This window comes from Aedes albopictus, chromosome 3 (genome assembly GCF_035046485.1).
Source record: "Aedes albopictus strain Foshan chromosome 3, AalbF5, whole genome shotgun sequence".
NCBI classification, from domain to species: domain Eukaryota; kingdom Metazoa; phylum Arthropoda; class Insecta; order Diptera; family Culicidae; genus Aedes; species Aedes albopictus.
Window position 1 is genome coordinate 87,969,260 of NC_085138.1, and position 72,089 is coordinate 88,041,348.

Below are 72,089 nucleotides of genomic sequence, written 5' to 3' on the forward strand. Positions count from 1 at the left end.
TCCTTAGAGAAATCATGAAAAAAAATGGATCGCAGGATGATTTGGATTATTAAATTGCATTGATCAGGAAAATACTGACTACATAAAGCGTTTCAATCGCACATTCAAGCGCTTCTAAAAGTAATACTGGAAAAAAAATATTATACCATTACCAAAAATATTTCTGGCCAATCTTGGAGAAAAATAAAAGTTTTTTTTTTTCAAAACAACCTGACGGAATTGTGGTACGCATCTTAAAGGAGCAACAGATGTAATTTGAGATCGTTTTGTAAAAAATTCTGGTCTAAATCTGGAATGATATGCTGCAGATTCGGCATTAGAATTTATTGACAATTCCTCAATATGTTCCTGATACAAATAATAATGATTTTTTAATTGATTTGATGAATATAGTAGCCTTGTGTTAGAAGTTCTTACACATTACACTTTTTTAAAAACTTTTCAGTTAAAGTTCCTGTTGCAATTCATGTATCAGAAAAAAATCTAGGAGCCATTCTAATGAAGTTCATAATAGAATATTTAACGAATACACCAGTCATAATTAAGTAATTTTGTTTATAAAAACTGCTTATTGGATTTCTGGATAACTTTTATCTGACTTTTTCGAGGATTTAAATATTTTTCCTCTGAGGGTTTTATGAAAAAAATGTCAAATGCTACATTTGAAATTTCTAGCCATTATTTTCAATTTTTCTGAAAATCATATTCCCTTATCAACTTCTTTTTGTTTGTTTACAAGCTTTCATACAAATCTCCCGTTAAATTTTAACCTAATTAAAGAAAATTTCTTTGCATATTTCAAAAAAAGATCAATTTCTTACATTCATTGCTTCCAGGTATTTATATTTTATAAAATATAAACTGATTTACAAATTGGAAATATTACAAAACTTAAGTTAAAGGCGAAACTGGAGGCGTTTCCTCATTTTTTTGGTTTTCGATTTTTTATAAAATAACGTAGAAATATTTTTAAAATCGGTTTTCGTACACATGTAGAGTATGGATTAAGGTATCTTCTGATTTTTTTTGTGGTGGAAAATATTTTCCATTTTTGTAAAAACCATTTTTATGTGAAATTTTGTTCAAAAATGGTTTCTGCAAAAACGAAAAATATTTTCCACTACAAAAAAAATTCAGAAGATACCTAGATCCATACTCTACATGTGTACGAAAACCGATTTTAAAAATATTGCTTCATTATTTTATAAAAAATCAAAAACCAAAAAGTGAGGAAATGCTTCCAGTTTCGCCTCAATTAAACCTGTTAAAACCTGGAAAACTTACAGAATTTCATTTTCTCTTATGAGTATGAGTAGATACCCTGGAGATGGTTTCCCAATTCTCCTTGGTTGCTTCCATAATCTTTCTCCGATGCTTTCAAATTCCTTATGGATTTCTTCCAGATTCGTTTTGTGATGCTTCCTGTTTCTTCCTGTGATGCTTTCAGATTTCTAAATGAATGCTTCCAGAATCCTTGAAATCTTGAAGTGGCCCTTCCAGATTCCTTTCAGGATGCTTCCAGAATTCTTTTGGGATGATTCAAGACTAATTTCAAGAATGTTTCTAGAATTCTAGATAAATTTTGGAAGCATACTATGGTAAATAAAGCAATTCAAAGCATAGATGGAATTTGGAAGCAACCCAGACCGTTTCAGGAAACATTTCATAAGGAATTTGTAGGCATCCTTGAAGCAACTTGAAAGCATCCCAGAAGGCTTCTGGATACTTGAAAGATTTTTGAAACATTGAAAACGAAATATGAGGAAGGCATTTTAATGAATTTTTGAAGCATCCCTGACGAATTTTAGAAGCATCCCAGAAGGAATCTAAAAATATCCCAGGAAAAGTTCGGGTGCATCTCAGAGGAACTCTGGAAGCATCCCAGAATCTGAAAGCATCACAAAAAATCTGCAAGCAATTCTAAAGGCATCTCAGAATGATTCTGGAAGCTCCCCATTAGGAATTTGAAAACATCCCAGAAAGATTCCGAAAGCAATCCAGAGGAACTCTTGAAGCATTCATAAAAGAGTCAGAAGAATCCTGGAAGCATAATTCCCTGATATTATGTAATAGTAGGATTCTGGCAGCATACCAAAGCATCCCAGAAAGATTTTGGAAGCTTCCAATAAGGAGTTTGAAAACAACCCAGAAAAAATTTGGAAGCAGTCAAGCACAATTCTGAAAGCATCTCATTAGAAATCTGGTGGCATCCCAGGAAGAATCTGGAAGAATCTCGGGATTCTTGAAGCAACGTATAAGTACAGTATGGACCCGATTTTGTCAGCCCCATTTTGCGATGAACTTTTCCTCTCATTATCTAACGGTCAAACTTTGGCCAATTCATTCAAGATTATCATCAAACTAATGCTGAAAGACAGAACATAGAGGGATAAAAAGTGTGAATAACTGTTCAGATTTATGAGAGAAGCAAAAAATGTGTTCCGGAAAGGGGCTGACAAAATCGGGTCACTTATGTATTCTGAAAGTACCCCAGAATGATTCTGGAAGAATGCCTGAAGTATTCTGGAAGCATTCCAGAAAGATTCTGGAAGCATCTTAGAACGAATCTGCAAACATCCTATAAGGAATCTAAAAGTATTCCAAAAGAAATCTGAAAAACTCAGGAAGCATCCTTAAAAAACTGTAAGCGAACTGTAAGAAAGATTTTAGAAGCAACCTAGAAGATAACTGGAAGCAACTGGAAGAAAGATTCTGGAACTATCTCAGAAGGATTCTGGAATCTGGAAGCATCCCAGAAGAAATCTGAAATAATTCCAGAAAAATTTTGGGAACAACCCAGACAGAATCTGGAAGCATCGTAGAAGTTTTCTGGAAGTATCCCAGAAGGATGTTAGATACATCCTTGACGGATTATTAAAGCATGCCAGAAGAAATCTGGCAGTATCCTAGAAGAATTTTGGAAGCATCACAGAAGGACTCTGGAAACATTTTAGAAGAATCCGAGAACCATCTCGAAAGAAATCTGAAAGCATCTCTGAAAGATTCTGCGAGCAACCTCGAAGAATTAGAAAGCAACCCAGAAGGAATTTGGAAGCATCCCAGATTGTTCCAGGAAATATCCCTGAAGGATTATGTAAGTATCCCTGGTAGATTCTAGAACCATATCTTAAGAAATCTGCAAGCATCCCAGAAGGAATCTGGTAACATCCAAGAAAAATTCGAGAAGTGTCTCAAAAGAAATCTTGAAGCATCCCATAGTGATTCTGGGAGCAACATAGAAGAATTCTGAAAGCAACTCAGAAGAATTCTAGAAGCATCCGAGATGGAATCTGAAAGTGTCATGGAACAATTCTGGATGTATCCCTGATGGATTCTGGAAGCATCTCAGAAGGATTCTTGTAATATTTCCGAAAATCTAGGAAATGTTTCAAAAGGAATCTGGAAACACCCTAGATGGAATCTGGAAGTATCCCATAAGAACTTGGTAAGCATCCTGAAGGAAAACTGAAAGCATCCCAGAAGCATTCTGGAAGCATCCTATAAGGAATATGGAAGCATCTCAGAAGTATTTTGGAAGTAACCCAGAAGGATTCTTGACCAAACCTAGAAGAATTCTGGAAGCATCCCTGAGGGATTCCGGAAGCATTCCGGATTGCCGTTTAGTGGCCACCAATATAGTTTTGTTCAACCTGAATTGATTGTGAATTCTGTATTATTTATTAAGCTGCAGCATTATTTAGATATACATAGTATAGGCATTCAGAGGAACTCGGAATTATCAGGGGTAACATCTTACCTTCTAACTGGCTAGTATTATCTAGAGAGTAAAAAATTCGAAGATTCAAAATGAAAATTGACATTCTCATTTTTTCATTCGTGCTTCGCCACATTCATTGTCAGCCTCTCTATTTTCATTCATTCATGGTTTCCGAGATATTTGAAAAAAAAATTGTAATATTTTATCAAATTTTTGGGTTACGACATTTTTTTTAAATATCTCTGAAACCAGTAGAGATATCGCAATTTTGAGCAAAAATTTGGCCCAATTGGGTTCTAAAATCACCAATTTAGTCTAAAAAAATTATGTTTGAAAATTTAATTTAAAATTTTTTTAAAGGTTTGCTCTAGGGAAAAAAAATCACTTAAACCCTTTGTGCCACCCCTAAAGATAAACCAAGATCGCTCATTTTTGTACTGCTTACTTATTTCGACTAGTAGCTCAATTACCACTTGTGAAATCATATCCCAGAGAGATTTTTTTTTTAAATTAGCCCCACCCTAATGTTCCCGGTTGTCACGGATTGTTCCGGAACCACAATTGGACCATAATATGCAACTGATATCCGGAGTGCGGTTGACTCATGATTTGCGGCTTCAGAATTAATATCGGGTGCGAAAGTATTCTTGGATGACAATGATTTTGCTTTCCGTAGGGAACTCGGGTTGATTCCGGCCCTCTAGCTGACCAGGGTGAGGCCTCCGGCCAATGAGACCCCCACCAATCGATTCAGCACACTTTTTCCAAGCGAAAATGGTCTCAGCCGTTGGCAGAACCCGTTACCCAGCAGAGAAAATGAATTTAGTCGTGTTTTGGGTTCAATTTTTCCCACTGTGCAGTAATATGGTTTGGGTTTATTATTCAAATTCATTCTAGATATCTGCCAGTTCTTTATAAAAATCTTCGAGAATTAATGCAGAAATTCATAGAACTTGAGAATTCTTTCGGAAATTTCCTACAGAAAAATTTTTGGGATCCCCTCCAAGAATATGTTAGGAAAATTCGTCAAGATATCCGTCGACACTTTCTATAATTTTCCATAAGTTCTTTCGATGATTTCTCAAGCAGGCAATTCATTAATTCCTAGATGAATTCCTTGGGAAGTTGTGTTTTCAAAATCGGTTTCTATACACTGTAAAAGGAAGGATCAAGATATCTTCTGATCATTTTGTTTCATTTGGAAATTTCTCATGAGATTTTTCTATTATACTTCACAGAAGTTTAACAATTTTTCTAGAGATTTTTCCAGGATTTCCTCAAAAAAAAACTTCTACTTTTTTCTCCAGATTCCTCTAAAAATTCCTCCTGATTTTTTTTAAATAAATTTCTAAAGGAATTCAACCAAAAATTTCTCTAGTACTTTTCCCAGGTATGATTCAAGCATTTTTTTCTGCAATATCTTCTAGGATTGCTTTGAGAATTTCCCTATGATTCTTTCAGATGTTTCCCTTAGGACTTTTAAAACAAAAGGTACTCCTAGAGGTTTCTATAGACACTAGACAGAAGGTTTATTCATAAAAATCGATCAAGTATTCCAGAAGTTCCTCCACGGATACTTGCTAAAACTTCCTTATCGATTCCTCCAGAAATATTTCCAGAGTCTTCTTCAGTACTTTGAGGATTAATCTATGAATGTCAGCAAGGGATTTCATCAGAAATTCTCCCAAATTTCTTCCAGGGCTTCTCCTGGAATCCCTTGCAAAATTTGAGTTAGTGAAAAAAATCTAGAAGGTTTCATTTTAGTACTGCTCCTATGGTTCCTTGAGAAATATTTCCAGGGATTACTTTAGAGATTCCTCCAGGAATTGGATTTTACCGAAGTACTTCATGAAATTACACAAAAAATACTGGTAAAACATTTTTAGGGAATACCTCTGGAGATTCCGAAAGCATTGTTTGGAAGTTTTCAGAAGAGATTCCTGGACAAAGTTGTCAAAAGCAATTTCCGAAGTAAATTTGGGGGAAGTTTCTGCAGGTATCTCTAGGAAATACCTGGTGGAACCCTTTGAGATGAGGAATTCCTAGAGGAATTTCATGAGAAAAAAATTTTAAGTAATCTTTGGAGGAGTTTCTGCTGGAGGAACTCTTCGAGATTTGAATAGAGGAATTCTTAAATGAATTTAAAGAGAAACTTTTGGGGAATTCAAGGAAAGTTTCTAAAAAATACCTGAAGAGATATCCAAAGGACCCTCTTGAGGAATTACTGAAATAAACCTCAGAAAAATTTCTGGAGGAATCTATGAAATAATTCTGCAAGAGTCCGAGCAGAAACTGCAGACAAAGGTATTGGAGGAGTTCTTGAATAAATCTATATATAAACTACTGAAGGGATTTTGGAGAATGTTCTGAAGCATGAAGTACTGCTGGAGAATCTTCAGGACGAGTTCTTAAGAGAATTTGTTGTGAAATGTCTGGATGTATTAGTGGACAAAAATCCCTGAAACATTGTCTGAAATGGTCGCTAGAAAAACTTTCGGAGGAAACCCAGCAGATATTTGAAACGAACCTGGACGAATTTTTATTGGAATCACTAAACTAAGCTTAAAAAATAACTATTTATTTCTTAGGAATATCCAAAGGAATGCCTGAACATATGAAAAATACTCAGCAGATATTCCATGAAGAGTTTCTTAAGATAATTCTGGAGAAACAACAAGGAATAATTCCGGAAGTGATTTCTGAAAAAAAAAATCATGTAAACATCTTTGAAGGTATTGCCGAAGAGTCACCGGAAAAAATCTGAAAGAATCCCTTAGGAAGATCTCAATAAATCCCAAGAGCAGTTTGTGGTGCAATCCCTGGAGGAATATTTACGGAACTTCTGAAACGAATCTCGTGAGAACTTTCTAGAGGAATTTCTGAAGTTAATATTGAGAAAATTTACGAATTCTAAGCTCAGACTAAAAATTCAAAAAGCATACCTGTAAAGAAAAAAATCGAATTTCTAAAGGTATCGCTGGAGATATTTCGAGATGAATCTTCGGTGGAACCTCTTGAGAACTTTCTGCAAGAATCTCGTTACAATATGAATAGAATCTCGTCTCTACAATATGATAAGGAATTTTTGCATGCGCAGGGCATAATCAGTGAAATACCAGATTTGTAGTAATGAGCTGAATTTTTGTATGGTGAGAAGATAAGTTCTCCGTGGGGCAAAAAGTGTGGGTATAATGATTATTTGTGTAATTTGATGTTGTTTAAGCAATACTTTGGAAAACTGTGTTGTTGAAAAGGTAAGAAATGAAGAAAATAACAATACAGTTTTCTAATGTTTTGCTCAAACAGCATCAAATTAGACAATGAATTATAATACCCATGCTTTTAACACGACTTCCTCGCATAAACGGAGAATTCACCTTCTCATCATACAAAAATTCAACTCATTATCGAAGGAATGACTGGGTGAAAACTGGAGAAACGCCGGGAGGAATATTTCGAAGAATTTCTGGATAAATTTCTAAAGGAATTCCCGGAAAAAAAAACCTGAAGGACATTCTTAAGAAATTCCTGAGCTCTTGCTGAAATCATGAAATGGGTTCCTGCGATAATTCCAGAGTTCTTTGAGAAATAATTGAAGAAATTTCAGAAGGAATCTCTAGGCAACTCCTAGAGGTAGACTCGACTTTACAATCATTGATTTTGAACTGCCGAACGATAATCAGAATTATTCAGATTAAAGCTTTCTGGCCTCAACGAGCTGAATCCATCCTTTCACGTCTGGTAAAATCGAAACTTATTATTTTCTCCCAGAATCCATAATTTTTAACTTTGTTCAAGAAATGTTATACGAAAGCTCCTTCTCTACCTTACGTACCTTACCCGTAAAATTCAGAGCACGGGTCATAAATTTTCTCAATTTTCCACCTAGTAAACACACGCCCAACTACACAACTTCCGATTCCACTTTCACACGTATTTGTTAGAATCAATTATCGATGATAAGGGTATCATTACGTTGAAGCCCTATTCGTGGTCTAGTGTCTTTCACCATTTGGAATCAGAAAAAGCTACTCCGTAATCAAGAAATAAAATCTTATTAATTACCCATTGCAAGACCTTTAGCCCCCTCCATTTATTATGGATGGAATCTGAGGAGAATTCAGAGGCAGTCGTCTTTTAGAGAAATTAATAATGCTTGGCAGGGATACAATAGGCAAATACACTAATAAATCAGAGAATTGTCAGCGGTCGGCAGAAATAACAAATAATTCATCAGACACGGACTTTGAAAATTTTGGTAGGTCATCACAATTGCAAACTTTATTCAGCGTACACAAATCAAAATAAATAATATAGGCACAATTTGAGACTTTTATATATCTACACACAGAACAACACCACCATCCGGATCTGAGGAAATTCGATACACACGCAACTGTAAATAAATTCGCAGTTGCCTTAGTAGACGTATCCACCGTGATATCCAGCCACTCCAGTGTACCCCAACGCGGGCGAGACGGCTCCCACAGTGGTTCCGTAATGCGGATACGAGTGGATCACCTTGCTGTAGGTGGCGGTAGCCGGTTGGACAATCTTTCCGTAGCCGGTGGCACTAGTGGCCACAGGGATACCGGCGTAACCGAGTCCACTGTAGCCGGTAGTGTATCCCGGGTAGAAGCCGGTGTACTTGGCGTAGTCGTACGCTGCGGGGTATGCTGAAATGGGAGAAAACGGCGGTGAGTGATGATCTTGAATGGGTGGGTATCGAAGGGATATCCTACCAGCACTAGCAACAGGGATTGTCGCATATCCGGACTTGATGACCGTGGTGCTCGCAACGGGTGAGACGGGGGCAACGTAACCAGCAGCCGGGTGGTGGTAGCCGGCGAGACCGCCTGTGTAACCGAGATGGGTGCTGTCGTAACCGAGACCGGACAGTCCATACCCGAGACCGACACCTCGCTTTTCGTTCCTCTTGCTGGCGCCGTCTTCCGCCATGGTTGCGGCAGCAATGGCGGCACCGGAATCTTCCGGGGCGGCGGTAACTGCTGCGGCGCAGAGGGTGGACAACGCAACGATTGCCTGTGGGGGAGGGAGAAATAAAATAAATTTATTAACAACTACGCATTTTTGAGTTCTTCAATCTTCTATCTCTTTAAATCCTAATTTCGAACAGTAAGGATATATTTCTATCGATAACAAGCATTTAACATTTATGTGTTCGATGAAATAGAAGTGAAACATCTTCATTCTTAGGAAAAACGTAAGATGGACTTTCAATCAATTCCAGCAGACTAGGTATGCATGTAAGTAAGAAGAATCGAACCCCGGAATGCATTGAATGCCCATGTAGCAAGTAAATAATCCCTACAGTGCATCAACCGATTTTCACAGTTGTTGCACTTCCTCTGGTTCATTCTCCTGGGCCCAACCTGGGGAAGATGAGTTTCTTTGGATCGACTCAAACTACGGGTTCTGAGCAAAGTCAACAAACAACGGTGAGTTAAATTCTCTTGGAAAGCATACACTGGTTTATGTGCTGGAAGAGTTGACTGTTTCCATTAGGATTGAGTCGAATGGAAGATTTTTCTATGACTGATGTGTGCATATGCAAATGCTTCGTTGAAGCGTGTTTATATGGAAAAATTGATTGCTTTCAATGCTTTAATCGAGAATGTTCGTCTGGGTGGATTAAAGCTGCATATGGGAGAGTAATGTTTTCACTTCACTATACAACTCCGTTCAACCATTTATTCCGATTAATTTATTACTCATTACAAGGAACAATTTAAAACGTCGATTTTTTTATAGTCCATTAATTTATGACTCAATCGCGTGTAAGGCTTTACGGAGCCGAGATTCATTACATACAATTTATTGCTTTCTTAGATACTCAAGGTTAGTACTGGGAGGAGGCCAGGGTAGTCGTGACTACTCGAGGATAGCGGGTCATAAAATTTTAAAGAAAGACATGGTGAGGATAAGGTTTCTGGGTTCTCTGTAGCACATCCGGGAGATATTTTGGTGTCGCCTCTGGTGTTGGCATGGGCTTGTCTCGGGTTTTTAGACGAAGGTTTGTCAGAACTCAAAATCAATCTGTTGATGATGTACGGAAATAATAAGTATTCACGGACGTAGTTGGTACCCAAAACTACGTAACCAGGAGTCATCGGTCGTTTGAATGAATGATCATCAATTGATTTGATTTTTCGTAAACGGGTAGTACTAATCATGCCTACATGTGTACAAAATTTCATGGAAATCGGTTCAAAATTGACTGAAATATAGCAAAAATCAGACCCATGCAAAAATAATCGGGTGTTTATATAGACCCTCGATTCTATGTTTTCGAATTTACGTACATTATTTGAATAGTAAAATTTTTAATATCCAACCAGTTTAAAACTTGCAGTTTGTATTATGTCGATCTATAATGCAGGGTTTTTTTTAACCTTTTGATATGCGAAGCACTTCATATCAATAAATTGTTTCGGGGAGCACCCAGAATAGTGCCAAAGCATACCTACACAGAAAGAAATCATGAAAATTAAACAACACGTAAGGGGCTGTCCATTTATTACGTAAGGCATTTTTTACGATTTTTCGAAACCTAACCCCTTGTAAGATTTTTTTTATGAAAGTCCAAATATTTTTGTGTGGCTCGTGAGATATCTTAAACCCCCCCTCCCTCCATAAACCCTTACGTAATTAATGGAGAGCCCCAAAGTTAATCATCGACTGAAAATTATAGCAGAAGCTACAAAATTACAGTAATTTTCCATGAGATGATACTGTCTGCTCAGTAAACAGCCAATCATGCGTACTGTTTATAGATTTTGAGAAATATTCGCTTGAAATTTGCATGCAGTAACGTAAATGAGAACAGCTGCGCTCAGTCGTCTGCCTCGCTGCGGGGACAGTTTGTTCCTTTATGGTGGAACATGTTTATCTTTGATTGCCTTCTCTTCAGCTTGGTGAGACAGCCTAGAGGGGTTAGGCGTAAACTTTCACTCGGAAGATCTGAGTTCGATTCTCGTATAAAGATTTTTTTTAAGTTTCTCTGAAAAGTTGGTGCTATAATTAATACTTTTCTCTCAGCAATCAGCAGTGTAATATTAAGATCACACATAAATTTCCATCGAACACGATGGAGGTCAATTGGTTACATTCAGTTCGTCATAAATTTACAGATTTTGTTCGTACTGTGTAATGAAATACCTAGTTTTATATATTCACCTTAATCTCATCCTTTCCCTCTTGGCTCTATTTTTTATGAATATCTCTCACTTTGTCGATGATCACGATAAGCGAAAAAGGGTATGGAACCATTTAGGCACGGGGACCTATTTTGGGTACTTGCTGCTATAACTCAGTCATTTTCAAACCAATTGACTTGAATTTTTAAACATGGCTAGATACTGTAGAGGTATCTGATCGTTTCCCAAAGTCAATCGGTTTAAAATCGACGGATTTATAGTAGTACCCGACCAGATGGGAAAACAAAATAAGTACAGGTTGTGTTATTTTGTTACAATGTAAACATGTACCGTTAGTAGTTAAAATAACAAAAACTCGTTCCAATTTAAACAAAAATATAACAAGTAAAGATAAAATCATAACAAAATTATATCAAATTTTGTTACACTTAACTTGCGAAATCATAACAAAATTATAACAAGTTCTGTTAATTATTTCAAAACAAATTTGTTACAAGTTTTGTTATGAATCTCTTGGCTCGAGTGAGCAAAACAACAAAAATTATCAATCTTTATCTTTATCACGACACTACGATAAATCTTTTAAATTTTGAAATAATTTTGTTACATAACACATAACAATAATTGCAATAAACGTGTTACAAAATTATGTAAGGCGCAATTATATTACAATGCACAATATAACAAATGTCGTTATACATCTGTTTGAATAAATGAAACAAGTTTTGTTATAATTAAGGTGAAGATATGACGAAGCCAAACCTCGAATTTTCAAGAGCACAAATCTGAAGATCCGAATGTCGGTATGCGCTGAAAAGTTGATCGATTGGTCACCACCAGCGGGTAACTAATCGATCAACTTTTCAGTGCAAACCAACATTCGGTTCTTCAGATTTGTGCTCTTGAAAATTCGAGGTGTGGCTTCGTCATATCTTCACCTTAAGTTGCTAAAATTATAAAAAATATTAATATAATTTTGATATGGGTAATCACGTGGAAAAATCATTAAATATAACAGAATTATATCATCCATTTTTTACATCTTACAAGAGTTGTCATATAGTTTTGTTATGATCTTGTTATGTATGTACGTCTGATCGGGACAACAGTTTTGGAGGATGTATGCAAACTGCCCATTAGCCAGACTTTTTCTCAAACTTCTTTCAAGATTTCGTATGACTTCTTCACCGAGACTTGCAAATATATTCCAGATATTTTTTTTAAATGCCCTATACTATTTTGGCCTGTATTCAGTTGATTGAATTCCATAATTTTTACCAAATTCCACTAAAAGGTCATTGTAATGCTACGGCAGATTACTGGCAAAATGTGTGATAAATTATTTCCAGTGCTGGTGAAATCAGAACTTCCACGATTTCAGTGCCTCCTTACTGGTACATTCACATTCCCATGGAAGCATTACCCATGGATGAATTCCTGGAGGAATCTCTGAAGGAACCATTTAAGAAATTCATGAAGGAACTGAAAGAAATTTAAAAAAATCTTAAGAATATTCTAAATGAATTCCTTAACGAATTTCTGAAATAAACGGGAATATTTTAAGAATTCATAGATTGATTTTCTAAAGAAGTTCCAGGAGGAATTCCTGAAGAAAAACCTGGAAACCCAAGGTCTTAAAAAAGTTTTCTAATGAATTCCTGAAGGAATACATAGACAAATTCCTGAAAGTAAGCTTGAAGGAAAACCTGAAGGAATTTTTGAAAAACTACATTGGTGAATGGCTGGCAGAGTTTCTGATGAAAACTCTGGGTGAATTTCTGCAGGAATCTCAGCAAGAATGTCCTTTCCGTGGGAGTCTTAATGGTTATTTCTGAAAAAGAAAAATTTCTGCAGGATTCCTTAGTGTATTTTCTAAGACTTTTTTAAGAAATCTTTTGAGCAACTTCTGAAAGAGATTTCTCTAAATGAAATATCGTGGGAATTTCCTTAATAATTTCTTGATAAATTTCTTGGTGCAAACCTTGGTGCAAATCCTTCAGAAAGCTTCTGAAAAAAAAAATAGAGGAGTTCTGAATTTCTTTATGATTCTTTATGTATCCGTGAATCATTTCCAAAAAAAATATCCATGGAGTATTTTTCAAAAAGTTCATGGAAGGTTTTCACTAGAATGCTTTAAAAATTTCCGGAAGAATCTCTATAAAAAAATATTTTTGGATGATTTTTTTTGAAGTAAATCTACGATAAGTTTCCAAATAAATCCCTGAACATTTTTTTTAAGAATCCATGGTAAGCTTTTTTCAGGAATTCGTGAAAAAATTTTTCAAATGAATGCTAAAATGGAGAAAGGGTTCGTGAAAGAACTATCGAACAATCTATGGATGTTTTTTTTTTAAGTTATCCTTGGAGAAATTTGTAAAGGAGTTTCTATGGGAATATCTGCAAAAAAATCCCAAATGGATCCAATTTTTTAAGAAGCCCTGGAGAAATGAAATCCCAGGAAAATTTTCTGACAGAAATTCTAATTTTCAGAAAAAAAAACCTGTAGCAATTTCTAAAGCAAACCCCGGAGAAAGTTTTGGAGTTAATCTTTGGAAAATCATTTGAGAGAATACTTGAAGGAATTACCGAAGGATTTTTCGAAAAAAAAATCTAGAAAAGTCCCGAAAAAATAGGATGAATCTTTGAAAAATTTACTCATATACAACTTTCTTGCACAACTATTTGTGAAACTTCTGGAGGAATCTCTAGTAGTATTTCTGAAGAAATCCATGGAAGAGTTTTCCAAGAATAGCTTCGCTGGAAGTTTTATTGAAGGAAACTTTGGAGAAATTTATGAATAAATGTCTGACGAAATTTCTGAACGAATTTCTGAACGAATTTTCAAAAGAATCACTGGGAGAATTTCTGCTCAAATTATTGGATAATTTGTAAGAAAAAAGGAGGAATTTCAGAAGTAAATCATGTAAGATGCTTTGAAAGAATACTTTGTGAAATTTGTAGAATAGAAGGAATTTGAAGGAAATTTCCAAATGAATCCATGGAAGATTTGATGAAGAAACTAGCTGTCCCGGCAAACTTTGTCTTGCCAAATTGTGGTGGTTTGACAACTGTTGAGGTCATTACAACACCACATTTTAGATTGGTTTTATTATGATTGTGTAGAATTTCTTCTCAGCTCATTGGAAATCAGCCCTATATCAATTTTCCAACTTTCCAGTTGATTTTCGTAACTTTTTCTACATATAAACCATGCAGGAGTCATGTTAATCGTTTCATCAGTTCATGAGTTTTGTTGCCTCAAAGGGACTTCAAACTCATTTTTATATGTTTAGATAGATAGATTCGTGAGGGAATGTTTGGATGAATACTCGGACAAATTTCCGAAATATTTTTTTTTTTTAATTTTTATTTTAAACTAGCTGTCCTGGCAAACGTCGTTCTGCCTGCTTATTTTGTTTTTTGACATGCAGCTTTGTAGAAAAATGCCCCGCAAAATGAAGTTTCAAACTTTTTCGTTTTCAGTGCATTCCCGGTCGATTTACCCAAATATTTTTTTTTCGTACGAACACGTCGGAGCCTTGAACGAATGAAACACTGAAAGAATGGTACAGATCCGTTGACCCGTTCCCAAGCCTATTCGTGACATACAAACACCATTCCATTTCATTTATATAGATACTTTAAATTTTTAAAAGAATTTCTGAAGAAATGTTTGGTAGATTTTCTTCAGAAACCTCCAGTTGATTCTCTAAACGAATGCCTAGAGAACGAAACAAATGCCTTGTGTGAATTTTTCAAACAATCACTGAAAAGATTTGTAAAAAATCATGGAGGAATTGATGAAACCATTCATCCCAGATTTCGCAAAAGAGTTCTGTGACACTTCTGGAAAAACACATGGAAGATTTTTTTTTTTAATAATCTGTAACACGATGATTTAATTTGGAATGTTATTTTCGGAGACCGTCGTAATAAAGGTGGAATCTCTGGGTTCACTTACTTTTTTTTTACACCGCAGAATTGCAACAAAGGGCGACCGAGCAGATAGCGGTACAAATCTACATTACTCGTACAGCAAAGGTTGTCGAAGCATGCAAAAGACCGATAAATGGGAACATCAATCGAAGGAGTAGTTCAAAAGACAAGATTTCAAACAACGTAAATTCTTCCATTGATGAATGGTTTAGCTCATCCCGATCCTCATATTGAGCTAAGTAATTTCAACCGAAAAAGAAGAACGAAGATAACTACAGATAATTTCGTTTAGGGTGATATTGATTTAAAAATATTCAGTTTATTGATATCTACAAAACGTAACTTTAGAAGATACACAGAAGCAATGCAGCATAATCTCCAACACAAACGCCACTAAACTTATAAGTTGCCCAGTGCCATACACTATCCAGGTTGGAACAAGATCATCGAACGTCAGCATTCCAGAGGCCTCCATGTTCATCGATCTGAAAACCGATCTGTCTCTCGCAATTATCATCCTATCTTCATTCTGTTTCCACTTGTCCAGCAACCCCGACTCAAAAAATACCTTCTGAGTGTAGTGGAGCGTTTCGGCATAAGGGCTTGTATTGCCAACCCAAAAGGTATAGATCGATGTACTCTTGCGCTCATTGATCATCGAAAACTTAGGACGCTTCAACTTGAAGTCATAGTTTTTCCGCAACGCTAGCAACCATGGGGCATCGAGATTATTAGTAAGATGGGCATACCGTTCGTCTAGCAAACTCATATCCGAATTGTTTGGGAACTGAATCATTTGTGATCCAAGCAAAGTGTCATTTATCAATCGTTCGTCACCATATAAATGATCTCATCCATCGTCTCTTCGTAAATCAAACGGATAGACCCAAAGTTGAAAGCGATCATCCTAACTGTAACTGGTCTCGTGTATGGTTGAATATTTCGACGCGTGAGCTGCTATCTCCACAAAAATTTGCCCTTTACATGTGGGTTAACCAGAAAGTGCCATGCCGACGGCTTTTGTTCCGAATGCGACGAACGGATGGAGAACACTGTTTGCACTGCGCTGCTCCTAGCGAGACTATGGAACACAAATTTTTCAACTGTAGCAGAGTGCAAGGTGCGTGGAGGCTGTTACAACGACGGCTATTGGAGATGACTGGTCGACGACGTCCTTTTGTTTGCACCGAACTGCTGCGACCTTCTTTTGAATGGACTTCGGCAGCAGATAAAATAATGATATTAAAAACACTTGTGAGTTATTTTACATTCATTGAAAGCTCTAATGGTAGAATAGACGTAGATGCTTTACAATTTCATCTAGATGTCGAAGTTTAACTAATTATGTATATAATTTTAAATAAGCAATCGACCAAATAAAACTTTTATAAAAAAAAAAAAAAAAAAAAAAAAATCAGACCTGACTTTGCCAGCTCAGCTAAGGAGTTAATGCTGGCCAGATGCAAGTCGAATTTTTCAATACCACACAGTGCCAGCAAAATTGGATCATTCCTGAACATTTCCGGAAACAGTAAACTAACTAATTCAGTCGAGATTAACAAAAGAAGAAGAACCATCCACAGTTGATCCAAAATGATTCGATAGCCCAGCTGGCGCCCAATGATCGAGCGATGGTTTTGCCCTCCTAGTGCTTCCGGGGTTCTTTGATCGAGTGATATGTCGATATAATGAGCGTTGAAAAGGCGATCCACGCATTCGGAATTCGTCATAGTTTCAGTACAGATGTTCGGATAGAACGTAAGAGACAGATTCAGAAAATGAGCCGTTTCGATCACCCAACCTTGGATGTGATGCCAATCCGAAAATCTGTACGTGAACCCAATCGGACGTCCATGCGATTTGCGAACATTGCTACGAATCAAATCTTTCGGGTGGGGAATGCCTTCCAGGACATTGTCCGCTATTCCGTTGTATCCCATTTGCACGAACATATTGATCGTTGTTGCAATGTAGATTACCTTGTCGAACCGGAGGTTTGTCAGCATGAACATAATACTTTGGTAAGCATGAAAGTTTTCAAAATTCACCAAAACAATCACTTTGGAATTGCCGTCCAGAATGGCGAAGAAATGTCGCACAAGAACCGGACAGTGAGGTGGATGCAGATTCCGATCAGCCGTGTAGACGACCGTTATTGAAGGTTTGACGGGAAAGTTGTCGAAAGTTGCGTCAAATGTTTCATTCATGATGTACTTGGGGATGTATGCCAGCTTGGGTTCCTGTAGCAACTTCGTGAGCTGTCCATGACCGGTTCCAGCGGACAGGTCGTAGAATACGGCTTCGAACCTGCCGATTGTTTGCTGGGCATGGTAATGAATTACGGATGCCGTATAGTACGGTACATCGCGTATCCACCGGGCGGATGCCGCAGAGCTAATGTGGAAAAGCGGTGTGCTTAGCACTATAAGATGTATAATGCTTTTCATTTGCAGTATCTGACTTGTGGCCAGATATTTTTTGCCCTATAATGCCAAAGGATTCTAGCCTACAAAGTAGGGAAGAGCAACTCCGACTTAATTTGTGAACCATTTTCGATCCACTCCGCAATCTCAATCAAAGCTCATCATAAATTCAATTACTGAATGGACAATTCCATCCGAAGTTTACAATTTCAGACATATACTGGCATTCAGCTGTATGGTCTTATTTGCCTTCGTTGTAGAAAAAAGTACGCAGGCTAGAGTGCATAACAGCCGACAGCTTTCAGTTTGGGTAATTAAATGCCAAGAGTTGTACATATTGATAATCTAGCAGAAGTCTCCGGTGGATGAGTTACAAACTGATTTTCAAGAAGCAATGGCAATGACCATGCAAACCAGGGTTTAAAACTAAGAATGAACAAGAAAACAAGACCGTTTATTGACTACAGCGATGAAAAGCACCTTGCTATTGGAAACTCGATACGTCAATCTGCCGATATACCTAACCTTCATCGGGAGCACTAACATACTTTCCGATCTATTGAAAGAGTGCGGGTTGGGAATCGTAGCGCTGCAGGAGGAATGTTAGACAAGATGCAGAGGCGCGTGATAGGTCCACCAGCTAATAAACAAAAACGGCCTAGGTACGCCTCATTGAGAACAAGGCCATACGTAGAAACTTTTTCTCACAGAACCTCCCTTATCGTTATACTTGGAGATCACCACATCAGACATTTCTCCGCCATTATCGACGTCAGGACTTATCGTGGATCTAACATCGACTCCGACCACTACTTGGTAATAGTCAAACTGCTCCCAGAACTCTCCGTCATAACCAATGTACGGTATCGGCGACTACCTCGGTTCGATCTGGAACGACTGAAGCAACCGGATGCCGCTTCTGCATACGCACAGAATATAGAGGCAGCGTTGCCGGATGAGGCAGTGCTCTATGTGGTCCTTCTGGATTCTGGAGGACTGCTGAAGTACGATCAAAGCAGCAATCAACAACGCAATCGAGGGCATCATAGTGAACGTGCAACGGAGCCGACGAACAGATTGGTTCGAGCAAGAGTACAGAGCGGATCTGGACCCGTGTGACCCGAAAGAATGGGGAGCGTGATGCAAGCAGAAATGTACAGCCTTCTGACGGACAAGAGTAGATAAAATGGTCGAAGCAGCACTTCGACGAGCACCGAAGAGAATGTAGGCACTGGGGATCAAGGCGGTGGAAGAAATGACTATGTTGGTGCATCAGAGGACGGGAACGAACTAACTCCCACGCTGAGGGAAGTTAAGGATGCCATTCACCAGTTCAAAAACAACAAAGCAGTTGGTAAGGAAGGTATTAAAGCAGAACTCATCAATGGGCTCGAAAAAGTTGGCCACCTGTCTGCATCGATTAGTAGATAAGACCTGGAATACCAGGCAGTTACAGGAGGAGTGGAAGTAAGGGATAATCTGTCCCATCCTCTGCAACTGGCAAAACTGCATAATCTTGTTGGGTTCAATCACCGTTAACTAGTATATATACTATTTTATATCTATTTTATTTATATTTATCGGTGAACGAATAAAACAATATGGTTTTTTGCGTGACGTTTCGGCCTAATCACTTTTCAGCCATCTTCAGACGCCTACAAGTTTATTACAAAAAAATTAACATTAAACAAGATTTATACATTATCATTTTTTCACCCCACAACTCACAATTTGATCGCCGCAGCTGATGCTACCTCCTATCCAGCTGGGAGATCACGTACCACTGTCTAGTAGGGTACTATGCGGTTGTGGTGCGCGTCCTCTCTCGTTTCCTCTTCGTCGTCTATCGTTGTTCGTCACTTGTCGTAGCTTAAGGCTTTTTACGGCATCATCAGCATCGGCAGCCATGTTGGATATGAGCCTCAAAATTTTAAAGTGAAATTTCTCTGCCACCAAAGCGAATATTCGTATGAAAAAGTATCATCCTATATGCTCACTCGCAGTGATTGCGATGATACTTTTTCAGCTGAGTTGCTGCAGAATTGGCAGTTTTTTATCACTTCAAATATGCGAGGCAAACAATCATTGAAAAGCAAAAAGTCAATGATTCGTTTGAAAACTTAGTGATGCAGTAAGACACCTTAAACACTAACGCATTGTAGTTCGTGTTGAACAATCCACATTTCCGCTGGAGGTTCACTGTATTAGTTTCCCCTGCCAGCTTGATGTGGAATGTCTCCGCGACGACTCTGCTCTCCTGGTCGGCGATGCGTTCAATTATTTTCGTCTCGTCAAAATTGAACACATGGCCGTCACATAGTGTGTGGTGCGTCAATCCAGTCCTGTTGTCTTTCCGTTTCACGTCATTTTTGTGTTCGTTGATTCTCGTGTCCAGTTTTCTTCCCGTCTGTCCGATGTACACCTTTCCATCCCCTGTTCCACACGGTACCGAGTACATCACATTTTTATGTTGTCCTGGTGGGATCGGGTCCTTCAGTTTAGCAAAAATCTCATTTTTCAATTTAGATTTTGCTTTCACCGCCAGTGTTATGCCGTGTTCTTTGAGGATTTTCTGCAACTTCTCACTCAGACATGGTACATACGGCGTGGGGATGTACTTCGTTTCATCCACCTCCTTATCGTTCTGCAGTACGTTGTAGTGCATGTGCACCCTCTGTTTCAGGACATTCTGAATGAACCAATTGGGGTAATTGTTACATTTCAGCATTTCCTTCACTGTACTGATGGCCGAGGGGCGGTGCTGCGCATCGGTTAACTTGATAGCCCTATCCACTAAAGCAATCGCAGTGTTGCGCTTGTGGGAGTACGGACTTTCCGAAACGAAATCGAGATACCGTCCTCTTGTCTGCTTTGGTAACCACTTTTTCTCAAGGATTCCATCTTTTCTCGTTACCATGATATCGAGAAATTTAATCTGCTCTTGTTCTTCCTTCTCCACTGTGAACTGCAGCCTATCATGGTCCGTAACACATTGCGAAACAAAAAAAATATATTATTGCTGGCAACATTGATCATACAGATTTAAATATAGCTCAATATATCTGATATGGTGTGAGGTAGACAATTCAAATATTTGACAATGCTACAGTGCACTTCAAGTACAGTACATTATTTGACATTGTGACACAAACATTCTATTATTACTGGCAACACTGACCATGTAGGATCAAATAGAGATCAATAGCGCAGATTCGGTGTGATATAGACAATTCAAATGTTCTACAATGTCATAGCGCACCTCGAGTGCAGTGCATTGTTTCACGTTGTGACATAAAAATGGCTGGCAACACTGATCATACAAATTAGCATACAGCTTAAGGCCGGACGGGACGGTGGTTGAATCGTCCGCCATTGCTCTGTTGTTAGTAAGAAGCAAATCTCAACTTCTACTTCATATTATTGGCTAGAAATTTGATCGTTCATTTGCTCACTTGTGGTGAACAATCGACTAAAATTTCAGCTACGTCAGTGCAGTGGAAATTAATATTTGCATCTTCAAAATCGCGAGGCAAATTGTTAGAAAGAGAGGGAAGATAGGAAAAATTACACGTCATCCCGTGCGGCCTTAACATCTCTGATACGGTGTAAGATAGGCAATTCGAATGTTCGACAATGCCATAGTAAACCTCAAGTGCAGTTCATTGTATCACATTGCGACACAAAAAGTATGTTATTGCAGGCAACAGTGGTCATGCAGATTCGAATAATACAATTAGGACTCTGGAGAATGCCTAGAAGAATAATAGAAAAGCCCTGAGTAACCTTTGCAGGAATCCTGAAAAAGAAACCCCGGAGAATGTTCGTGATGAATTTTTGAAGAAATTTCGCATACTACTTGGATTATTGAACTTTAACATGACAGTTCTCCTAAGGAAATAATTATATATATAATAATTAATTTTAATTTTAGAATAAGAACAGACCCTAAATACCGCTTTAAATTAATGATAAAGTTCGAATACGTAAATAAAAATATTTCCCGATTTTATAACTGTCGCTATTCTATAATCCCAAAATTCTGGAGAGGGGGTGATAAGACTGGAACATAACTGTATTGCCGAAAATGTTTGGTGTTCAAAGGAAAGAAAAATCTCTGATGAAAATACTTTCCATTTCTTTTCGCAGATAAACTAGAGATTAAGGATTTAGGTTTAATCCTGATTAAGCCAAAGCACATGCGACCGGATGGCATTTGGACAAATGGAGTTCGGCAAAACACGTGCCTACCACAATGACCGACTTGAACCCTTTGAACGTATTCATGAGCACTGAACACTGAAAATTCGTATATAAATGCGTCTGCTCTGGATTATCTGCCTCTTTTTTGCAAGTGAGCTAAGCCAGGATCAACAAATGCAGCGTGGTTCGATGCTTCGTTCGTCAGATTTGTGCCTTTAAAATGTGTATGAAAAATTTAAATATGCTATCATGATGTTCCTCTTTACCTGATTTAAGAAAAGTGTTTCCAAGATTGTTATTGAGTTTGGGAATCTGTTATATTCGGGAGAATGTTACATCGGGCGAATTATTTTCGGGCGATTGTTACTTTAGGGCATTTGTCATTCGGGCGTTTGAAATTCGGGCGAATGGTTTTCGGGAAAATGTGACATAATAAATTGATCAACCACCAGAATGATCTTGTCATTCTGGACAACTTTGCCGAAGACGACACATTTCTATCTGCTCTGGGTCCCGAGATCAAGAAGCCTTAAATCTTACTTGATAACTAGCGCCACCTAGCGGTGAGAACACCAGCCAATTGAAGAATCGCCAATATGTTCATGTACATTTGAACAACTTTGCCGAGAACGACACTTTTCTATTGGCTCTTGTTACCGAGATAAAGAGCCAGAAATTTTACTTGATAACTAGCAACACCCCCAGTTTATGGACGCTCTTGTGTACTCAAACTTTGCCGAATACATGGAGAAGATAAACTAGCATCTAGTATGTGTATTTCAATGGAAATTGGTAAGTGTTTGATTTTTTACGTCCAATTTGGTTTCATTGTCAAATATTTGACCCTGTGTACAGCAGGCCTTACACTTGATAACTCTGGTAGAAACAGTCAGGTTTTATTGACGAAGATTCTGTTTTTCGATCGAAGTTGGTCCAATGCTGGCGAACTTGATATTTCAAGTAAAAAGTAAAATTGTTGTCTCAATGTTGTCATGAATTAGTTGTTGAAGTTCATAAATGAAATGAACTTGAAATTCTCGAAAGACTGACTTTATGGTGCAGGTTAAGATCTGTTCGGAGTTGACATGAGCATTGGTTTATTTTTCGACAAACATTTGACCCTGTGCAACTGCTAAACATGCAACCGCACCAGTGTCAGTTGGCATTCTTGTTTGTTGCTGTTCGTTCGCAGTTTGAATCAGAAGCGAATGAATGATGAACAATAATAGGGAGCGATCGTAGGCCAATGAGAGTCTAATAAAGGTGTGGAAGAGATACATCGCACCACTACAAGCAAAGCGAGCTCTCATAAGAACGCGTGTCAAATAGTGACGTCACTATTTCCGTTTACATTTTTCTCTCCTTACTAATACATAGCCATCTCTTCTTCTTCTTCCCCACCAGAAATATATTCTCATTGATTGTAGCAAGAGAAGAGAATTGTCAGACAAAAGAAGTACAAAACAAGCAACAAAGAATGCGCGGGATTAATCGTTATCATAACTGGTAACAGATAATGACATGATCTCGAAATTTTTTGTTGGAGACAAAACGGAAGCTGAATTTGTTGCGTACTTTTCAACTCGTGAATAATCGATTATTACTAAGGCAAAATCAAAACAGTTTGATGGTAGTTCTTCAACAGCGTTGCAGTGTTTACCGACTCGAAGTTACCGTTCGAAAATCGCCATGCAAGGCTTAAAATCTCTAAACACGTGGTGTGCGATCTTTATCCTATTCTCTTCAAATTGGGACAAATCGTTGTCGCATTCATTGGATTGTCGCAACAAATGCAGGTTGCGTCATAGTCATTACACAGTGCAACATTTTTTTGTCTCAATAGCAAACTTATGTGTCTCTGACAGATTCTGGGCCACTGAATCCGAGTCCGGGCTCAGATATGCTCCAGCACGTCACAATTTTGTGCTATACCTCAATTTATAGGGCAAAATATGTGATATTGGTTTTTTTTTACTGCAAGCCATCAGGCATGGAAATATATTTTTAAGCAATCAAAAGGAAAATTGGTTCATTGATATCTAAGTTAATGACTTATGCAAAATATTTCGTTTTACCAAATCGAATTTGATAGTTTAAAGAACAGCGGCGTAAGAAAGGATTGGAAACATTGGAGGAGGTGGCCAAGGCTATCCATGAAGCGGTGCTGAACTCACAAGCCAGCCAACGGCGAGCCCAATTCGCGGCTTCAGGCTCTGGTTCAGGTTCCAGTTCTGGTTCCGGACTAAGAATGAAAGTGCCGCGTAGGACTCGCTATTGATTATGTTTCTATAGCTTTTAGAATAACAAATTTATATTGTTGATCAAGATTTGCGGCTCTGTAGAGTTTTTTAGTAAACAATCGAGCCTATACAAATAAACAAATTGAATAAAAAAAAAAAAAAAAATTGATAGTTTTAAGTGATTTATGTTAGGTACGATATTTCCCATACAAGTCACCCTTCAAAAGTTGCATGCAAGTTTACATACTATCATAAAATGCTTAAATCTATCGAATTTGATTTGGTAAAACGAAATATTTTGCATGAGTCATTAATTTAGATGTAAATTGATCAATTTATCTTTTGATTTCTTAAAAAAAATATTTCCATGTTTAATCGCTTGCAATCAAAAAAAGCCCAAAATCGCATATTTTGCCCTATAAATTGATGTATAGCACAAAATTGTGACGGGCTGGAGCAAATCTGAGCCCAAATTCGGATTCAGCGGCCCAAAATCTGTCAGAGACACATAAGTTTGCTCTTGAGACAGACCAAAAGTTAATTTTTGTTACGCTGTGTTATTGTTGCGCGATGTTTGAATTTTGATTCAATGATCGACGATCATAGCGGAGCGACTATTGTAATGAAGCGCTGTCCATAAACTACGTAGACTCAGCTTGTTATCGTCACCGACAAGCAGGCACGTGAACAAAAGCGACAACCATTCGCTGCTGAGTGGCTTCCAATGAGAATAGAGATGGAAGCTGGAAATCAGAAACCTTGTCTTCACCAATGATTACCTCAGAACTAACACTACTGAACCTGCGTTTTTCTCTACCCGTAATCATGTACCTACATCAGCTTAGTTCAGTCAAGGTTGAGTTGAATGTCAGTCTATGACTAAAATTGAAAGCTTCTAATGGAATTGCCCATCAACTGATTGAATTTATGATGCATTTTGATGAGATTCCGAAGCTAATTTGAAGTGGTTGAGCATTGCTGGCTATATTCGAAGACTATACTTTATCAAGAAGACATGGAACTCTGTTATTTTCCCATACAAACGGCAAGCGTCACCGACGGCACCGCCGCCTGTTGAGTTAAGATGGTACCTTTGAATAAAAGTGTAAGAGTGTATTGGTGCGAGTATGAAGATTTACACACAATCATAAATAGTGACACCTTCATCCGTGGTGGCGCTGCTAACGGTGACTCCCGATATTCAACAGTGCTGCAAGTCTTCTTGATAAAGTGGTCTTCGCTATATTTCTTACATTTAAGGACAGCGTATGCTAGACTTATTGACTATGCAGTGATTATCATCTGCCCAAACAATATCAGACAAAAAGTCACGTACTGAAAATGAAAAGTATAATACTTCTAATAGTGCTAGGCACACCTCATTTTCAAAGTAGCTATGCGGCATCTGCCTGGTGGATACAAGAGGTACCGTACTATACACGCTAACCTGAAACTACCCATCGCCTGGGTCGTTTCTACCCGGATTTTCATGTTGTTCATGTTTCGGGTAACCCGAAAACCCAGATAGGTTGAATCTGGGTAAATATCTGGGTAACACAAGTTTACAAAATAAATCGAAAGTCGTGAACTTCTGTCAACGACCAAAATTTTTGAAGCACAATTTAGTGCTGATTTCGAAACTGACCTTCAAAATTTTTTAAGTAGAACAGTTTTTGAGTTTTAGCTCAATATCGAGTTTTGCAACTTTTCAAAATATGTAATTTACTAAAATTCAAATATATTGCGTTTTGTTCAACCAATTTCAAATCTTTTTTCCATAAATTAAAAGCTGAATACAATACCATTCGATCATCTGAATACAGGTTTTGCGACAGATTGATAAAATTCAAGATATTGGCGAGTTTTAGGGACGATCTTCTTAAATTTTAGCAAAATTCCCAAAATTTTATGAAGAAATGTATTTTTTTCAATAAGAAAAAACCGACTTTAAAATTCTCTCTCGACGTTTATTTGACATATCATATGTAGGCGAGTTACAGTAAAAATTTCAGCTCAATCGGAGCATTGATTACGGAGAATGAGATGTTTGAAGTGAGCGACTTTGCTTAAAAATAGAACAAAAATCGATTTCAAATCATCAACCTTGTATGGAAAGTCGAAAAAATTTCCGCTCTACTGTAATTTTTTTCTTTCGCGTTTTCGAACTCAGGGCATGATTCTACACCAAAAATGATCATCAGCTTACCGAGTTCAAAAATGCTGTAAACTAGTGTAATCGGCACTTTGTCACTTTCCGGCTTGAGAATATGGCAGTGGTCAGGCGAACGCTGGCAATTATGGGTGTTTCCTCGAAAAATATGAGGATAAATGACGGGAAAACAGTTAAATTCTTCCAGGGAACTGTTTTCCTGCATCAGGTAAGTGAACAGCACACGGGAATTGGGAGGTTTTTATCAAAAATCTAAATTGGAAATAAATTAACAAAATCAAGGTCCAGGAGGAGCTGGGTACCGGTTACCCAGATTTTGCCACCAACATCGGTAACCCAGATTAGAGTAAAGGTGCCTTTACTCAGATTAGAGTAACTGCAGTTTTGCTCAATCTGGGTCGCTTTGACACCAATCTGGGTAACTGAGGGTTAGCGTGTACGGCATTCGCAATTCATTACTATGCCCAGCAACAAATTGGCAGGTTCGAAGCCATATTCTACGACCTTTCCGCTGGAACCGGTCATGGGCAGCTCACGAAGTTGCTTCAACAACCCAACCTGGAATACATCACCAAGTACGTTATCGATGAAACATTTGCACCGACTTTCGACAACTTTCCTGTCAAACCATCAATAACGGTCGTCTACACGGCTGATCGAGATCTGCAACCACCTCACTATCCTGCTCTTGTGCGACATTTCTTCGAAACTTTGGATGGCAATTCCAAAGTGATTGTTCTGGTCAACTTTGAAAATGTTACAGTTTGCCAAAGTGTCATGTCCATACTGGTCAATCTCCGGTTCGACAAGGTGATCTACATTGCAACAACGATAAATGTGTTCGTGCAAATGGGATACAACGGAATAGTTGATAATATGCTGGAAGGCTATCCCCATCCGAAAGCTTTGATTCGCAGCAATGTTCGCTATTCTCATGGATTTCCGATTGGGTTCACGTACAGATTTTCACCATGGTATTATATTCGAGGTTGGGTGATGGAAACGGCCCAATATCTGAACCTGACTCTTACATTCTACCCAAATGTCTGTACTAAAACTATGTTAGGTTCTGAAAGTATTCAACGACTTCAAAAAGCTCATTATATCGACATATCTCTAGTCTAGATCTAAGAACCCCGGAAGCACTAACAGTGGGACTGAACCATCGTTCGATCATTGGGCGGCAGCTGGGTTATCGAATCATTTTAGCACCTCAGGGAAGGCTGTTTAATGCGATGGAAGTATTCACGAAGCCATTTGCGGGGAAATCGTGGATTGTGCTTCTTCTCTTGATAATATCCGTAGAAGTTGTTAGTTTACTTTTCCCGGAAATGTTCAGAAATGACCCGATTTTGCTGGCACTGTGTGGTATTGAAAAGTTCGATTTGCATCTGGCCAGCATCAAAGAGAAGATTACATTGCTTCCGATGGTCATCTTCTTTTTTCTTGTGTGCAACGCCTACGAGACGAAGATAATCTCATTCATGACGAACAAACCCTCCATTGGAAATATTAATTCTTTGGCTGAGCTGGAAAAATCAGGCCTTAAGATCGCGGCATATTTATATACTGACGAACGTTTGATCAATGACACATTGCTCGGCTAACAAATGATTCAGACCCCAAACAGTATGGATGAGGGTCAGCTGGACGAACAATATGCCTATCTTTCAGATAATCTCGATGGTCCATTGTTGGTAGTGTTGCGGAAAAACTATGACTTCAAGTTGTGCCGTCCCAAGTTCTCGATGATCGATGAGCCTAAGAGCACATCGATCTACACCTTCTGGGTTGGAAACAGAAGCCCCTATGCTGAAACGCTCCACTACACACAGAAGGTGTTTTTCGAATCAGGTTTGCTGGACAAGTGGAAACAGGATGAAGACTTTCAGATGGATTGACATGGAGGCCTCTGGAATACTGACGTTCGATGATCTTGTTCCAACCTGGATAGTGTATGCTGCTGGGCTGCTTATAAGTTTACTGGTGCTCGGACTGGAAGTTCTGCGGCATTGTTTCGGTGCGAAGTCTTAGATCACGATTTTCACACGATGTTTTCGCGTATTTGATATTTTTATAACATTTTACATTATTCACGTTCCAAAAATGTAGTGCAACAACAAATAGTTCAATGATGAAATGTTTTGACATTCATGTACACAACAGAACAAGTGTTTGATGAACAAATTGAGATTTAAATAACAAAAAATCAACGTGCTCCGGTGGGAATCGAACCCACGACTTCATATTCTCTAGATGGGCGCTTGTATTCCTCCAAGCTATGGAGCCACTTGACTGGAGTCATATTCTTTTTCAAAATTCTTACAATGATTTGTATGCTTTGGAATAATCTTTCTTGAATCAGTCAATTTCCCATAATCTTAACTTTATTAACATTGTGACAAAACTCAATCGAATATGCATCCCATCTGTTGGATGGTAAACATTTCCACCACCACAAACATCGTTCGATCATTACGAAAGGAACAACCCACCCCAACTTTATTGCACAATCCAATAGAAATTTCCCATCATGTCAACTAACTCGGAGGAAAGAACCATCATACCAACTGGACAGTATTGCCACCAGTCAGTCGTCTTCTGATGGTCATCCCATTTGTCACTGCCACAGAATTGACACGTACACACTTGGAATGTCTCCCCTTTCCTTCGGCTCCGTTTTCCCACCGTTTTCGAATTCAAATATCATCCGTCGGGTGGGTTCACCGACTAAGATGATAAATTAAACAAACCACACAGGTTTTTGTTCGAATTGACATTGCATCACCACAACCAACCCCGGAGGAACAGCTGTGGACGCCCCGAACTTGCGTGTATCGTCGTAACCAGAACGTCCTTTCAGTTAGTTAGTCAGTACCCGATATGAACGAAAGATGAGTGTTTAAACTTTTGATGTAAAAGGATATACGTCAGCAAAAATTCTTAAAATCTAAATTGCTATTTCATAACAACGTTTCAATAACAAAACACAGTAAACTAGCTTGATTTGGAAACCTGAACAAATACGAAATAAAATATCTTTAAAATTGTTATCAAAGTTATAACAGCCTGAAAAAAAAAACAAAGTGGCTGTGAAAACGGTGCATTTTTGTGTAAAATTTGAAAATGAATAAGTTTTTAAAAATTAAAAAAAATCATGAAATGTTAATTGTCATTTAAATATCTTTATTCTCGGGCATCATTCTTCATTCATTCCATTCCATAACAAGTATTCAAGAATGATAACATTCTCCAATCCGAAACAGATGATGAGAAATGAATTTTTCAACATCTGCCCAATCTGGTTCTTGCCGGTCAATATTTTAGACCAACACACACAATGTCGGAGAAGCCGGTTGAAATCAAAAACCGGAACCGATTTCCATTTTCCTGGATGATGACTGCCTATCTATGCCTATCCAGCCACCACCAAGCAATCGATTCTGAAGCCTACGACAAACAATGCCATGATGACTGCGAGTGTCCGAGTCGAAAGAAGGAAGGACATCTTCCAATTTCAATCGGAAAAACGTCGTCGTCGCTCGTCGGACAGTTATCGATGGATGAGCTTTTTCATTCTATTGGGCTTTTCCACTTTGATGGGTGGTGTATTTGCACGACACTTGAAGGCAGGTTTCACTGGATGGCTTTTTGGGGTAATTTGAAAATTGTAACATATGGTACTCTTTATCAAGAAAAGCACTGGTTGGTTTTACTGCACTACATTGTTCTTCGGAAATGTCGGATATTCCTCAACATCTGCGCCAAAGAATACATGCTTCCCAAAATCCAGAAATGAGTTGTTGGAATACTATTTGAATACATATCCACCATCCTCTTTATCTAACTTTTGAACTACTGCTAGCTAGACTTCATCTCGGCTCACCATGGACTCATCTTAAAATACTAAGCATATAGCAAGATTGAAATAAAGTTCGTTTCCGTCAGAGCTTTTTTTCAGAAATTTCTCCAAAGATTCCTTTAGGAAATCTTCTATGAATTTCATCCAAAATTGTTATATGGGTTTCTTCAGAAATTACCCCATGAACTCGTACAAGAATCTTCATTCAGAAATTCCCAAGCCTCCCTTCAAACATATCCTGACGAAATTCTTCAGATGGTTCACCAAAAACTCCTTTAGGAATTGTTTCATTTCTTCCTTCTGAAACTCCGCCATGGATTCAGAAACTTCAGATTTTTTTTTCTATGAGTTTTTGAAAAGAACCCCCCAGGAAAACTTTCAAAAACATGATTAAGAGTTTGTATTTCAAAAATGTATAGAGCTTTTGGTTTTAAAAAACCTTCAAGAAATTTTTCGCTAGAGATCCCATTGGATACCCGCATGAATGTATCCAAAAAATTCCTCAGCGATTTCATCCAGAAAATCATGCCTTCAGAGATCCTTCTAGCAAGAACTCCTCTAGAGATTTCTTCACGAAATCTTCAAAAATATTTCCTAGTTATATCAACAAATTCTGTTTTAGAAATTTCTCAGAAAATTTTTCGCTAAATGTTTTTAATTTTGTTATCAGAGTGTTTATCCAGGTACACTTCAAAGAATTTCTTGAAAAATTTCTACTTGGATTCTAAAGAACACTTCGAGAGTTTCCTGCGGGAATTCAACCGGAGATTTCTGCAGAACCACCTTCAGGGATTATTTACGAAACTCCATCATTTTCAAAATTTCTTCAGTGATTTCTTCAGAAACATCTTCTGAAACTCCTTCAGTGTTTTGAAAATGAAGAGCTCCCTTTAATAACCGTCAAGGGAATCCTTTGGCAATTCCTCCAATGACTAGCAATTCGTTGATAAATTCTCTCCAAGAGATGCAAAGATTGTATGTATTCATTTTATTTATATTTTTTATAGGCGAACTTACGTATTCTCGGCAGTTTTGTTCTCATCGTCATGGGGGTTTTTTGAAACCTGCAGGTCTCAGAGGTGGCCTCAAATCCTTCCCAACCAAGCTGAGTTATAAGCCCCAATTTCAGAAAATTCGGCCCACAAAACCCCCCATGACGAAGAGAACAAACCCATCGTCGCCCATAGTTACCCTATTTTATATTTCATTTTATCCGACTCCATAATGAAAATTTCCTAGAATCCCTTTGGAAATTTCTCAGGAATATCTTCAGGGAGTCATACAAAAAGCCCTGCTGGAATTCCTCCATGGATTCTTGCTTTATTAAATTCAGTCATTTCAGCAGTTACTTCACCAGAATTTGATGCTGATGTTCATCAAGGTATATCTTAAAGAGATCTTCCGATTATTCCTTCAAATATTTTACAAAAAAAAAATCCGAATTCTTCTCGAAGGACACCCATAGAAATTTCTCCCAATATTCTTCAGAACGTTTCTTAGGAATACCTACAGAATTTGTTCTACGAGTTTTCCAGAAGTTGTTTCTTTGAAACTTCACAAAATTTTATCTAGGTGTTTCTTCAGGTATGTTTAAAGAAATTTCCTGAGAAATTCTTCCTGGGATTCCCTCTGGAACTTCCCTGGGATTGCTTTGGATATTCTTCGAGCGATTCTTGAGAGAATACCTACAAAGATGTATGCAGGAATTCAACTGGATATTTCTTCAACAATTCTTTCAGCTATTTTTGGAGAAATGCCTAGAAGAATTTAACGGAAACTTCTGAACCATTCAAGTAATTCCAAGGAGAATTTCCTCCAAAAAAATCTGCGGTAATTTCTGGAGGAATCACTACAGGAATATCTGATGAAAGTTTCTCAAAGGAAATCCTATAGGAGTTCTAGAAAGAATTTCTGAGGAAATTGCTAATGACTATCTGAAAGAATATCTAGATAAACTGGTGAAACCTTTGCAGGTAGACTCTTTAAAAGTTTCTGAAGAAATGCCTAGGAGTAAATCTTGTCGTTATTTCTGCAGCAATTCCTGAGAGAATCTCTGGCGAAATTTCTATTCACCTAACAAATAGAATGAAACAGTACCAGGAGGAGTACATGAACTGAATAAACTGATAAATCCCTGGAGGAATTTCCAAAAAAAAATCTCTTGATAATTTTCTAGATGTTTTAATGTTCAAACATTTCCAACATTAGAGTTTTCTAGAGGTGTTTCTGGTGAAGTACCAAGGAATAAATAATTCCTAGGTAGGAATCCCTAGAGACATTTTTGCAGCTGCATATGGAGGAATACCTGGAAGAGCCTCAGAAGAAATTCTAACAAGAATTTCTGGAAAATTTTCTAGATCAACCCTAAAAGGGATTCGTACCAGAATCTCTAAAAATTTCTCCGAAGGAACTCCTACTGTAATCTTTAGTGGAATTCCTTCTAGAAGCTTCTGGAAACTGCTAGATGAACTAAGTAATTCCAAAGAAAATTACATGGAGACATTCCTGGAGAAACCCCTGGAGAAATTTCCAAAAAAATCCCTTAAGTAATTTCGTAGTTTCAAGAACACCTTGGAGGAATTTCTTGAAAAATTGCTGCGAAAATTACGGACAAAGGTACTGAAGAAATAAATCCCTGAATAAGTTTTCTAAAGAAATTTTAAAGGAATTCTGGAATACTTTCTGAAGGATATCCTGGAAAAACCCCTCGAAGTACCTCTGGAGATTCCTAGAAAAAAAAATCTTGGAAATTTTCTATTCGGAAAGATAAAAATTTCTGAACAAATTTCCTAAAAAATCTCTGAAGAACTTGGAGCAATCCCTGGAGAGATACCTGAAGGAAATTTTTGAGATACATTTGGAGGAATTCCGAAAAAAAAATCATGAAAAACTTCTGGGAGAATTCAGTAATTCTAGGGAACATTTCCTGGAGGAATTTCTGGAGGCACTTTTTGAAAAAAAAACCCTGGAGGTATTTCTGAAGGAGTTGAAAAATTTCCTGAAAGAATCTCTAGTGGATAGGCCTAGAGAAACTTCTGAAGGAATTGGGATTTTTAATTTAGAAAAAATCAATGATTTCACATTTTTAAACGAAATAGCACCTTTTTCTGAGCCACTATGATTTTTTTCAGATTTTTAGAACTTTATTTTGATACCTAAAATAAATTTCAAAGAGTTTTGCTCAAAACACCTTTCGACACCAGGGCAACTGTTTGACAGCTCCGCCCAGTACAAAAACCGACGAGGGATGATACCAAAATCGCTTCCATACAAACTTCAAATTGATTTTTGAATTGGTTCGCGGGCACCAAAATTCATGAAAATTTGAATTTCGGCTCAGTTTGACATGCAAATTCAGACTATTGAATTATCTCAACACCGTTAAAAAAGCCAATTCCGGCAGAAATTACAAGCACAGGAGAAATTTTACGGGCCATCTTGGCACAGCTGTAAAGACGTGGGCATTCAGCATGACCACGAATATATCTCCTGAACTCCTTCAATATTTTAAGGATTTTTTTCAGAAATTTCAGTAAAAAATGTCTCGAAAAAAAACCACAAAAAACTCTATAAACTCCTTCATAAATTCCATTCATGGTTCTCCTTGAAATTCGTTGAGAAATTCTCAAAGGCGTGCATGCTGGAATTCCTACAAGGATTACTTGTTAAGTTATTCATGCGATTCCTTTAGAATCCTCCAGGAATTATTTCCAGCCGGAGAAATTTTACAATAAAATACCGGTGGAACTCCTGGATAGTCCTCTGGGTATTCTCAGAAGAAATTCCTCTATATTATTCGAAGGTATACCACGATAGTTTTCGAATAATCTCTGAAGAAACCACAGAATAGTCCCTAGGGGAGTACCTCAAGGAATTCTTGAGAAAATCTGTATGAATTCTTAGAGAATTTCATAAGTAACTTCTGGATAAGTTAGCTAATTCCCAGGTAAACTTCCTGGAGGAATTTCTGGAGACATCTGAGAGAATTTCTGAAGGAGTTTCTAAAAAAATCCCTAAAGTATCTTCTACAGGACACCCTCAGAAAATTTCAAAGCAAATTCCCTGCAGAAATTTCAGAGAGGAATTCTTGAAAAAAAATGTTTAAATGAATTGTTCTCTTATGAAATTTCTGAAGGAATACCTGGACGAACTTAAGAAAGCCTTTGTAGGTATTTCTTGAAGAAAATCTCGAAGAATTCATGAGAAAATGCCAGATAGAAAATATTGTCAAAATTTCTGAAGGTAACCTTGATTTTTTTTTAATAATCTTTCACAGAAGGTCTTAATTAGTCCTAAAATAAATTTATGAGCAGCCTCTGAAAAAGGTTTTTTGAAGGTGTCTTCAACAATATGTGTGATAGAACCTGATAGAACCTCGAGAGGAATTCCAATAAAGATTTCCGAAAATAAATTCCGGGAAAAAGTTTCTGAACTTCTCAGTGATTTCCTAGAGGAATTTGTGCAATAATCTCTGATAGAACATCTGCTGAAATTTCTTGTGGAATTCCTGCTCTACGTAAATTCCTGAAAGAATCTGTGAATAAATTTCCCAGAAATTGAACTTTAGAAAGACCCTCCTGAAGAATTCTTGAAGAAACTCCGGCAGGAATTCCTTGAAGAATTTCTTGAGAAATTTGTAGAGAAATCCCAAAGAAAAAAAAATTGTTGAGTGAATTCTGATAGTTTTTCCGGAGGAGTTCCTTCAGAAATTCCCAAAGGAAATTCCTTTCTGGAGCAATCCTTGATGAAGTTTCCTGAAAAATCCCGAGGGAATCCCAAGAGGAATTCCTTAAATTCCTTGAAAAATCCAACCAAAAATTTCTGAAGGAACTCCCGAAGATACCATTGGATTTGTTCCTAGAAACATCTTTCAAGAAACTTACGAAGGAGTCCTAAGCAAATTTCCAGGTTAAGTTTTTATGATAAATCCTTAAAGAATCTCTGAATCATGGAGAAAATACGGAAGAAAAAGATGAGAAGGAATATTTTTTAAGGAATTCTTTGAGAAACACATAAAGTTAACACATAAAAGAAATTCTCACAAGAATGCGCCTTCTGAAATATATCTAGAAAAAGAATCGTAAATGATCAAATCATTGAGAAATTTCCCCGGAACAATTCTTTGCTCATCAAAGCATCACAAAGCAATAACTGGAGATTTTTTTCCTCCCCGCAATTGGGAAAATTAAGCCACTGCGTCCAATAAGCTAAACGTTTTCACTGTAGATATTTCAGAAGGAATTTACAAGCAACTCCTGGAGAAAGAATCTATTTTTATTGAAAAACATGAATTTTGAACTACCGGAGGGGGTCAGCATATGGTGTTCTGCAAATGACCTCCTCATGCAACCAGTTCCAAAATATCCAGATACTGGGTCCAAAGACTGATCGTGTTTTCGCATGGAATCCCTAAAGTTCTCCTCTTCTTCAAGTTTCTTCCGGAACCGGTTCCACATGCTCTTTGATTCTGGCTAAACGAAAGGATTTCGACAAGACTTCAATTCTAGTAACCAATATCTTGAGACCACGAGACTTGGACTGACCAAGTTGGACAGTGAAGGAGGTGGATCGGAGATGGTTTGGTGCCTGAACGTAAGGTGCTGCGGTCAATCACAACCAACCACAACCGGTGCTCTTTGTCTCGATCCGTCAAACGTCGCACGAATCAGTCTAATCAGCTTCGCCGGAAAACCATGTTCTATAGTGGTTAAGGCTATAGATCGCCAATCCGAAGACGGTGGGTTCGATTCCCGTTCCGGTCATGAAAATTTTCTCGATTCCCTGGGCATAGTGTATCATTGTACTTGCCTCACAATATACAAATCCATGCAATGGCAGGCAAAGAAATCCCTTTAATTAAGGCTCAAATAACCACCATTCAATCATCAGCAATCATCAATAAATCAAAAGCCATTTTCTTACTCCAAATCACAAAACCGTCATTGAAAATGGTTTCACTGACTGTTATCCAGATGGTGACTAGAGTGCAGGGATAAATTTTTATTAACATTTTTTGAGATTTGAGCAAGAAAACTGCTTTTGAGTTTTTGACAAACGATGATTGTTTCATTCCTTTCAATAACTGTGGAAGTGCTCAAAGAACTCTAAGTTGAAGCGAGGCAGGCCAAGTCCCAGTGAGGACGTAGAGTCATAAAGAAGAAGAAGATGATCACCAAGTTCTCCAGTTTTGGAATTATCAAAAATAACAAAACCCTTACTGAAATCAATCTAGATTTGTTTAAACTTTATTCACATTTATTCGTCTAATAGCGACACATTCATTGACTTGCAAAACTAATTTCGCGTGATGTTTAACTCACGGAAGCTGCGGCAAAGTTTCTGCTCTAGAGAACGGTGGAAATGGAGCAAAAGTTAAAGAAAACTTTATTTCTCTCCCTGTCGACGACGCGACGGTGCACCGTGTCATTGTCGGTTGGCTTGCGTAGAAAAAAAAAGTGCGCGAGCATCTCGCTATTATTATTCAACAAGCTTGTGATTAATAATACCACCAGATTGCTCGAAGGGAACTGTTCGGGCCGCCTTTCGGAGTTGGAGCTACAAAAAACGGTTTGCTCTGCATGTTGAAGCACATTCAGACAAAATGCATTAAAGTTTGTATGCACTCTCGGCACTCTCTATTAGTCACACATATTAAGCAATCAATGAATACGTGATTAAAAATAAATTATTTAACTATAAGGCAAATTCTGCGATCTCCCATAGCTGTATGATCCGCATTGCATTTTTCATATAAGAGAACTGCAACTCTCGCATTTTAATTCACACTCCCCTGTGAAGGGAATATCATCACTGGCACTGCAGCAGAGGATATAGTTTTAACTTTTCTCGCCTCAATTCGCACTTTTTTCCCCCGACTGACTGCACTGCATGGTGACGTTTTGCGAATTGAGCAGCTTCTTGAAGTGGTGGCAGCTAGCTTGAACGGGTACCAACGAAACTAGAGTGTCGTCAAGCGCTCGCCCGGTGTGTTTTGAAACTATGGCGGAAGTGCTACGAACGCAACGGGAACTAAAGGGGAAGTTTAGGGAAGCATTTAGTGCAAAAAAATAAAAATAAAAATGCAAGGCGTGGGAGCATAAAAACACAAGACTTGGACAAAGTTTGACTTGCTCGCTCTCGACAAGTGCTGCGCAGTCCGGGGTTTTACGCTAGTGGTCATGACTGTGATTTAGGGTGCGGCGAATTTGAATTAGTATTCTTCTCTCCCATCAGATATTTATCCTATATTTTTTGTAATTCCTCAGCGACTTATCCAACCATATAAAAAAATGCTTGGCACTTCCGACAATATGCCAAAAAATTCGAAAAAAAAAAAATTTGGAATTTTTGGGGTCTCAAGTTAGCCTAGTGGTTAAGGCTAAGGATCGCCAATCCGGAGACGGTGGGTTTAATTCCCGTTCCGGTCGGGAAAATTTTCTCGACTCCCTGGTCATAGTGTATGATTGTACTTGCCACACAATGTACACATTTATGCAATGGCAGGCAAAGAAAGCCCTTCAATTAATAACTGTGGAAGTGCTCTAAGAACACTAAGTTGAAGAAAGACAGACCAAGTTCCAGTGCGAATAAAGAAGAAGAAACTTTAAAAATTGCATAGTGAAATCCCGAATAACTCTGTGAGCTGAAGAATTCAAATAATATATCAAAAAATAAAAATTTCACAAATAGATTTCTCCAAAATCATTTTCAGGCAATTGTCAAGAGCAATTTCTTGACAGGAATTTCAAAAAATATTTGCTTGATTACAATCATGAGCCAGCCAGGAATTGCATGCCAAATTTTAAGAATTTCGAATTTGCATATTTCTTCACGAATCCGGACTTTTTTATTTCATCTAGGGGCGATTTCTTCACCCTGGCTTAAGCGTTAAGCCAGGTTTAACTGTATGGGTAAGCCTGGCTTACCGGTTAAGCCGAGGTGAAGAAATCGGCCCCTAAAGCATTTATTTGGATTTTTTTGAGAGAATTTGATTGTATGTTTTATCAAAATTTTAACCAACAACGTAGTTGCGTCTATGTTTTGAGGATATTTCTAAATATTATTCAAAACTCATTGATCCCATTTCAGGTAGATTCAAACTCAGAAGTGGATCATTAGAAATATAAAATTCTTGTCTTTCGTGTGTTGAAGATAAATGGCATACGAGGGAGCAGATCCACATAGTTTTGTTTTGGTATAGTTTTCATAAGAAGTAGTGCTCTTGAGAAATTTAGGGTCGATTTTCAAAAAAAAAAAATATAGGAAAACATATTTTAAGAAATTTGGCCAGAGCGTCTACTCATGGAACAAAGTTAAAAAGCGTTTTCCAGAGTTTTCTGGGAATGAGCTTACGATTGTTCGTATTTATCCATTGACATGTTTACATTTTCACCGAAAAAAAAAATGCAAAGGTAGGAAGGATATTCAAATACTTTAAAAAATCAGTAAAATAAAATTCATTCCAGGGCCCACTCAATTAAAAATTGGAACACCTCCTGTGGAAAACTCTTATAAAATGCTACTTGCATGTTTTTAAAATCATCAGAATGCCTTCATTATTTTCTTCCCTCTTTTACAACTAAAACATCTCTAGAATCTAGATATTGCATAAACATTAGACTGTCCCAAAAAAAATCGATGTTCGAAAAGTCAAGGTGCTCAACCCTTAAATGAAAGATATGCATATTTGAAGCATTTTTGTAGAACATTTCGATTTTCTAAAAAATCATTTAGAGGTTCCACTAGGGCGATTTTTGAAAAAAAAGCCTTTTTTCACGAAAAGTCTAAAAAAATTCATTTTTTTCGTAATATTTTTTCAACTTCTGAATTTTTTCAATATTTTTGTATTTTTCTATGGACCCCAAGGCTTTCTTGAAGGGGATAAGTTTTTGAAATATTGTATTTATATTGACGGCAGAACCGTTTTTCTGCTGATAAAAAGACTATTTTTTGCCCTTACTGTGCTAACCGGAGCAATAGCGCGGTGGACCTTGTGTTTCTCCGAGACAATCAGCTGCCCTTCTTCAATCTCATACTTGAGGCTGAATAAGGGCGGGATTATGAAGATGTTATTAATTAGTTTAAATTTTCACCTATATGGTTTCGCATTATGCGTTTTACACAGTGTATTCTGTGCATCCTCGCCTTTGGCGCACTCAAATCGATACCGATCTGGTTTTATTGTTGCTGTTCTTTTTTGTGCTGTGATTGTTAAGAGTTTAATCTTGCCTAGTTTAGGTAGTGGCTACGGTTAGGAGAGCTCAAATCAATCTTCAGCACAAAAGAACAGCAACGATCAATCTTTGCAGACTTATGCAAAATGGTACAGCCCAAGTGGCGTTAGTCCAAGAACCTTACTTTCGTAAGGGGAATTTCTATCTAGGAAACCTTGTGAATCCGGTGTTTGCAACTTTCAGTAAAAATGAAATGGCAAACTCTCGTGTCATGCCTCGACCATGTGTGCTTGTCAACAACGCAATCGTTGCTACACTCATCTCTGAACTAACTACCAGAGATGTATGTGCTATCACAATCGATGTATCTGTTGAAAACCTCAACAGGAAATACGTTTATTGTTCGGTTTATTTACCGCATGATGAACCATCCCCTACGGATGCTTTCAAGCAAGTCATTAAATACTGCACTTCAAAAGGCCTTCCGCTAATTGTTGGTAGTGATGCTAATGCTCACCATATCATCTGGGGCAGCTCAGACATTAACTTGAGAGGCTCCAGTTTGATGAAGTACTTGAGTAGTATAGATCTTGCATTACTTAACATAGGCAACCGCCCAACCATCATGGTATCTGGTAGAGAGGAAGTGTTAGACATAACGCATTGCTCTAGCAGAATTAGTCATGTGTAACCGTTCGGTTCCAATATTTACTTGTTGGCTCCACCACCAATCGTTTTGCCCAATTTTCCCCTACTAAAAATTTACGCAATGGAACATACACACTCATTTGATGCAAAACACGAATGAGTGTGTGTTCCGCTTTCACATCGTACAAGGTGGATGAGTGCAGATTCAATTCGAGCAGTTTGAGCTCGGGGAAAAAAAACAGCCCTGTTCAAATTGAAATCGCCCACAGATGGTGCTATAATGCAAAAGGATGGACAAGCATAAAATTGTAACATGAATGCCATATTGGAATATTATGTTTAATGGCATGTTATAAAAGATGGGGGCTTGGATGATTTTGGGCTCTTTTCTATTTGTGATCCTCAAAAGGAATTGTTAGTGCGCGCGTGTGTTAAATGTTCTTTATTGAGGTCAAGTTAAATCCTCAGTTTTGGTGAAACTTTTTATAATTTTTGTGTTGTTTCTTTAATTTAGGATCTTATATGTTATTAGTAAAACAAAAACGAAAAAAAGTAAAATCAACAAGAATATCGAAAGTGTGCTAAAGTCAAGTGTAAAAACGGTTAGTTATTCAACTATAAAATTACAACCTACAGCTAATATATACAATTAAATCTAGATAAAACCTATACTAGTACACGAACAAAGAAAACTACGAAGACGTTTGTCTTCGTCTTCGGTTAAAATAACCGAAAAAGGTAATTATTAGTTATATAGAAGTGAAAAGTAAGGTTAGGTTCAGTGGCGTCGCTAGGGTATTAATCCGTGATGGTTAGGTCCATGTTACGGGCCTTTTTCTGTTTGCGCTTCTTCCTGAGTTTCCACCAGGTTCATAACCTATAAGAAGATGCGTCCGGAAGATGGTGCGTGCCAAAGCCTGGATTAGCCACGAGTTGCTCCCACGCTGAGCCCAGCGGAGAGTGTGTGTGTGTGCAGTTCTATAGCCGCCATTGACTAAAGCCGAAAGCGACGATCTTCATCTAGCCGGCACCCCGGCTCTCCCGACAGAAAGTGACGATCTTCACCCGGCCGGCTCCCCGGCTCTCCCAAGATACCGGAAAGGCCACTACCCCGTTTAGTAGCCGACCGTGGCAACCCTATCGAGTCTACATCATCCGCTCGACGCAGGATCGATCACCAAACTGGACCAAGATCCATAGTGAGCCAGTACCACGAATTCAGCATGCACGTATGTACCCTAAATCTGTGACGTCACAAATAAAACCATTGTAAATAGAGCTTGCCTCAGGAGTAGTCCCTATAGGAAAGAGCAACCCTGAGTTGTAAGATTTTTCACCATCCTTGTTACGTTTTCCGGGTTCACAAAGGAACCACCAGGCCTCGCCTTTTGTGGATCATTGCTTGTTGTATACCCCCCCCCCCCCCCCTTTTAAACTGGTCAATTCTGAGCCTGTACACCTCTGTCGGCAATATTCTGGTAATTTGCTCCTGCTTAGATTGGTCATTCATCGCTTTGTATATGGGTGTGTTAGAAATGCCTTCAACGACCCTGAAGATTCCTACCCCTTGAGCTTCCGAGTTACACATGAGCTGACCAATTGGCATGTGTCAGATGAAGAATCTTTATCTGACCATCGCTACATCTTGTTTGAACATGTGAATGTTACTTCGCAAACTTTGCGTTTCAGGAATCCCCGGTCAACCAACTGGGATCTCTTTACCGATTTGGTTGCAGCCAAATTTCATGGATACTCACCATCAATTGACACTCCAAGTGATTTAGATGATGCCGTTGATACTACAACGGCCTTCATCATGTAAGCTTTTGAAGAAGCCTGCCCTCTGCGGTCTGTGAAGACCACAAGAGGAACCCCTTGGTGGAACTCCGATCTGGCGAAGCTCAGGAAACAATGTAGAAAGAGTTGGAACAGACGACGTTCGGCTGGATCGGAGGCTTTCAGGTCGGCTCGCAAGGCCTACCAGAAAGCTCTTCGGTCTGCTGAACGATCCGGCTGGAAAAACCTTTGTACAAATGTTTCCAGTCTGAGTGAAGCCAGTCGATTGAACAAAATCCTTGCAAAATCTAAGGATTTTCAAGTGAACGAACTTCGTTTGCCAAATGGTGATTTCACTTCCTCTGATGAGGAAGTTTTGGAATGTTTATTCAGCACACACTTCCCCGGATGTGTGGATATTACATCTTCGGATGAACCTGATGTCTTTTCTTGTAGTTATGATTTTTTAACTTCGGCTCGGAGTATTATAACTTTAGAATCGATTGAATGGGCACCTAATAGCTTTGCTCCTTTCAAATCTCCTGGGGCAGATTGGATTTATCCTATTTTGCTTCAGAAGGGATTTGATCATTTCAAACATATTTTGAAACAACTACTTGTTTGCAGTTTTGCTACAGGGTATATTCCCAAATCCTGGCGGGATATTATTGTGAAGTTTATTCCGAAAGTGGGTCGCGCGTCGTATGAAGCAGCAAAGAGCTTCAGACCTATCAGTTTGACCTCTTTTCTTCTGAAATGCTTAGAACGCATTGTGGATCATCACATCCGTGATGTTCATCTGGCCAACGTGCCTCTTCATGTGAACCAACATGCCTCCAATCTGGTAAGTCCACTGTGACTCTTTTACACAAAGTTGTTTACGATATCGAGAAGGCATTCGCTCAAAAGCAATCCTGCTTGGGTGTTTTCTTAGATATCGAGGGTGCCTTTGACAACGTGCCTTTCGATGCCATATTGGAAGCCGCACGGGGTCACGGTATATCTCCAATGATTTCCAATTGGATTCACCAAATGCTCAAAAACCGACATCTCTTCTCGACATTGCGTCAAGCGGCGATTAGGAAATTGAGTGTTTGTGGATGCCCCCAAGGGGGAGTCTTACCACCTCTTTTGTGGAATCTCGTAGCAGATACGCTATTGAGGCAACTCAATAATAGCGGTTTTCCTACTTATGGTTTTGCCGACGACTACCTAGCATTGTTAGTTGGTATGTGTATCACCACTTTTTTCGACCTGATGCAAAGCGCCCTTCAGGTAGTTGAGGGCTGGGTCGCCAATATGGCCTTTCGGTTAATCCAAGTAAAACATCTATTGTTCTTTTTACGGAAGGGCAAAACCGTAATGGCGTTTGACCTTTGCGTCTCTTTGATTCTGAAATCGATGTGACTGACCAGGTGAAGTACGTTGGAGTCATTCTTGATTCTAAGCTTTCCTGGACACCTCACATTGAGTTTAGAATCATGGCCTTCGGGCAATGCCGGCGAACCTTTGGTACAACTTGGGGTCTAAAACCCAAGTATATCAAATGGATCTACACAATTGTTGTTCGGCCAATATTGGCTTATGGATGTCTTGTGTGGTGGCAAAAGGGCGAAATGAGAACGGTCCAATCAAAGTTAGGCCATCTCCAAAGGATGTGCTTAATGATGATGTCTGGAGCGTTCTCTTCAACTCCCACGGCAGCGCTCGAAGTTCTCTTTGACGTTGCTCCACTGCACATTCATCTCAAACAAGAAGCACTTTCTTGCACTTACCGGTTACGGGTATTCGGTCTACTAGAGGAGACTCCTGTGAACCGCACATCAACACACACCTCGTTGTTTCCACTTTTGGTGAATTGGGACAAAATTGTCCTTGCTCCAAGTGATCTTACAATTGCTTGTAATTTTCCATATAGGACATTTTCCACGAAATTCCCTTCACGAGAAGAGTGGACATCTGGTTATCTGGAAAAAAGTATTTCAGACGGCATCGTAAGTTACACTGATGGCTCCCTTCTCAAAGGTCGAGCAGGTGCTGGTGTTTATTGTCGTGAGCTAAGGCTGTATCAGTCTTACTCACTTAGTTGATAGACACTGCACCGTTTTTCAGGCCGAAATCTTTGCTCTTATGTGCGGAGTGCAATCGACACTTCAGCAGCACGTAATTGGCAAAGTAATATAATTCTGTTCACGGTGTGCCAAAAACCGTTATTATCAAATAAAAATGTCCACCAATTTGGCACCCGTCATTCGAAAGATATACTATCCTATTATCTACTCTGAAAATTTGAAAATCTTTCATCGAGGGAAATTGAAGTTTTCGCCATTTAAGCATATTGCGTTATTTCTATACAATTTTCATATATGAGTAAATATGAACATATCGTGGTTCTACGGCTATTTGTGATTTCAACAAATATATGTACATTAGTTTTTCAAATACTTATCAACATGTATGATATCCAAGCATAGTTTCTGCAAATTTGACAACATTTTGCTAGAGGAATCACAAGTTACAATAGTTTACTCTGATATCCCAACATTAGGGTGGCCCACACTCATATGAAAAACAAAAATTTCGAAAAACTCCAAGTCTTACCTCCTAAATCAGTTGTTTTGGACTCCCAGAAGTTACGTTCAAAATTTGAGCTAAATCGGTTGAGCCTAAGAGGGCGCTCAAAACGCTTGAAGTTTGTATGGGAAAACTTGGCCAAATGTATGCAGAAATTTTAAGTTTTCGAATTTTGCCGATAGGTGGCGCTGTCAGCGTTCAATAATCAAACCCTTTGGTATTTTTGTAGGTGACTATATGCCAAACAACTTTGTCGAAGACCGCAAAGTGATCCAACGTATGTGAAAAAAGTTATACCCTTGGCAAAGTGAGGCAATGTATTGAGATTTTATTATTGATATTATTCCTTTACATGTATTGGAAAAACAACAACAAAGTTAATCCTCACTTTACTTAGGGTATAACTTTTTTCACAGACGTTGGATCACTTTGCGGTCTTCGACAAAGTTGTTTAACATATAGTCACCTACAAAAATACCAAAGGGTTTGATTATTTAATGCTGACAGCGCCACCTAGCGGCAAAATTCGAAAACTTAAAATTTCTGCATACATTTGGCCAAGTTTTCCCATACAAACTTCAAGCGTTTTGAGCGCCCCCTTGGGCTTTACCGATTTAGCTCAAATTTTGAACGTAACTTCTGGGAGTCCAAAACAACTGATTTAGGAGGTAAGACTTAGAGTTTTTCGAAATTTTTGTTTTTCATATAAGTGTGGGCCACCTTACCCAACATATTTCCCTAATATGTTACCTATATTTCAGTTACTTACATATAAGTTTCAAACCCGTATACGTCATCAAAACATTTTTTTAGCAATTTGTAATGAATATACGTGATTGTTGGGCGTATATGCGATAAATTTTGAACCATTATATTGCTGGGTTTGATAGGCACGCTGGCTTAAGAGTTTAAGACATTTATAAAATAATTTGAAAAAGTGTTAGGAAGAAAATCTACCACATGTTTAAAATATTTTCTAGTTTACCATAAAAGAGTAAAAATGTGTCTTTAACATGGATAACCGATCTTTTTTAAAAATAAAAAAAAAAAAATATATTCCATCAGATAATTGGAGTTATAGCTTATGGTATTGGGTATCAACTCCAATTTATCAAAAATTAAGTGAGATTATGAGATTATCATATTTACACATTGTTGTTACAAATTGTAACAACAACAATATATAAAGTAGCATGGGTAGAAATAGACATTTCACTCCTGCACACTTTTTGATTTCCATTTTGGCCACATATAAACTGTGCAAAATTTCAGCACGATCGGAGAAACTATATTTTAGCGCCAGCCGTTTTAAGTTTTCATACAATTTACTATGGAAAAAATCACCTTTTCAAAGACAAATCGCCAAAGGTGGCCCCTTTCTTTGATTGAGCTGAACTTTTGCATAGTTGATATGAGGGCAAAATGGCACTCAAAAAGTATACAGGAACGAGAGTTTTACCATTTTTTCCCATATAACCGTGTCCCAGACTAATACATATGGAACAATACATATAATCTTGTGTTTGACATTTAGGTTGAAAATTGCATAAAAAATTTATATTAATTTTCCTATATTTCAAAATGATTAGCTATTGTGATTCTTGTCGTATCTAAGTCAAAGTTATCTTTGAATATCATACACGTTGGATAGTATTTGAAAAACGAATGTTTATTTGGGTTGAAATTATAAATGGCCGTAGAACTACGATATGTGCATATTTACTCATGTAAGAAAATCCTATAGAAATAACGCAATATGCTCAAATGATAAAAACTTCAATATCCCTCGATGAAAGATTTTCAAATTTTCAGAGTATATACTAGGATAGTATACCTTTCGAATGACGGGTGCCAAATTGGTGGACATTTTTATTTGTTAATAACGGTTTTTGGCACACCGTGCTGTTCAGATAGCCAGGCTGCAATTAAAGCACTTGCTTCGGCCAACTCTAGGTCGAAGATAGTTATCGCTTGTCGAACTCAAATCGAGGAGCTGAATTCAGCAAACGCTGCTCACCTTGTATGGGTGCCTGGCCATTCTTCCATCGCTGGAAATGAATGGGCTGATGAGTTAGCTCGCACTGGAGCATCACATGACTTCATTGGCCCTGAGCCAGCTATTCCGATATCGAAGTGTTGGGTAAAGCTTCAGATTGACACCTGGGCTGCCACTCAACACAGACAATACTGGAATAGTTTGGAGTCATATCATCAAACCAAATTGTATTGTACTGAGCCATATCCAAGGGTGGCGAAGTATCCAACAAATCTTTTAAGAATTGCAGCATGCTGGTCAAAGCAATGGCTGGCCACTGCCGACTCAGCTATCACATGGCGAATATTCAGCAAGCTGATTCATTTGCATGTCATAGCTGTGAATCCGATTATGGAACTTCGTATCATTTGATATGTAACTGTCCAGTTTTTGCGCAACTGCGTTTCCGAGTACTCGGTAAACACTTATTGAGTTAAACTGACTTTACAAACCTGAATCTTCAGGACATTCTGCTGTTCTTGACCCGCTGTGGTAAAGAGCTATAGGCTCTCCTTCGATTTATGCGTTATTACAGTGCCCCCCCCCCCCAAACAGGGCGCTGTTTGAACCCATTGTGGTACGCTTGTGCGTTAGTACCCTCTTCCAGGTTTTTTTTTTTGCTATTTCCCTACCTGTCCCTATCCCCATCCAAATCCTTATTTCCTTCCTTTTCCCTCAGGTAGATGATGAAATAGTGAATTTCAAATAACTCAACGTACATATGTACAGATGGGTAAATTATTGGTTAAATTGGGAAAAAATCCACAGCTCAGGTGAGATTTGAACTCACGACCCTTACCAACTAAGCTACCGAGCCAATTAATGACCCGGCATCTTAGTTGTCATGAAATAGGCTGTTATATTGGCGATGGCACAAATGTCCTAAATGGTTGATAACGTGCCTCTGCCTTCCGATACCTGAATTTTGGGACGCCATATTAGATTCCAAACATCTTCTACATATCAAATATACCCATATTTCATGATTTATGAGCCTAAACCTCCGTTAAACAGCTGCCATCATGAATTTTGAGCTACCATCTTGTATATTCTGGACGCCATTTTGCAGTCCAGACTTCTTTCCTATACAAAATATACCCATATTGCATGGTTTTAAACCTAAAACTCCAATAAACAGTCGCCATCTTGACTTTGTAGCCGCTATCTTGCTTTTAAGGCCGCTATCTTGGAAATTCTGGACGACATTTTTGGACTACGGACATCTTACCCATAGCAATTATGTATACCCATACTGCATGATTTTGGGGCCTAAAACTTCGATAAACAGCCGCCATCTTGAATTTATAGCCACCATCTTGGATCTTAGACCGCCATCTTAGATATTCTGGTCGTCATTTTTGGACTCCAGACATCTTTCTCATACCAAGTACACTCATATTGCATGGATTTAGGGCCAGGAACTCCATGAAACAGCCACCATCTTGAATTTTGAGCCTCCATCTTGAATATCATCTGCCATCTTCAATGTTGGGCCAATGTCGTGGAATTTCTGGTCTCCAGTTTCCGCACAAAATTCGTCAACCATGCAAAAGGTTACAAAAATTGCCGCAGTTTGATGTGTCACTTGATGGGGCTTAGTTCAGTTTTATATACTACCAGTTCTATCGGTGCTGGTTCGGATCACTGAAATGGCCATAACAACGGAACGCCTTGACTGATCCGGACCATTTTAATAGCAAACAATGCGGTGGAATTCCGGATCGATTCAGGCTAAAATCCGAAAAATTGTCCAATGGGAAGTGCCTTGAAAGTGAGTGAATTTTTTTTGCACACAGACATACATACATACACACATTCAGACATCATCTCAATTCGTCGAACTGAGTTGATTGCTATATGTGACTTGGCCCTCCGAGCCTTCTATCGAAAATTCATTTTTCAAGTAACATATAGCCTTTCAGTACACTTTGGTATACGAGAAAAGCAAAAACATCTAAAGCAAAAATTAGTGAAATCCCAAATAGAACACCAGGTAAAAAGAGATTCCAGAAATAATTGTAGGATTAACTCCAGGAAAACCTCTTAAAAAATCTTACAAGAAATCTTAGAAACAACTACGATGAAAAGCCTGGAGAAACTTCTGGTAGGATTCACGGGAAGAATTTCATATGCCATATTAGCAATACCTCCTAAAGAAATAATAAACGTTACTCCGGAAGATCGAAACGTCGGAGCGAGAAAATGGTAGTTCGCTTAATGTTCAATAAGGCTGCCGAGTAACTTGGTTGGGATACGACTGGGATGATTTTGCTTCGGAATGTTGGCTTTGCAGTTTTTTTGGGGGAATTGAAAACACTAGTTTATGATTTTTCCCGACGTTTCGGTCCGTATGGGACCATTTTCAAGGGTTCTAAAATATAATTATTACTGAAAAACGAGACGACGAATAGAAGATGACGAACAAAACAAAATAGATTGATGAGAGAATCTGCTCAAGGTTAGATAGTTAATACACACACTAAACGAAACAGAGAGAAAGTGACTCACACAAACAAAAAGAATATCATCCTCTCTCCTCTTCTTCTTGGCGTAACGTCCTCACTGGGACAAAGCCTGCTTCTCAGCTTAATGTTCATGAGCACTTCCACAGTTATTAAATGAGAGCTTCCTCTGCCAATGACCATTTTGCATGTGTATATCGTGTGGCAGGCACGAAGATTTCCTTTACGAAAAGATCCTGGACCGACCGAGAATCGAACCCGTCACCCTCAGCATGGTCATGCTGAATACCCGTGCGTTTACCGCCTTGGCAATATGGGCCCAGAATATCATGCGAAAAGCAATGGTGGAAGATTCCAAAAACAGGGACCGAATTCTAGACCACCCGATAGGTAGGTGATTGTCCGCATCACGACGGTTTGAAACCGAACGGACTCAATCTATGTATCTATGTATAAAATTGACCTTTGAATCTTACATTTAGACCAAAACTTTCGCATGACATTTTTGAGTTTAGCAAAGCCATCAAAACTAACAAAATGTTTGAAATTTTAGAACCCTTGAAAATGGTCCCATACGGACCGAAACGTCGGGAAAAAGCATAAACTAGTGTTTTAGATTCCCTCAAAAGACTGCAAAGCCAACATTCCGAATCTGCCGAGTAAGCAAAATTAGGGACCTAAGTTAGAATTGAAGTTCAGGACGTTATATGTTTTCTGTACCTACTCCTAAATACACAGCCAGCGCCAGCGGTACAGATTTTTGGAAACATACGAATTTGCTCTTCATAATTCAATCACCCTATTGCACATGCTTTCCCCCTTTTTTTGGCACAAGATCTTCCGAACATACAGTCGCTCCACAGCAAATTCATCCCAGGAAACTTCTCACAATTGATAAGAAATCTCTCCATTGTACCGTCTTCCTCCATTTTCCACTCTGCCAAACTCCGACCGAAGAAAAACCCGGGAAAATAAATCGACAAACTAAAGCGGTGCAACTAACTGGAGCAGCAGTAGCAGTAGCAATATTGCACCTTTTTCGCTTGTTTCACTTGTAGGTATCCCTAACCCAAGAAGCCGAAACACACGGCTCAATCCCTGCGCTGCGCTGCCATGTCGTTGTTTCCCTTTGAAACACACTTCTTCGAACAAAAACACAAAACGGAGATAAATTTCACTCACCAGCACTTTCATTGTCGAGCGGGAATTAATTAACTTGCTGCTGCACTTGACACGGCACTCCAAACGCGAACTCGAGTGGGATGCGGGGGGACTTTGCCCTACACTGAGGAAACACTTCCGGACGAAAACTTTTAATCACTATGACCCGGACGACGACGCACGGGCAACTACCGGTGTGGAGAGGCTTCTGAAGATTGACACGCTTGGCGGAGGAATAAACTATTGTTTGGGGCAAGACGCCAGTCTTATATCAGTTGTTTTCGATTCGGTGAAACGTAGTACCTAAAGGTTCCAGACGGAGTGGGGTTCATTCATCTAGAACCACGCTACCGAACGCCAATTATGTAAGAATTTTCACACCCACTCCAGCACAGTGATCCACGTGTAGCAGCGAAGCTAGATCGCGCGAAAGCGATCCGTTATCTTACACGGAGTTTGCGTGCGTTGCTTAGGCGGGCTAAAGGCAACCTGAAGTTCATCTCGTGTTCGGCAAACAATCGGTTTAACTCGATGCATTTATAAGGTACGCGAGATGCTTTGTACTTGTTTGGGATCGAGATAGACATGGTGAGATTATGGGTTCTAGCCAGATTGGCGGTATGCTAGATTTAGCTTAGTTTTAGGAGTTCGCGTGATTCCAACACAAAAGGGGGATGAATCATCAGGTAAATGCTCAATGACAGCTTCATTAGCAAATCAAAGTAAATTAGGCACTATTTCGTAGTTTGCAAAACTCGCAGTTGTCGAGCTGCTAAGAAACTGAACAATGTATCGTTTGTTTTACTGTTGCACCATGTTGTGGAATTGAATTCTCTGAAGTTGGATACCATTGTCAAATAGTGTCATAGTTCGTAATTGGATGATTTTAGATGTCCCAAATTTCTGGTGCTATCGACTTGTGGTGATATCAAATATAGCATAGCCAGAGTGGAGCGAGAGCGGAGAGCTTTTTGCAGCGTTTTGCGGCAACAACGACATGTTGACTGGGAGATCACTCTTTCCCCGTCGAACAGTGTTTACAGTGACATGGGTTTGGCACGATGCTTTTAGAAATTCGTCACGGGAATTCTTCAGAAATTTGTGCTAAGACCACCCCACAATTTCCTACTGGGATTCCTCTACGGGCTCTCTAAAATTTATCAAAGATTCATTCGATTTTTTTCCAGGAATTTCTTCAGTTTCTCATCGTTATCTTCAGAAATTCATCAAAACATTTTCCAGGTATTTCTTCAGAAATTTCTCCAGTGATTTCTTCTGAATTCCTTCGCCAATTTCAGGGAATTAAAAGAAAAATCTGTCATAAATGCTTACAGAAATTTTTCCGAGAAATCTTTTAGGAATTCTTCCATTTATTGCTTTAGAAACTTATTAATTTTCTTTCAAATCCTCTACAAAGATTTCTAAGGACCTTCCACAATTTCCCGAATGGAGGAGAACGTGCCTCTAGAGCCGACCTACTGATACCCGGAAGGACCTTCCTTGGATCATTTAGAAAATCCTCCAGGAATTCTTTAGTACTTTTGAAAGTACTTCAGAACATCTTACATGGATCGCTTCAGAATTTCCTCCACAAGTTCCTTCGGATTTTTCTCTGGAGGATCCCCCAGAAATTTCTCCAAAAACTCCACGAGAAAATCTTTAATAGGTTTCCTTAAAAAAATCAAAATAGATTTTTTTGAAGAATCCGTACAAGTATTCCATGAAGATATATTGTAAGCTAAATTCGTACCAATAGGTTAAGGCAGCGTTTCTCAAACTATGGTTCGCGATATTGTAATAAAAGTCTTGAAGTGTCTAATGATGTTGTTGATAAATTTCAAAGTTGTCAAATACTTTATTAAAACAAGCAGAGACTCTTTAAGAAACATATTTCTTGTTATTTTTTTGTCTCTTTTTATTATCGGTTCTAGTTCGAAGTATATTGAATATTGAAACTACTGTCTGCGTTCTAAAAACGATTCTGGAACTTATAATTTTCAATCAAAAGTTTAAAATGCTGGGAAAATTTTGGATTTTTCTCGTATTTTTCAAAACAAATGAGTTCAAGTTGTTACTTATTTGCAGTTTCGGTTTTTCAGCTTTTCAGTTAGACTCCCACGCCTCGTTCGGTAGTTTCAAAGAAAAAAATGAATGCCAAAAATCATCAGAAATTACTTAATTCCGGCAATAAACCACCAAACGCTTGGTATAATATCCACCGAATTATCTGTTTTTTTTTTAAACAAACTTCGGTAAAGCTTAACTGTACGGAAAAATGGCTGAATAATCTGAACTTTAACAGACATCAAATGAGCTATATATGTGAATGAAACAAAATATAATCTAAATATGCGAATGAAGGGTGATATTATATCTTCAAGAGGACTTGTCTGATCATCCTGCAGTATTCGAATTTGAAAAAAAATAATAATCTTGATAGTTACCAGTTCGTGGACCATGCTCGAGGAGGACCTACAAGCACTCGGAGTTTTCGAGCGACGCGTGCTAAGAACGATCTTCGGCGATGTGCAAGAGAACGGCGTGTGACGGAGAAGGATGAACCACGAGCTCGCTACACTTTACGGCGAACCCAGCATCCAGAAGGTGGTCAAGGCCGGAAGGATACGGTGGGCAGGGCATGTTGCAAGAATGCCGGACAACAACCCTGCAAAGCTGGTGTTTGCAATTGATCCGGTTGGCACAAGAAGGCGTGGAGCGCAGAGAGCACGATGGGCGGACCAGGTGGAGCGTGACTTGGTGAGCATCGGGCGCGACCGAGGATGGAGAGCGGCAGCCACGAACCGTGAGTTACCAGTTCGTCATATAGAGAAAAATTAACTGCATTTTTGACCCAGTCTGTTTGATATTCCTGAATTAAAACACGACAAAACACAATGCAAAATGCATGATTAGGTTTTTTTTTGTTCAAAAGTAAATTTGAAAAGTAAACTTGAATATTTATGTTTTCTTTATTTGTGAAATTTGTAATATGATACTTAAAATCTGTTAAATTTTGTTGTGTTGCATGGAGACAGAATGATATAATTTACATTAGACACATGTCAATTTATCTCAAAATCTCAAGGCTACTCGAAACTGAACCATATTTCCATTTAAAAGAAAAACGGATAAAGCGCTGTACTTGGCACTGTAAATAATAAACCTTAAATATTTGTAACAATAAATTTTTGTAGTCACAAAAGCGAAAATTTTGTTAAAATTTTTAAAAATAGCATATTATGTGCTGGTGGGTCGTCAAATTCTATTGCAACCTAAAGTGGGTCGCCAGCTGAAAAAGTTTGAGAACCCCTGGGTTAAGGCATTTCTCTTTGCAAATTTGGTGACCGCAAAGTAGAAATCTTCAGGGCGGCTTCGTGGTCGCGAGTATTACATGTTTGCTTTGTATGTAAATGGTCATGGTTCAATTCCCAGTCGCGCCAACATAAATTCATTTATTAAGAATTACATTCTGTCCTCCATATTCAACCGCCGCCAAATCGTTCTGCACCTGGTGGTGCCCCACCTTGTACGCTGTTCTCCAGGTCTTCTGGTAGCATACGGATCTCTTGCAAACAACCGATTTGTAAGGGTTTTTGTCCGGTATTCCTTTCCATCGTATTGTTCCTGCTTTTGCGACCTTCAGGATGTTAGATTCGCCATAGTGTGCAGCGAGCTGGTGGTTCATCTTTTGCAAGATTGTCTCTGGAGATCCCTCTTAGTATTCAAAATGCATTCCTATCCAATGTCTATGGATTTATTTAAAAATTTCTCCCGAGATTCCTACAAAATCTCATTCGGGACTTCTCCCAAGAATGTTTCATCATTGACACTTCTTCAGGAGTTTACCAAGATTTTTTTTTCAAAGGATTCATCTTGAAACTGCTTAACGAGCTTCTGGAATCCTGCCAGAAATTTGTCAGTTTTTTTCAAGTGTTTTGTTTTGGACTTCTGCGAGAATTCTTCCAGGAATTTACTTAGCATTTTTTCTAGGAATTCCTCCAACCTTTTCTTCAAAAGATGCAATTCCAAAAGATTTTATTTAACAAAACATTGTAAATTCCTTCTAAAATGCCTCTAGGGTTTTCCTTTATAGAATCAAAAAAAATTCCAGAAACTTTTTGAGGAATTATGGATAGAATTCCTCCAGAGGTTTCAACACGTATTACTCCATTCATTCAAGGATTATTCGAGTATTTAAGTATTTGCAAATTCCTCCAGAAAATTCTCAAGAGATTTTTCTGAAAAATTCCTCTAGGGGTTTTTTTTTCGATATTTCCTTCAGGCATTGCTTTGAATTTATCAAGATCTTCCTTTTGAGATTCTTGAGATTTTTTTTTCCAAAGATTCTCTCAACAATTCCTGGGGAAAATATTCCAAAATCTCTTACTTATTCCTTGGAAAAATATTCCATGTTTTTTTTTCTGTGAAATCCTGCAGAGTGCTCCAGTTCTTCCAGATTCGTTCAAACATTCATTTTCTTAATATTTTTTCCCAGTCTAAAGAATTCCTCCAGGATTTTTTATTATTAACAAAAGAAATTTCTTCGCGAATTTCTTCAGAAATTTCGGTAAGTTTTAGGATTTTTGTGTACAAACCCCCAAATAAATATTAATAGATTATTCCAGAGAATTCCATTAGAGTTGTCTCCTAGAGTTCTTCCAAGGATTCCTCAACAAAATCCTCCAGAGAACTCTATTAGAAATGTATTGATGGTTTTCTTCATGACTTCCACTAGTACCTTTATCCGTGATTTTGGCAGATTTTTTTCAGAGATTTTTTCTGAAATTCCTCTACGATTTTCTTTTTGTCAGGAATCCCTTTTGAAGTTTCTCTAGTATTCTTTCTTAGAGTTACTTGAAGAGTTCCTTCATAAGTCTCTCATATGTTTTTTTTTCTGAGAATTGGGGTACCTTAAGGAGAAACTTCAAAGAGTACCAATATGGCTGCCACAATGGCCGACTGGGACACCTACTCACGTTTTCAAGAGCACAAATTTAAAAAAATCGTAAACAAATGCGGTCGATTTGGAAAAGCTGCCTCTTTTTGCAAGTGAGCAAAGCCAGGATAATCAAGTGCGGCTTTATTCGACGCTTCGTTCGTCAGATGTGTGCCTCTAAAGTTTGTATGCAAAACTGCAATGGGATTTATTGATGTTTCACCTTAAGGTTAGACATACGTAATGCCTGAAGTTCAAGCACAACATGTGTTGAAAATGGACAAATTGAGTGGAAAAATAGCGAAAAAATCCACGTAGTCAATAGTCTCGACACTAAAAATGACATGCTCTAACTGTTGTTCGTAGGTACGCTCAGAGAATGTTGGAAGTGGACATCTAAGGACCGAAGGAGAATTGCGAGGAAGGAACGTGGAGTGGGGTGGGCGTTGGATTCAGGTTGGCTTCCTACTTCACAGAATTTTTACTTGTTCTGTGGCGGAGTTGGTTAACACGCCCTGTCTAGCAAACTTGGGGAAACGTGGGTTCAAACCCCATCAGTACTACGTGGATTTTTTCGCAATTATTCCACTCAATTTGTCCATTTTTCAACACATATTGTGCCTATGAACTTCAGGCATTACGTATGTCTAACATACCATTTCGGTTGGTTATCCGAAAAAACAACAACATTCTTGTACCTTAAGGTGTTTCTTCAGGTACATATTCTCCTAAGTACCATCCGAGAAATTGCCTAAATATTACATACTTTAGAAGTTGCTTCAAGTATTTTGGTCTAGAAATTCCCTAAGAAAATGTTTAAGAGTTTCCAAGGTATCTCCATAAGTTTTTGACGAATTTTCTTAAGCAATCCTCCAAGAATATCATAAAAATTGCTTCAGAGATTTCTAGAAAAAAGATTCAGATTTTGTTTGTGAGTTTCTGGAAGAACTTTCCAAAATTCGCAGGAGCAATATTTGAACAATTTCTGAACGCATTTCTGACGACATCCCAGCAGCTACAGGGGGTGGCCAAAATGTTTAGGATAGGCAATTTTTTTCTCTCACCCAAAAATCCAATATGCTGTAACTTCTCATAGAGTGCATCAAAAATTATCAAACTTCGACTGTTTATCAATCAATTATCATCATTATGCATCATCGTATTTCAAAAGAACCGCAAGAGCAATTTCTCAAAAAAAAAATCGTTGTATGAATTTCTATAAGAATTCTTGATGACATCTAGGGAAAAAATTTCACAGCAATCCCTGTAAAAAAAATTCAGAAGAATTGCTGACTAACTCCGTGTAACATATTTTTAATTTCTTTTATGAGGGAATTTTAACTCCATGCTTCTTCACACTCAGTAGAAAAACCATTGAAGAAACCTTTTGCTGAAATTCGTGAAGCTACTCCTTAAATTATGTAGGTTTTTTTTTTTATTTTCATTTCTATGTATTTTTACTTGGGCAAATTCAATGTCTGAAGAAGTCTCTGGAGATAGAAGTTTCTCCACTAGGGAATTAAAGAAGCAATTCCAGCACAAATTTCTGAACAAAACCTTGAAAGAATAACGTAGAAATCTTAGAAAGTATTTCTTAAGAACGTCTTAGAGAAATACCTGGAGAAACTTCTCGGGAAACCCTTGGTGAAATTCCTTAAGACAAAGTTCTTGATAAATCTAAAGGGAAATTCCCGAACAAATCCTTCAATTAAATTCTTGGAAGATTTTCTGAAAAAATTCATGGAGAAATCTTTAAACAAATTTCTGAATAAATGTCCGGAAACAGCTACATCTGGGTCGTCAGTGGATTACAGGGATGCAGATTGAGTTTGAGAAAGTTGCGCATTCAGATGTTCATGTTCTCGATGGTCCCGCTTCTGTGTTCTAGTGTACTCCTGCTGTAGCTAGAGCGTTAGTGGAGAAGTATGCTAATGTGTACGACAAGTCGATTGGCAGAATTACCGGTTTCCAGGCAAAGTTGAGCCTTGTTCTTGGATGATATTTGAATTACAAGTCCACAAGATTTCATCCATATGCAGCGACTAGAGGAGGTTTTCAAACGCCTAAGCTCGTACAATTTGAGGATCAATCTGGACAAATGCCAGTTTTTCGCGAATTAATTTGAATACTGTGGCTACCAAATCAACAAGGATGGTATTCACAAAGTCCAGAAAAAGTCGATGCTGTACAAAACATGCCTGTACCGGAGAATAAGGATCAAGTTCGTTCCTTTTTTATGCCTAGTCAATTATTTCTTCAATTATTCCAATTAGGTTTTCCATAATTTGAGCACGACATTGTACCCTCTCAATAACCTATTAAAAACTTCGGTTCCTTTCGTGTGGTCGAAGGAGTGTGCGGATGCGTTCAACAAGGTGAAGCGAGAGATGCAGTCCGATGATTTCTTGGTCCACTATGATACTAAGCTGCCGCTGGTACTTGCTACGGATGCGTCGCCCTACGAAGTTGGCGCAGTTCTTAGTCACATTTTTCCGGATGGATCCGAGCGACCGATCCAATACGCATCGCAAACTCTCAACTCTACTCAGCAAGCCTACAAGCAAGTCGATCGAGAAGCGTACGCGATAATCTTTGGAGTTCGTAAATTTTATCAGTATCTCTACGGCCGGAAATTTACGCTAGTCACGGAAAACCAATCGTTAAAGCTAGTATTTTCGGATACGAAAAGACTCCCGAAAATGTCGGCGCTTAGAATGCAGCATTACGCGACATTCCTGCAATCGGTAAACTACAACGTACCGTCAAGGCACCATTCACCGTGGATCTAAGAGAATTCGGGGTAAATAAGGGCTGTCATTTGACACCAGTCTTATAAACATTGTTGGTGCCGCTTTTAATTACCTTCATTATAGGTTAAAATTAAAGCAATATCCATAGAAGTAGAAAATTTTTCACAAAATTTGGTGATATAGTACAATTATTAAAGGGTAGTAAGGTCGCCTAATTCCGTGGTAGGTCACCATTCACCGTGGTAGTAGGGACCCATTCACCGTGTATGAGAAATTATATTCTATTTTGTTTAAAAATGACCAAAACAACCCAGCCAAGGGAATTTTCTTCGTTTAAATTCATTTCAAGTAATAACTTGCAAGATTTTATTAGAAAAACGAATGTTCAAATTTTCGATTTTTTCTAGATATATGGGACAATATGGGGCACGGTGAATGGAGACCATTGATTTTTAGGGTACCCATTTACCGTGCCTTTTTGTTTCAATTAAAAAGTACGAGTAATCGTACTTTCTTGTTAAACTTACTTCGGTAATGCAAAATACATACCTGATATGTGAATTTAATTGCTTCTTGGTGGAATAAAAACGTTACTACATTTAGTTTATCGCTTAAATCACCTTAGCGCAGTTTTCGTTTTTTCGCTATGAATGCAGTGAACGAGCAGTAACCCGCTTCATGTAAACACACTTTAGTGTTAAAATGATACTTTTAAGTGTTTCTAATGAGCGTTTTGACAATACATTAGTGTTGTATTGGTGAAATTGAAGGGAAATTGCCATATCATTCAATCATAATATGGAAATAATGAAAAAATATTTGAAGGCACACGGTGAATGGCGCCTTGACGGTACAATTCCGTCCAACAAACCAACATGCCAACACTGATGCCTTTTCAAGATTGTCGCTGAAGCAGAAAACGCCAGACTCCATTGTTGAAGAAACGGATTTCCTGGTGGTTAACATTATTGAGACTTTGCCATTTACCGTGCAGAAACTTCGACAAGCTACTGCTGCGTATTCTACAGTGAAGGTGCCCGTACAGGGTTTGAAGCACGGTAAGCCGGTTGAGCCTAGGGATCGCTTCGGAGTTAATCAATCGGAGTTTACTCTTCAGCAAGAGTGCATCCTGAGGGGTATACGCATCTATGTTCCTCCAAGTTTGCGAAACAAAGTGCTGTCAGAACTACATTCTACACACTTTGGTATCACCAGATTGAAGTCCCTAGCCCGTGGGATAAATCTATTGAGGACCTAGTGCGCAACTGTAGTCTTTGCCTGTCCACCCGAGCTGAGCCAGCAAAAGTACCAACATATTGCTGGGAAATCCCTTCGAAACCGTTTGAGCGTGTACACGTCGACTTGGCTGGTCCCTTCAGAAATACGTATTTCATCGTTCTCGTGGATGCCTACACGAGGTGGCCGGAGGCGAGAATAGTTAATAACATTACGACTGCTGCAACGATACAGGTGTGCTGCGAGTTCTTTTCGACCTACGGAATTCCATCAGTGCTTGTGTCCGATCATGGAGTGCAATTCACATCTGAGGAGTTCCAGAAGTTCTAGAAAATAAAGTCTTCCACAAAATGGGTGCACCTTATCACCCTGCGACGTATGGATTGGCAGAGAGGTTCATCCAAACTCTTAAAGCGAAGTTGAAAAGCCTTCAGTGTGACAGAACTACGATGCACATTGAACTCTGCAATATATTGATGTCCTACCGTAAGACCATCCGCCCAGCCACTGGGAAATCACCGTCCATGATGTTATTTAACCGCCAAATCCGTTCTCGATTGGATCTAATGATTCCTGAATCATCGGCAACTACGAAACTGGTAGAAAGAAAAGTGCGCGAGCTCCAAGAGGGGGCGAGAGTTGCTGCCAGGGATTATTTTGGCAAAACCAAATGGAAATACGGAGTCGTCACGGAGAAGTTGGGAAAATTGCATTATTACGTCAAGCTGCATGTTGGAAGAACTTGGAAACGCTACGTTGACCAACTGCGGGAGGTTGGTTCAAGTTAGCCGGGTGATAGATTCGTTCCAGTTCCGACTCTAGCAGAAGAAGCAGTTCAACCACCCGTCATTGAAAGTCGAAGCCCTGCTGCACCGGATTAACCACAACACCATCAAGCCAGTTCTACGATGCCACCGCCTGCACCGATGAAGACAGAGGCTATAAGAGTTCCTGGTCCCGATGCATTGACTGAAACAGAACAGTAAGCTCTACCAAACCAAGATGTACATCAATCGCCATACTTTTACTCGGTCAAGTAAAGTGTATTGCTCCCGAAAGTTACCCTTGGCCACCGTTACAATAACTAGAATTACCACTGCGACAGGTAGTTCCAAACGTGACAGCTCCATCATACAACCTGTCCAAATACGTTGGTAAAATCCAGTTTCCAGGAGCATTATTAGCTCTGTCTGTTGTTTGTATGACGAGCTCAAAGCTTTCAGTATTTGCAAGGAAGCCATTGTAACGGCCATCTTTGGTTACCCTCATATGTGTCCTTAAGATGCTGGTGGTGCTTAGTTATATTTTTATTTCAGCCTTCTACTCTCTCCTCTTCTTGGCGTGACGTCCTCACTGGGACAAAGTCTGCTACTGAGCTTAGTGCTCCATGAGCACTTCCACAGTTATAAACTGAGAGCTTCATCTGCCAATCACTATTGTGCATGTATATATCGTATAACAGGCACGAAGATATTCTATGCCCAAGGAAGTCAAGGAAATTTCCCTTACAAATAATTCCTGGACCGATCGGGAATCGAACCCCCCAGCATGGCCATGCTGGATACCCACGCCTTTACAGACGTGTCTATATGTTCATATAAAATTATTAGAAAAGGGCAGGGCAGGAAAAGGGTATTGCATTGCCATCACATGACCTGAGGGAGCACAAAGTAAAAGCTTGTAAGGGCCACAGCTACATTAGATGCTCCTTCCAGGTTGTCGACCCAACATTCAATAATGTTAAAACTTATAAGTACATATTACACAAATTATAATTTATCACTTTAAGCAACACATGGCGACGCACCAATTGCCTAACAGCTATCTAATACCAATAGACCCCATAAAATAGCATGTAAACAACACTATTAATTGGATTTGATGAAGCCATCTCCCCGTAAGCAGTCTTTATATCATGTACCAATCGTTCTAGCACAATGAATCTGGCTAATCACACACTCGACCAAGTTTACCAATGTTAACAACACCAGAACTCCGTTTCATGGTATAGCAGGTTCTATACCTACATGTACGTGCCCTGGCAATGAACAACATCGTGTCGAGTCCCATTGTTTCCATCTCGTCAATCACCGAACCAGACATGTATCAGAAGAGATGGACTGTTTGTGCCGGCGTGTATGAGCCGTAGTCAATCCGATTAGCTGACTATAGAAACCGCGTGATTCATTAGCCGCTAGATCTTCGCATGCGGTGCAACGACGCGGTCCTCTCTCAATGGCAATTCGGGCGCTTTCCAGCGCGTCACACTATCGCCGAGGTATCGTCAGCCTGCGTGAAGGTGAAATGCTAGCAGGGCAGACGCGATGAGGCTTGCCAATATGGCGAACATAATTATTGAAGGGTTTTATCAGCGCTAAGCTCTCCGTACCCTCTGCCTGCAGGTTGTGTATATGCGGTAGGAGAATTCTGGGCAAACACAATGGCCAGATGTTTGTACATTGTTGTTGTGATATATTGTTAATTAATTTTGATTGCCAACTGATTTGACCTGTTTGATTTGACACCACCACGACCGACGCACAGAAACGGCTCAACAATAGCTAGGCGTCCTGCGGCCACCAAACTCGAACAAATGGAGATTGGTGCTTATCCATAAGTAGGTTTGCACTGCGGCACACCGCTGAAATGAGGATTTGATCACCTTTTGTCGGCATCACGTAGTATGGATTAGCAGTGGAAACATGTGTTTCCGTTACTGGGAATTGAAAAGGCGGTATAGTACGGATAGGCAAACCAAACGTGTAGTAGATATGATTGCGGTAATGGGTTTTGCACGACGGATTGAACTTTTCGATCATACTTTCAGATGCTTTCAGATGATTGCTATTTTGGCCTAGACTATACTAGACTAGACTAGACTAGACTAGACTAGACTAGACTAGACTAGACTAGACTAGACTAGACTAGACTAGACTAGACTAGACTAGACTAGACTAGACTAGACTAGACTAGACTAGACTAGACTAGACTAGACTAGACTAGACTAGACTAGACTAGACTAGACTAGACTAGACTAGACTAGACTAGACTAGACTAGACTAGACTAGACTAGACTAGACTAGACTAGACTAGACTAGACTAGACTAGACTAGACTAGACTAGACTAGACTAGACTAGACTAGACTAGACTAGACTAGACTAGACTAGACTAGACTAGACTAGACTAGACTAGACTAGACTAGACTAGACTAGACTAGACTAGACTAGACTAGACTAGACTAGACTAGACTAGACTAGACTAGACTAGACTAGACTAGACTAGACTAGACTAGACTAGACTAGACTAGACTAGACTAGACTAGACTAGACTAGACTAGACTAGACTAGACTAGACTAGACTAGACTAGACTAGACTAGACTAGACTAGACTAGACTAGACTAGACTAGACTAGACTAGACTAGACTAGACTAGACTAGACTAGACTAGACTAGACTAGACTAGACTAGACTAGACTAGACTAGACTAGACTAGACTAGACTAGACTAGACTAGACTAGACTAGACTAGACTAGACTAGACTAGACTAGACTAGACTAGACTAGACTAGACTAGACTAGACTAGACTAGACTAGACTAGACTAGACTAGACTAGACTAGACTAGACTAGACTAGACTAGACTAGACTAGACTAGACTAGACTAGACTAGACTAGACTAGACTAGACTAGACTAGACTAGACTAGACTAGACTAGACTAGACTAGACTAGACTAGACTAGACTAGACTAGACTAGACTAGACTAGACTAGACTAGACTAGACTAGACTAGACTAGACTAGACTAGACTAGACTAGACTAGACTAGACTAGACTAGACTAGACTAGACTGGTTCAAATTTCAAGATGCCTTGAAAACCTTCAATAAACTAGAACAAAAGAAAAAGGATTTATTGTTGCTTTGAAAACCTTCTCAAAACAATTTGGCCTTCCAATTTCTAAATGGATAGCTCACAATCAGATTGTAAAAATGATTGTCAATGCTAGGCTGAAAATTACGTTTAGGAAGAGATTTGCCAACTTGTTAATTTTGGCCAAAAAGTTTTCCACTGTGCATTTATGGGGTTGATTATTATCGCGTTTCCAATAGGCTCCTTAAGTCCTATCGGGATTCTTGTTTTAAATCACAAATTATGGTTCAAGAGTACATATTTACTCAATTTTTGACGTTTTTATTAACCGTAGTTGAAAATATATAATTTTTATTTTTTTAGCCTTTTGTCTCGTCCCTAGCTTATAACACATACTTTGAGAGATTGTTTTTCACCGTGTATGTCAGATAGGAACATTTTTGAAATCCCAGTGCGAAAAATGTCGAGCTCAGTCACACAAGGTTGACCTCAAACGTCAAAGTAGAACTATTTACCATTTAACTTATTTCGAATTTTCTCATTATTCCTTTGTTTTTCAAGTTCGAGTAAAGTACAATTCGGATAAGAATACCATGCTTGATCGTATTATTCAATATAAGCGAGATTTCGTCTTTAATTTTAGGACCCTATTAACCATTATTTTAATTGGGAAATTAGCGCCGAAATATACAAATTCATGAAACTGGCGCTTGGCATGCAAGCCGTCGAATCTTCGCACAGTTAGAACTGTGCAATCCTCAAACCGAAAAGACACGTATATTCTAAGTACAACCGGCACTAGATGAGTATCAAAATCCTAAATTACGATAGCTCGTAGCTTTTAATTGATAGAATCCAATCAGCGCGGGATTGTTAATTCGAAGCAATTAGATTAAAGTTTGGCTTTGGATGTCTGTCTCCATTCGAACGTCTCCGTCCTCGATTCCGTTTTCCACGAACCGAAGGAACGCTGCCAAGATAGAGCGTAGTCATTCGACGATCTGCAACGGGTTAGTAGCTTTATAGCCCTTATCGAGGCAATGATTTATTGGCTTGCGGGCGCTCGACGATGGCTGTGTGGAGAGACAAATTTCGCTGCTACTTCTGAAGTAGGGATGGGGGAAGTACGGGAAAGTGGTTCAAAATAGCTAAAGCTCCACGTCTCTAAAACGTATCTAAACGATAAAACATTGAAATCATAGAACAGCTAATAATTTTAAATCTTTTTCAGCATGATCGGAAGAACTTTTAAGAGGGTGCAGTGTGATGGAAGCGACAGTGAGTCAAAACGAACAACTGAATATTTTGCCTATATTAACTGGTGAGCTCGTTCCATGTTATTATTTAATTGTGGACGTTCAGTATATATTTCAAGTAAAACATGAATGGTCCAACAACGAATAAAGCGACCATCTGAGGCGGGAATCTCAAGGAAAACATTTCGAATCACTTAAAATCAAAAATACCCAGAGTGCCACTTTGAACCCCCTTCCCACCACTGGAAACTGGAGCCCAATCATTCGTTCATTAGATTGCGTTTTCCGAGTGGTTTTATACTTTCCTGCCCCCCGGGCAGGCAGGCACCACTGACTAAAACTGACTATGCTATGGTCTGACAAAGCGAAACGCGCGCGCCCCCGTGCATAGAATCCGTCATTGTCTTTCATTGGTTGGTTGGTTGGTTGGTTGGTTGATTGGTGGTGGCGGCGGCGCGCTGCATTGAACTGCAGCGATGCGGTTTTCCAATTGCGGAGTTTTCCCGGATGGAAAACGATGGCAAGTGCTATCCTATCGATTGATGGAATCAATTTTGTCATAACGGGATTCAATTGCGGTCGGGCTTATCTGGTGGGAGTTTTTTTTGTCGTTTGAGAAACATAACTGTGGTATGTATTCAGATTAAAAACGATTGTGGAAAGTTGCAGTCCGTTGAATGGCGGAGAGGAGTTGAAAGTATGCAATTTGAATAAGGTTCCGTTTGAATAAATGCATTTATGTGGAAGATATGCGAAGCAATCTATTCAATTATTTTTTACTCGACGTTTGTTAAACTTCAAAAAGAAATAGGAGATGCCGATGAATCGAAAATCCTTGAGTTCACTATCAATTTAAGAGAGTCCCACACGTGCATCAATCACCCATGGTTTTCGCAATGAATTTTATTTATTCAGTCATTAATAATTAAAAAATTGTAAGAGTGGAAACCTTCTTTGGGTGATTTTCATTTGAAATATTTTTCATATTTTTCATATTTTTCTGCGGAGTCCAAAGTAAGCTCGATTGCCTGCCACAATGCGTCTCTGAATTTGTCTGCTAGTGTCGTTGTTGGCGGTGGTCACCAGTGAGCCCAAGTACACAAATTCTTCAACCGCCTCAATTTCATCACCGTCGATAGAAATTCAATTGAACGGACTTCGTGAAAATCGTTCCACTCGTGTTTATCTTCGCTCTCCTTTTCGTGTCAAACACTTATTACACTCTCTAAAGCAATATTGAACAGCAATAGCTGGTTTCGATCGATTGTATCATACACTGATTTAAAATCAATGAACAAGTGATATGTGGGCACGTTGTATTCGCGGCATTTCTGCAACACCTGGCGAATGGCGAACATCTGGTCCGTAGCGCGTTCACCCATGAATCCAACCTGATATTGTTCCATGAACTCTCTTGCAATCGGTGATAGACAACGGCATAAAATTTGAGAGGCAGCACTCAGTAGTGTGATCACGCGATAGTACCTGCAATCCAACTTGTTACCCTTTTTGTAGATGGGACACACGATACCTTTCATCTATTAGTGTAGTGTAGTGCTTTCACCAGTGTTTCTCCACCGTATTTTGGAAGCTCGCTCGGTAGTTGATTTACTCCAGCGGCTTTGTTGTTTTTCAACTGGCTAACCTCCTTCTCAATCTCTTGGAGGCTTGGGGCTGGAAATCTTTCGGCCTGCGCACGTACCCTTAAATCTGTTACCACGTCACCACCATCGGTGCTTGCAACGTTTCCATTAGGGTGCTCATCGTAGTTATGCTGCCACCGATCACCTCATGCTCGCTCGTGAAAAGACTGCCGTGATTGTCTCGGCACAAGTCAATTTGTGGCGCAAAGCCTCTATGCGAGCGGTTCAGCTTCTCGTAAAACTTTCGTGTGTCCTTAGTAGCGTTGGGAAATTCTAAATCGATTTTCGCAACATCGATTTTTTTGTTTTGATTAACCGATTTTTTGAATCGACGTTGAAGCCCCACAAAATCGACCGAATCGATTTTTTACATTCGATATTTCTTTCGATTCCATTTTTCTTCAGAATGCATTGTCTCAACGTTATATCAATTTTCGACATAGAGTCGTAGAATCATTGACGTAGTTGTTTTTTTTTCTAGAGGGGGGCCAGAACTGCACTGCAGTTTTGAAGAATCAAAATGACTATTTCAGATTAGTTTCTAGTTTCATAAATTATACTGCCGTCTGCAACATAGTTGTCTCGTGTTCCAAAACAGAAAACTGAGAAAAACGGGTTTTAAGTTTTAGCATTGTTTGCCTCTTTACGGACAAGTGTAAAAAAAAACACAAAGAAACATTCAATTTACTTTGATTTTTTTAAAGAAAAGCTCTAGTGGGACTGTAATGCCGATAAATCTAGCAATTTTCGAGATTTTCTCGGCATAAGCTGTCCCATGTTGTAATTTTCATCATAAGCTGTCCCATATCGAGTTTTACAGCATAAGCTGTCCCATGTTGAATTTTACAAATTATATCACGATTTCCGGAAAATGTTCAGGATTCCCTCAAAGATTCTCGGATAGCTTTTTATGCGTATAAATTGAACATGGGATAGCATTTGAGAAAAAAATAAATGAACATGGGACAGCTTGTGCCGCAAAATTGAACATGAGACAACTTATGATGACAAAACTGAACATGGGACAAATCGCCTTGATGTTTTTTTCATGGAGTTACTGAACAAAGTATACTAACCGAGAGCAGGTTTTGAAAGTATACGCGAAAATAGACCTTTCGATGATAAAAAGTAAAAATCGCCAAAAAGAAACATGGTACAACTATGCTGCACTCGGCAGTAAATGGGTAAAAACATTTCCTCCAGGATTTTTTCCAAAGCTTGCTGCAGTGTCCCATCTTGAATTCCTCTAGAGATTCCTTGAGGAATTCATCTGAGGATTCCACCTGACATTTATTCGGGGATTTGCCCTGGGATATTGTTCAAGTGCTGTTTTCGAGATTTCCTTCAGAAGTTTCTCCAGAGATTTTTTAAGGTATTTCTGCAGATTTTCCTTCAAGAATGTTTACATATATTCCTTCTAGAATTCCGCTGGAAATTGCTCCAATAATTCCATTACTTACTTATTTACTGTATTTCTGCAGGAATGTATTCCAGAAATTGATTCAGATAATTTTACTAAATTTGCAAAATGTAACGTAACGCTAGGTTGTGCTTAACGACTATCAAACAGTGTTCCGAAATATTATCTATTTTCTGTGGAATACATGATCGTAAATCCGCAGTTCTTTGGCCACCATAAGGATCATCAAGGCAGCTGGGATTCCGCACCATTCGTCGTAAGACCGAAGTCCAAAAACAATCATTTTGAGGTACATCAAAATTTCACATAGAGGAGATTTCTCAACAACAATCTGTGACGCCATCGCTCCATCAATCAGCTAATAAAGTCTTTTGTAGACTATGAATTTCAAATAACTCAACGTACATATGTACAGATGGGTAAATTATTGGTTGAATTGGGGAAAAATCCACAGGTCAGGTGAAATTTGAACTCACGACCCTTATTCGCTAGACAAGTGCTTTACCAATTAAGTCGTCGTATCAAGCAGAATGCGAACGACGCGTTTGATCGCCTTCCAGGTTGCAATTGTTCTTCCTCTACAAGTGGTTGGGGAAGCGGTGCCTGTACGATAGGCAAACAGTTTCAAACAATAAATAAATCGCTTTCGCTCTTCGTACACATGTACAACAGAGATGGTTATATTTGCGGTTTAGGGGAAGATGATATAGATCGATAAGATTTGTATTACCTTATGACAACTAAGTTGCCGGGTCATTCATTGGTAAAGCACTTGTCTAGTGAATAAGGGTCGTGAGTTCAAATCTCACCTGAGCTGTTGATTTTTTCCCAATTTAACCAATAATTTACCCATCTGTACATATGTATGTTGAGTTATTTGAAATGCATAATTGACCACACGGATTGGTATTACCGAAAATTTGCACTTTAAGTGAGTCTTTTGTACACAGCAAAAATTTCTGAGAATTACACCCGACGTAAACAAATTTGACATTTAAACTTCTATCCCATCTCACTGAATTTTACATTATACTGTTTCTTGTATGGAATGTTGAACTCTAGCTTCAAACTGAAAGCAACCTGTAAATTTGAAAACAGATGGAAACATGTGTGCTTCTTTTTCTTTTGTTGGGTTCGAGGGACTTTAACCCGAAGGTCATTCGTCCCTTATCGCAAAAAAAAAACGTTATCAGAGTTCAGTAACTGTCTATAACACATTTGGCCGTAGCCGGTGCTATCGTACGTCAGGTCGCACTTTTCTTGTGTAAAAATGTCTAGCGACGATAATGCAAGTGTGTGCATTGTTTGTAATAAAATTGAAAACAATCCGTCTCGAGTCATCGAGTGTTCACATTGTTCTGGATGTGTTCACTTCAGTTGCAAATGCAGTGGCCAAAGCTAGAAAGAAGCCTTTTTTTCTGTTCAGACGAGTGCTTGAACGTTTCCTCAAAAGCTACGCATCCCCAAATAAAAGATGCAAACATTTTTGAGGAACTACGCAAGCTAGGAAATGCAATACGCGAATCAAGACAGGAAACGGTCGCCATGCGAGGCGATTTCCAACAAATGCAGCTGCAGCGTGATGCATTTTCATCCAAATCCGTTCAACGGTTCTAAAAAATGGTGCTCTAGAAAATTTGAGCTATGTACTCCAAATACCTTGTCCTTAATACCCTGCTAAAGACAAGTAAGCGAATTGAGAAATCACATTTTTTTCTCAGTGAACAATTTGATTTCATTAAAGCTGAACTCGATGTTACGAGAAAGGAGATTGGAGACCTTAAGCTAAGACTGACACCGTAGTTAAAGACATTGCTGAGTGGCGCACCAAGCATGAGGAGCTGGTATCCAAAGTTGAGCTCCTCAAAATGGATTCGGACAGGAAACGTCGATTGTTGATTGCAACTCACGCAGTCATCATGGGAGTACCACTACGAGAAGATGAAGACCTTGGGGTGATCATGGACAAAATTTGCAGATCCATTCACCTTCCCTTCAACAACGAGTCTCTGGTGTCTATCAAACGACTACATACTAACACTGCAACCAGCTGTTCTCCACCAATTATCGTCGTTTTCAAGACCGAAGAGATCAAGAACAAGTTTTTGGAGTGTAAGCGTACTCATGGTCCTTTGCCTGCAACGAAGATAATCGACTATCTAGATGACTCCACGCGGAAAATTACTATCCGTGATGCGTTTCCGAGCAGAAGAGAATATCAACAGCATAATAAAATATGTTCTTTTGGCATAATAACTGTATAGTGGAATCAGTATTATTTATGTTATTAACATATCTTATTATGTTATAAACTTGTCTGTCATAAGCGGCAAAATAACAAAAATCATAACAAAAAAATGTTCCTGGAAGACTAATTTAATAACATGTTTTGTTAGGTTCAATAACAACTTAATAACAATGATTCTTGCAGTGAATTTGAGAACTTGTTATTGTTGTGCTATAGTTCAAAGCATAATTGTACATTTTCAATAGTCTTGATCTACAGCAAAGTATGTTATCGAAATCTTATTCAGTGGATGAATCTCAAAAACTTGATTATAAGTTTTCCCAACAAAACACGTTATAAAAAAGTAATACTTTGATAAGTTAATAATAACAAATTATGATATGCAAACGGGCTATATGATTCTGATGTTATGAATTTGATATTCTCCTCTGCTCGGGTTGACGCCGGTTGGACAAAAGCTACTGCGGGAAGTAAGACAGCATCAAAGTACCTTTGGCATTAAATACGTATGGCCCGGAAGAAACGGACAAATTCTGGTGAAAAGAGCCGATGGAGCAAAGGTAGAACGGATTACCAACAAGCAGCAGTTGCACGAGCTGATTGCAGTACTCCAGTCCGGCAGAGCTTACCGTCGCCTACCGTCATTTCAATTTGAAAATCTTATAGCCTAATATCAGGAGTATGAGTAGTTTAGATAAGCTTGATAAATTAAAAGCATCATTGATAACCATTAAGGTGAAGATATGACGAAGCCACAGCTCAAATTTTAAAGAGCACAAATCTGAACAACCGGATGTCGGATTGCGCTGAAAAGTTGATCGATTGGTCACCTCCAGCGGGTAACCAATCGATCAACTTTCCAACGCAATACGACATCCACTTCTTCAGATTTGTGCTCTTGAAAATTTGAGCTGTGGCTTCGTCATATCTTCACCTTAATGGAAATATCGATGTGATAGTGATTGGCGAAACCTGGATTATAAAAAATCACAAAAGTTTATATTCAATCAATGGATACAAGAGTGTTTTTTCATGTCGCCCAGATTCCCAAGGTGGTGGACTAGCAGTTTTCGTACAAGTCACTGTTAAAGCAAACATCAAAGGTGGATGACTTTACATCTATGGAAGTCGTTACGTATAAAAGAAAATTGTCTCAAAGCTGTTCGTAGACGCCCTTCTGATGAAGCACGATCAATGTTAAGCTGTGTTTCTAAAAAAGTTCAGAGAAAGAAGGATTCAGCTAAGAGAAATTATTATACTGGATTGATCAGCAGTGGAAATCGAGGTCAATGTGGAAAAAACTTAACAATGTTATTGGACGCATCAACGATTCTTCAGAAGACATCACGTTAAAGATCGGTGGACGCAACGAATCATCAGGAGAAGCAGTTGCCAATCACTTCAACGAATTCTTCAAATCCCCAGCTCGCCTCTTCAATCAGCAGCATCAATAAATTCAACACGCTCAATCGTTTGCCAAACTCCCTTTTCGTGAACCCAACCACTGAGCAAGAAGTAGTTCTCGAGATCAAAAACCTCGATGTCAAGAAAAGTTCCGGGCCTGATGGCATCCCTGCGGCTTTCGTCAAGAACCATCACCATCTTTTCGCAATTCTTCTCAGAGACACTTTCAACGAATGTTTAGTCACTGGAAATTACCCGGACTGTCTAAAGATTGCAAGAGTAACACCGATATCCAAGTCAGGTGACAGAACGGAGGTCAACAATTATCGTCCGATATCGGTTCTATCGGTTCTTGGCAAAGTACTGGAGAGAATTCTGGTCGACAGGCGGTCCAGATTTTTCCAGGACCATCAAATTATATATAAAAGCCAGTTTGGATTTAGAACAGGATCTAGCACTTTAACAGCACCGCACGAGCTTGTGGATGACATCTATGAAGCTTTCGATAACCGCAGCATTGTTGAAGAGCATTCGATACGATAGACCATGAAGTGCTACTCCAAAAACTTGATAACTAAGGCGTGAGAGGAACATGCAACGATCTGATTCGCAGCTATCTTAGCAATAGATCGCATACGTACCTTTTTTTACCAAATAGTTTATTTATTGGTTCGATCGTTTAACTAAAAACTTTACGGAGCCGATATCTTGTCGAAAAGATACAAAAATATTCAAAATATTACATCAATAAAACTGCATTCGGGTGCATTTCTTCTTGGTCGCGGTACGGAGCCGGAGCTTGAATCACCACCAGAAGCTGCGAATCGAGCCCGTCGCTGAGCCACCCTATCGTCCGCCGATGTATCCTGACTCTCGGTGACCTCGTCTTTCGATGGGGTTTTGTCTACCTTCCGATTCATCGCATTATATTTGGTTTCATTCGGTTGAACCTGGTCCAAAATGTCCGCATTTTCGACGACAATTTCTTCTTCCAAAACTTCAATTATTTCGTCCTGTACCGTTTCTTGCGAAATAAGCTCCACTACTTCCTCGCAGACACAATCCCAGCATACGAAAGCTTCTCCTTCTTCTTGTCCGGGTTTCTTTGAGGGCAAGAGTTCCTCCGATGCCCTTCCGCTTGACATGAGAAACACGGCTCCTTCAATCCTTCATAATATTGCGCGCAAACCCCAAAATTTTATTCCCATCTTTGGGTTTCCGCGCCGAAGACCCAGCGCCAGATTCGGCGACAAAGAGAGCTGATAGCAGTCGCCGGGCAGTTGGCAATCCTGATATTTGACGGTGGTCGCTCGTTAGTCATGGGAGAGTCACGTGAATAGAGCTTTTCGCTGAAAATGCATGTGTATTGAGTTATTGTTGACCGATTTTCTGCAGTGTTAGTGTGAAATTCAACGATTTCATGTATCGCGTAAGCCTCCCGGATGAAAAATTATCATTCATTACATGTTAAATATTATTAACATATGACTGGTTTTATTGTTCACAATAAAACACATAGTAGATATATTGTTACTTTTTACAATAGAAATCAAGCCCATATAGTTCATACAATAAGTTAACATTAGCTTTATTAGTGACTAATTGATTCGATTGTTTTTCAATAGTTCTATAATAATTTAAAGTTACTATCAGTAAAAAATAATTTAAGTTGTTTTTATATAATTGCAAAAGTGCCTGCAAAGTTCTCATGGACTTTTTAGTAAAAAAGAGTTTATTTCTCAATAACACTTAAAAACAATTCGTAACAAATAAA

The 72,089-nt window shown here is 38.7% G+C and overlaps 1 protein-coding gene across 1 annotated transcript; it reads right to left on the reverse strand.

Annotated features, from left to right (window-relative positions):
• Positions 1 to 7,977: 7,977 nt before the first annotated feature.
• LOC115266549 (uncharacterized) lies at positions 7,978 to 50,031 on the reverse strand. Its single transcript, XM_029872841.2, has 3 exons — positions 49,578 to 50,031; positions 8,461 to 8,761; positions 7,978 to 8,394 (listed from the first exon to the last, which is right to left on the reverse strand). The coding sequence occupies exons 1-3, from the start codon at positions 49,587 to 49,589 to the stop codon at positions 8,138 to 8,140; spliced, it is 570 nt and encodes a 189-aa protein (XP_029728701.2). The 5' UTR covers positions 49,590 to 50,031; the 3' UTR covers positions 7,978 to 8,137.
• Positions 50,032 to 72,089: the final 22,058 nt, after the last annotated feature.

Excerpts from the sequence above, each read along its gene's own strand:
- LOC115266549 (XM_029872841.2), bottom strand. Across the intron at positions 8,395-8,460 it reads AATCCCTGTTGCTAGTGCTG|CATACCCCGCAGCGTACGAC; the intron begins GTAGGATATCCC and ends CTCCCATTTCAG.